Source organism: Anguilla anguilla, chromosome 6 (genome assembly GCF_013347855.1).
Source record: "Anguilla anguilla isolate fAngAng1 chromosome 6, fAngAng1.pri, whole genome shotgun sequence".
In the NCBI taxonomy this organism is placed as follows: Eukaryota; Metazoa; Chordata; class Actinopteri; order Anguilliformes; family Anguillidae; genus Anguilla; species Anguilla anguilla.
This window is the reverse complement of record NC_049206.1, coordinates 10,607,245-10,679,333: the sequence shown is the minus strand read 5'-3', so window position 1 is coordinate 10,679,333 and position 72,089 is coordinate 10,607,245. Positions and strand designations below refer to the sequence as shown.

General features: G+C 44.3%; 2 protein-coding genes across 11 annotated transcripts in view; both read right to left on the bottom strand.

Moving 5' to 3' along the window:
- Positions 1–31,880, bottom strand: part of st3gal3b (ST3 beta-galactoside alpha-2,3-sialyltransferase 3b) — a 61,216-nt gene extending 29,336 nt beyond the window's left edge. The window contains exons 1-9 of one of the 10 annotated variants that reach the window (XM_035421263.1): positions 29,899–30,633; positions 29,201–29,287; positions 27,924–28,082; positions 20,530–20,601; positions 18,608–18,649; positions 17,696–17,743; positions 14,868–14,910; positions 12,813–12,905; positions 3,372–3,466 (exon numbers count right to left, since the gene is read on the bottom strand). In XM_035421263.1, the coding sequence (XP_035277154.1) occupies positions 3,372–3,466; positions 12,813–12,905; positions 14,868–14,910; positions 17,696–17,743; positions 18,608–18,649; positions 20,530–20,601; positions 27,924–28,041 (511 nt within the window). In that variant the 5' untranslated portion in view covers positions 28,042–28,082; positions 29,201–29,287; positions 29,899–30,633. The other 9 variants (XM_035421267.1, XM_035421261.1, XM_035421266.1 and 6 more) reach the window with 9 other exon arrangements.
- Positions 31,881–50,193: 18,313 nt separating this feature from the next.
- On the bottom strand, positions 50,194–69,306 carry kdm4ab (lysine (K)-specific demethylase 4A, genome duplicate b). Its single transcript, XM_035422545.1, has 22 exons — positions 69,045–69,306; positions 67,286–67,445; positions 66,445–66,620; positions 65,460–65,574; positions 64,982–65,175; positions 64,167–64,216; positions 63,913–64,016; positions 62,080–62,217; positions 60,847–61,067; positions 60,120–60,307; positions 59,104–59,444; positions 58,585–58,690; positions 57,260–57,486; positions 56,383–56,575; positions 55,437–55,513; positions 55,049–55,104; positions 54,353–54,461; positions 53,664–53,852; positions 52,901–53,071; positions 52,688–52,807; positions 52,405–52,497; positions 50,194–52,062 (listed from the first exon to the last, which is right to left on the bottom strand). The coding sequence occupies exons 2-22, from the start codon at positions 67,424–67,426 to the stop codon at positions 51,922–51,924; spliced, it is 3,150 nt and encodes a 1,049-aa protein (XP_035278436.1). The 5' UTR covers positions 67,427–67,445; positions 69,045–69,306; the 3' UTR covers positions 50,194–51,921.
- Between the last annotated feature and the right edge of the window lie 2,783 nt (positions 69,307–72,089).

Below are 72,089 nucleotides of genomic sequence, written 5' to 3'. Positions count from 1 at the left end.
ATTGAAAAATTATCTAGGAATGTAGGCCTATGTAACTAGAGGTTTCTAAATTATTACCTGAAGCTCCTTGGTGGCTAATGTCAAAATCATAATTGCACAACGTGCAAAATGCATGGTGCAGAAGTTGAGGGGCAGAGGCACAGCCATTGCTCCTGATATATTGTGAGGAACTTCTGGGGGGCATGGACTCGCTTCTTTTTAGTAGGTCTGCTGCCCTCTCTTATGCCATATTACGGAGGGCTTTCCTTGTTAGTATCCTCGTCATCTGACGTCATTATTATTTTTTAACTGCAGGCTGGTCGGGTGACTGGCTGCAATAATAGGAATTATTTGCTACGTTAGCAGTCTGTAGTCAAACACCTTTGCAATGGTCACTTTGCTCCAACAGAGCGTGCGCGATTCAAAGTTTGAACAGGGAGTCTCCGTAGCGTTAGAGTTACTGCAGCTAAATTACTCCATCAGTTATTCACACCGTAGCCATCTCGTAACACTAAAATCGCTAAATCGTACGCGAGCTACTACTACGGCTAACTATATACACAAATTTATCTCATTAGGATATACCCCTTGAAATGCACCATCTCGTAAAGTTACCGAACATGTTTTATATGTTAACAGTACGGTCACATTTTTGTGCTTGATTATTACTCCCCATTATTATTACCTCAGCAATGCAGCGTTACGCCTCGGTGGATAATAAAGTACCGCTGCGTATCAGTGGATGTTGAGTGGGTCGGGGAGGGGTTACAGAACCACAAGCACAAGGTCGTAGCATCTTGTTCAATCTGAGGGATGTAGTTTAAATACCGAATAAATGAACGGTATTGTTTTGTATTAATTGATTGTTTTCCGTAATTCAATTACAAGAATTTTTTTTTTTTTTTTTTTTGCGTACTTTCAGCTGGCATTTCGTACCTGCGTATTTTGACCAAGAATTGCGTGGTTGGTACACAAAATGCGTGAGGGGTTGGCAGGTCTGCTGATATGATGTACACCAGGCCTGGGACTGGGTGATAGAGGTTTAGTGGCCTGGCAGAGCGGTGGAATGAACTCTATTTGATCCTATCCAATTATCTGGAAATAAGGTTATAAAGTGAAGGACAAAGTCTTTAAAGCTGCTTGGACTGGGAACAGGCAAGCTGGCTAACTGCACGTCTGGGGGGGGAAAAGGCCGTAAAAAACACATGTCCAGAATGTTTACTTTAAACAGGCGCGTATCCCATATCCCATAAAAGTGCGCAGTCCGCAGACAGGGGGGACGTCAGCTGCATCAGTGTGTCACGTCGCGTTACTCAGACTGCGACGCCGAGCCGTGCTGACACGGAACATGACTCTGGCTAATGACAAGCCTCCACTGCGGTCAGACCGCCCTCCCGAAACTGCTTCATCCTCTTCCTCCGGCACCTCTTATTTTAGGCTTATAATGAGGCCGCAGATTTATTTGCATAACCGCAAACAAAAACAGAGGGCGAAACTATTTCGCTTTTGACTAACAAATTGTACTGGACGCCCACCAACACACTCCTATCATTTCACTCTCGATCATCATTGCATACCTGGCTGCAACGTTTGAGAGCCGAACTAAGTTCCCAGTATTACGTCTGATTTCATAACCGTTTGCTTAACCGGCTGAGCAGCAAATTACCCCCGAAGACAATAATGATTCCATGAAATGACTTTACATTATCTGAAAAATTACAATGGTGATCTTGACAGCTTCACAATGTTTAATCTGCTCCAGATCAGTTAAGACGTGCGTTAGCGTAACCACGGCTCTCATACTCATGGATATCTTTCACCTTTACACAACTGTATACGGGGCCAGCAGAACTGCAACAACACTGCAACAGTATTTCTACTGGCCAGTAAACAAGCTAATGGAAAATGAAAGTTCTACCGTGGTTGATCCTCCATTACGATGAAACCGCAAGTGTCTAAACCATCGTGAATTCATACAGAGAAGCTGAAGTCTAGGGTCAGCCAGGAAAAGGGATGCATTTCATATTCTTAGGATAGATGTTTTCCCCTTCACACGTTCCTGAGCCCCTTGGAGCACTAAAACACACGTTATTAAAATAAATAATTTTTCAGAGGACTGGCTGTGTGTGTGTGTGTGTGTGTGTGTGTGTGGCTGTGTTGAACATAAAACATATTTGCTTTGCAAGTCTCCCACATGCATTTAAGTCCAGTAAATTGCCAATAAATGTCATTAAGAGCTGAATCCATTCAAAACGCCTAAGCATTTCCACAGAGACAACAGTTTACAATCAGTGACTTGATATTACATATTTTGTACTCTTCAGAATCGAATTATTTCCCAGACATTCAATATAACTGCCTATTAAGGGTCAGGAATTTTTTTGTCCAGCTTCCACCACAGTGAATAAAATGGCCTTAATTCAGTTTATTTTATTCTACTATAAAACACACAATGCCGAGTGGCAATCTGATTGTAAACGGCCCTATATAATGGCTCTCTATGGAGGTAGCTATATGTGTGCAGCATTTGAGTACAAGACAAATTTCCTCACGGGGACAATAAAGTATATTGTATTGTACTGTATAAAAACGGAACTTAGCAGCCCTAGGTCACTGGCACAGGACCATCACACCCCCTGTAAAAGCCTGTCCTCACAGACACAAACAGCCTCGCTCTGCGCTGCTCGTTCTGTTGGTTCAGTACCGTTCAGGTTTCGCTGCTTCACTTACGCTGTGCTCTGTGGTCCTAGAATACTCTTTAAAAACCAACAAAACCACAGTGGTCCAGTCTGAGTAACCTCTATGCATTTTTTTTTTGTGTGGTGCAGGAAATTACAGTAGAATGGAAGACCTACTCGCTTAACCGCTTCACATTAACTTTGTACATCTGGGTGCCCGGGCATCGCTAATCGTTTCCAATCGTATCCACTGGTCTATCACGGTGCTGTATCGGGCTACTTTTTGTGAATGCTATAAGGCCATCTTTCCAAAAATTCTTCTATTTATGACTGTGACCTGCATTACCCATAACTCCCTTTAGTATGAGTAAAGTCACCACCCCAAGGGTGCTACACACCCAAAACTGAGGCTACAATATTACGGCAATAGGGCAGAATAAAGGGGCAACAGGCCCAATATTACAGCACACAGGGCATCCATGTATACATTCACTACATAATTGACTGACGGTGTGTTAACAGAATCCCTTGGAGAGTGTAGGCTGGCTCTTCCATAAAAGAGGTATAATCAAAAACAAAACAAAACTGAACTTAACTTCCTTCGGGCTTTGAGCACTAACCACTTCCGCAAAACCGAAAGCTTTCTACATGATGCATGATGGGAAATGCTACCTGGAGAAAGCTGGACCACAGACAGAGAAGACGAGCTCATACCTTGCGTTTTGAATCCGAACGGAGGGGAGTAAACACTGACTTTGCCCAGACGCTTGAAATTCTTGTCTAGAAACATGGGGGCAGGCTTCGTGAACCTGGAAAACACAAACGGCGCAAGATCTCGAGTGAAAAAGAGCCAAAACAACAGAAATATAAAAACTCAAGGAGAAGGACGACAGCGGGATGCACAGATAATGTGCTTCTGAGGATTAGGGTGCCGGGTAATCCGGTGTCTGTCACCATCTTGGGTAGTGGGGGTGAGGAGCTGATGTGGGGAGGAAGACAACATGCTCCCGGGCCCTACAGGCCTGGCATTCAGTGTGTAAACCTCACACAGGGATAAGGGCATTACAGCACCCTAATGCCAAACCACCAGCTGTCCCTCAGACCGCCCCCCCCCCGCCCACCCGCACAGCACAGCACAACACATCCTGCGCAGGGAGTGATCAGGGTGCGACTCTGCAACTGACTCCGGACCTGATTCCTCATATCACAATACACTACATTATTTAGTAAGTGCTCTCACCCACAGCCACTTTGACACAATTGTTGCTGAGTCAATGCAAACCTTAGTGGCAAACTGGAACACCCAATCACAGGGATCACGCTTTGCTTTAGAATGAGCAAGGGCCACCCAAAGGCCCCACCAGTGCAGTGCCCTAACCAGTACACCACTGCGCACTGGAGCTAAGCCAAGTGTGAGAAGAGAACTCAGCCAGTCTACCCATGTCATTCCACCTGCTAGATTACAGCTGACCTGGGGGGGGGGGGGGTATTTTCTGAGTGTGACACAAATCACACCTGCATTGACCCCCTGCCCCCGTGTGATGCATGGCCCTCCCGAGTCACCGCCATAGAAACAAACAGACAAAAAAAAAACCCCTTGGCTTCCCCGAGCCCCATCTGTCACGCGGCCCCCTCTTTCAGCCCGCCAGGGAGACCGCGAGGCCACGTGATGAAAGGGTCCTGGTTCTGATCCAGAGGAGCCGTTTCCCTGGATACGCCTCAATGGACGCGGGACGGCCTGCGAACGAGGCTGGGAGGGGGGGGGAGGGATGGACGGCTGTTTCCCTGACCCCCCCCCGTTACAGTGCCGCTTTTCTCATTTACAACCCCACGCACACCCCACCCCAACCCCCCCATTCATGGCTTGTGCAATTGCATTCACAGTTGGTTAGTTGGCTAATTCTGAGAAACCCCTGCAGACTTAACTGATAACAAAAAAAGTTTCATCTGAAGGCACATAGCAGACCTTTACATCAAGATGGTTAAATTATAGGAAGAGGCATTCTGTGTGGTAATTCTGCATAGTAAGAGTGACCTAATCAAGATTTCACAATCACTAAATATGAAATAGAATAACAAGGAAGGAAAGCTATGCCTTTCATACACCAGACTGTATCCAATGACCTTTTCTCCCACATACATATGACATTCTAAGAGCCCCAAACACAAGAGTACAGTAATAAATGGCCTATGTGGAACAGGAGAGGGGTTAACTAGAGGGGTCCAAATGGCCTGGTAAACAACAGGCTTCATTGTGTAGTGCAGGCAGCAGCACTGCCATTTCATCTAATGCACCAAGATGACTGCAGATGACAAGTACTTCTACAGGGCCCCTCGTATCGGGAAACTACACACAACCAGACCCCTTCTCCTCATGCACGTGTGCTACTGTACCACACACACAATCACACACACACACACACACAGACTTACACACTCTCTCTCACACAGACACACACACAAACACACACTCATGTTCTCCCTTCCTCTCCACCTCACACACACAAACACACACACACACACTTTGATACACACTCTCACTATCTCTCACACACGTTCTCCCTTCATCTCGGTCTCACACACACACACGCTCTCACTCTCTCTCACACACACACTCTCACGCTCTCCCTTTCGCTTTTTCTCATACACACACACACAATTTCCAATGATCAGCTGAGGGGGCTGCAGATGCAGGACATTCTGGCATCAGGTACAAAAGGCATTCTTATCAAAGCCTGGTCCTGCTTTCTGCCAAGGCCGATAACTACATGAGCTTATTTAAGATTACTGTGGTCTGAAAGGTCTTGCACAACTGCTCCTGAACAATACTGGCAAATCCCTCTCCAACTGATGTGCTAAACAATGAAAGCCAGAGGCAAATGATATAAATAACCCTCTGGAAATCACCACAGCCTATCCAAATAAAACTGGAAACAGCCTTTAAAGACTTTTTTTTGTCACTTTTTTTTTTTTTTTTTTTTTTTTTTACAAATAACTGCAGATCATATCTGAATAAAAGTCCTATTAAGAAATAGGATAAAGTGTAAAAAAAAAAAATATATATATATTTTTAACATTCTAAGTCCACACTCGTCACGGTACTTACATTTCTGACATGCCTTTATTTGAATATCTATGGGCCACAAGATTTTTGGAACTTGTTTTACACTGGCACCCCACCCATCAGAAGCTTTGTGGAACATCATGTGCAGGAAACCCCACCTTTCTCTGCTGAATGGCATTCACAGTCAGGCTGTGTGGTTTGCTCCTAGTGCACGCGATCACACACCTCCTCCCAAAAGAATCTGATTAGAACTGGAAGATACAGGAATGGGAAATACCAGTATAGTATAAACTGCGTATGTGCCGCAAATCACTGTCCCAATACCAGAGCCCGAGGGATATTTACAGGGTCTTACAGAGGCTTCAACAATGTACGTTTTTTTTTGGTTTATTAGTTGCATTTTTTGGAAATGTTTTGAAAAAGCGGCTTTGGTAATCATTCAAAAAAAAAAAAAAAAAAAAAAAAAAAAATGCTGCGATGGACTGGTGAACTGGTGTATTCCTGCCTCACACCCACTGCATGCTGGGATAGGCTCCAGCACTGCCCTCGACCAAGAATAAGCAGATATTATAGATGATGAATGGATTTTATCCCACATTAATGAGCTTGTCCTCATCAGGTTCATAAAAAAATTTTTTTTAAACATGACTGGTTGTCATTAAATTTATGTGAGAAAACTGAACCCTGCTGTGTTAGGAAAACTAATGCCAAATATATTGTGGAAAGGCAGTGCATTCCATTTATTACGTTACAACCATAAAACAACTTTCTTCTTTGTGTATGCGTATCAAATCCATGTGTTTTTGAAATTCTTCAGAATACGACCAAAGCAATTACAGCAGCCTTTTTTGATAATGTGTGTACATGTGGTTGTCTTTCAAAAACCGAAGTAGTGTTATTTCCAAGTTATATTTCAACAGAATGAATCGTAATGGGTCTGAACTGCAAGCTACATCAGAGAATTTGCTAACACATCCAATAGCCCAAAGTACCCAGGGCCAACACGGTTGTAACGCAGCCTCAAATATCCACCGCAAATGTGTCCAAATAATTTAGCAAAACACCAAAACACAACACCAGGGGGCTGAAGAGAGACAGCTGCGTCAGCTAATTGCACGCCTGGAGCGACTTCCTGCTTCTCGGCTAGAAGCGACGCATTGCATTCTGGGACGTGCCAGCCGAGGGCTGCGGCTCGGTAGCCAGCGGGACGGATCGCTGAGGGTTAGCGGCGGCGGCGGGGAGCGATTCCGCACAGGCTCCCGGGCGCCGCCGCGGCGTTCACCGAGATGAGGAGCTCTCCGTGCCACGGTCAAACCCTAAAACCATAAAGATAATGAAAGACGGCTATCTGAACACCGCAAACACAGCCGCAGTTTCCGAGGAACAGGCTGGCAGCCTATTAACCTGCGCTCCGTCTCTAATTCACACATCCCTGACCCACTTTCTAGCATTTTCAACAACGGGGGTTTTGTAGAAAACAATGAACCGCATGTCTCTTCTTGACAAAAATCCCCTCATAAAAGCCAGTTTTGCTGACAGGATGCCAAAACAAACTAATTCATAGAAGGCCAAGCCATTTATTACTTTTTTATTTATTTATTTTGTTATTGTGGGGGGGGGGGCAGGCATGGGGTGAAGCAGGTCATAAATATTCAGACAGAGTTCGGGTGAGACACAGAGGGGTCCACCATTCATAAACGGGATCCCAGGCGAGGGGCGGCAGCCTACTGTGCTCGTCCCCCCAGGGACCGTCTCTCACCCGGGTCTGTATTTTAATAACCGCCCTGCTCCAGTTCAGCCCAGACGCCTGATTCAGGACCAGAGCAAACAGTCTGGGCAGATAAGACTAACGGGCGCTAAAAACAAATTGGACTTTTTTGTGGCGGCCTTTCAGAAGGAGAGAGGGCGAACGGCGCGATTAAGACCGCGCTCAGAGGCTAAAGGGGTTTCTGCGGGGGAGCTCGCACAGAGACAGCCCCCACGACCCTGCAGACTGCCAGAGATAAGGGAGGAGAGTAACGCATCAAGCCTGAGCGGGCCTGTGGAGCCCCAAACCGCCGTTCATCTTCAGCAGGAAGCTACTCGAGTGAAGGAGGGGCTTCAGGACAAAGACACAGCTGCATTCTAAAAATGTCACGACTGGTCCGGAAGCGGAATAAACAAGAGACTAAAATGCGGAACATGTAGAAATGGACACAAATTATACATCTGTTCATTTTGCATTTATCTGGCATTTCACCCATTTTGCTTATAAAACTAATCTTGCACAAGCTACATACCGACATGCGCACACAGTTTCTCATCTAAACAGTTACTGGATGGTTCAGGCAATCACACATCTCTTTTGGTGAAAATGGATCGTTCTTTCCTACAGGTTGATAAATGGCACGAAATGCACTCAAATTAGAATTTTGGCAAACGATCCCGATTTCATTAATTGGGAGGGTTCCCTGTTTTACAATACAAGGCAATGAATAACCCTTAGCTCTGCTGACTTTTAATACAGACAACTACAAGCACCCCAAGAGTAAATAAAATTTTTTTTTAAAACGAAGATCAGATTGGAGTCGGCTGGTTTAAAAAAATGTAACAGGAAACCAACTCAGGAAGCAAACCATTTAACAAAATGATGGCCATTTTAATAGCCGTTGGTACTTTGTCTTCATTCCCAGATGAAACGGTACTCTGAAGCGGGCTGGTGTTTTGGCTTTTCCCGATGCACACTGCAGCATACCAAGGGCTGTCCTCTTAATGCAAGGCCAAGGACAAGGCCGCACAAGCAGACAACAACATGGCTCTGCTTCCAATTCAAATCAAGGGTCTCCAACACACGCATCCTCCTCAGCAGACCGTAATGGTCATAAAACAAGACGGACTGCTGCTGTGGATGTGTCACACACTCTCAACTCGGGAAGATCACTTCCACATCCAGCAGCAGTACTGCTCCAGTAATGAGCTCAACCTGTTGTGTCATAGCAGAGTACACGGGGGGGAAATTAAATTTGAAAATGGGAAACCGTTATGAACCCTGGGCAAGATTAATGGAACAATAACTGTCATAACTAAGTTCGTAAAGTGACTAAATCGAGTAATATTATGGGTGGATCTTTTTTTTTTTTTTTCCTTTGCCTCATAAATTAATACACTGTTAATTTTATATGCATTATGATTACTGGATTATCCGCTTACCTTAATATAACCAGCCAATAAAAGCTAACTAATAATTAAGCTTCTACAAACTTTCAAGAGTGTCTGGTTCAGTTAATGTGTGCAAACGTCAAGATACTGCAGCGAACACAGTCCTTTTTCAAAAACATTTTTTTTTCCATTCCCTTATCACTTCTCAGAGCTGGACTCTTGCAATCAGGAGCGTTTCAACATCAGTCTAGGTTGCACGCCCTGGAGATAAGACCCTAATTTACCTATTTATTTATTATATTATATTATTTTTAGAGAAGAGGGGGCAATTCATCCTCCTCTTGCCTTTGTAGACTTTGTTTACATATAGGCTCGCTGTACAGAAAGTGCCCAAGCCATGGACCCCGCAGACACGCACGCAAGCTCATAAATGATAGCTGGCTCCCTAACAGACCACTCTAAGCCTCCATCTTAACCCTGGCTGAGGTGAAGACAGAAGCCCGTCATCTCCCATGAACCAGAACATCAGACTTGTATCTCACAGGGCAAAGACTTTGTGTGACGTTTTTTTACCGCACTCACGAACGTTGACCCCAAAACTCCGCTGCATCTTTAGAGCACCTCTTAGTACAACCATTAGGCCTAATTCACAACAGTCAGCAGATACTCAATGGCTACACAGCATCTATTTGATAGCAAAACCAATGCACTTACATCCCTTAATGGAACACAAAACACAGTGGTGACCATCAAATGACTTTGCATAATGTAAACACAATCAAATTTCTAGCTTTCACAGACGGACGCCTCACCATTACTAATGTTTTAAACAGGAGGTCAGGGAGCCTTCAGACAGCACATTAACCCAGCTGGGCAATAAGGAACGAGCCAAATATTCAGACCAGTGACATTAACTGGACACAAAAGAATAAAATGTTTTTTTTTTTTTTTGCTGAACCGAGCGCGATGGCACTTAGTCCCGTCCCTGAAGGACGCCCTCGGCTTGCCAGAGGAGTCAGCTGATACTCGGGGGTAATTAGGGAAGACCGCTGGAGAGGCCGTAAACACAGGCCCCGTTAATGGGGGAGCGGTTAAGCCCCTAATTCAATTAGAGTTCTGATTTATCAGCCGCGCGCGGCTCTGCACGGGGACCGCCGGCCTCTTTGAAGTCGAGCTCGTTAGACAACGGCTTTCTTTTCCAGCTCTGCGCAGGTGAGCCAGCTCTCGAGTCATTACGCAGTTCCCTGAGCCTTCTCTCGCAATACCGCCCTCGCCTCCCTCCCTCCCACCCTCCCTCCACCCCCCGGGGTAAAGCAGCCTCTCCTACAGTGTTGGAACGTGATGTTTGGAACATATCTGCACATTCCAGTCCAGGACAGGTGTTCTAACGTTACCTGCACAAGCTTTTCTTAAACGATAAAATGAACAAAGGGCGGTCTAGGGCGGTGGGGCTGAGGCACGTTCATTCCAATATATTTTATTTTAAACAAAAGCGTAAGTAATCAGACATAAAGAGTAATAAAAACAAATAAAGGAATTCATAACTTTGTATCAAGCGCTGTTAGGTGCTTAATGTGAATGTTTTACTTCAATACAAAATGCCCATAAATTAATTGATATCAATAAATATCCAGTGCAGATTCAAGTCACCCCCTATACAATTATCTTCTCTATGCAAATCAATGATAATCAGAATAACATAAACTGCTATTCTAACAGCTGGCTGAAAAAGGCAGCTTTCTCTCAAAAATCACTAAACATTTTTGTGCTTGTTCCCACTTTTTTCTTTTCAGAATGAACAGAATGCAGAGAAGCCAGAGTCATCATGATCAGCGTAAAACATCTTTCAGACCTGGCACTCAAATAAAACTTAAATACATTTATTTCACGGGTTTTCAAATAATAAGTTCTGGTTTTTAATGAGTGCCTTTATTGCTGTAATGATACAATTCATTAAATTGGGTTGCTTTAGAGAATGCTGTGTGTGTGTCTGGGTGGACACACTCAAGAGCCTCATGGGGGAGAGTGCCAGTAAACAGAGTCTTTTGGTGCTGGACTTGATATGCAGCTCAGTCAAGCTGTTTGTTTTAATCAACATCAGGACAGCGAGTCCGCTCCACTTGTCAGTAAATAACATCTACCCAGTGCGTCTGCAACATTGATTCTGTTCACTGTAAAGAAAATGCTTGACTGGGCACAGGACAAGTGTCTTGGCGACTATTATTCTCCAAGGATAATGGAATACTATTTCACCACTTCTGATGACTTTCTGGGATGGAGAAAAGTCAAGATTAAAATATATATATATATATTTTAAGGACTGTGGGAACCCTGGTCTGAAAAAACCTAATCAATATTATCTCTGCCCAGGATCAGAGCGAATGGCATTTTCTTCTGTGAGCATTGTTAGAAACAGAAAAAGGGAAAGCTATTTGGAGAACATCAACGAAAACATATGATTTTAATCTCTCTGAGGAATTGGCTGCATTATTCGACTAAAGCGGTAATTGTTCAGTGGGTCACAACCTCCCTTCTTTAAAGTCCCCCGAGTCCCTGGAGCAGCAGCCAATCACAATTAGCCTTGAGGAAAACATATAAAGGGAGTCTGTCCTTTTGAATACCAGATTCAATTAAATCAAAACTATAACTGAACGCTGCACTCCAATGTTGAGGTCACTGAGGCAGAGGGATTCTGAAACATCAACAGAAAGCCCACGCAGCTGACAGGCCACGTCAGCACAAACCATGACTGTGCGAGGGCTGGGCTGAGCTCCTGGTGAACGGGCCTGTATTTAAACCCTGCCGTGGCCGTATGTCACGGCCGTAGCCGCGGTTGTGGCGTACCGCTCACGGGAAGCGAACCACAGGCCAGTGACCTCACAGAGAGCCACCAAGCTTTCTTGTGTGTGTCGACCGGTGCAGATTGAGTCATTCTGCTCCGATTGTGGTCACATGACTGTGGTCAGCTTCACTCCCAAGTTCCAAGGCGGTGCCTCTGACCCTTTCATCCGACCGCACGAAACAAGGAGCTCTGTGGTCTCGCAGCAAACAAGGAAACGGCTTCATGTAAGCGGGCTGATTTTGAGCTTTAAAAGCCAGCCATGAATTAACCTACACATTGGCGCGGATGAAAAAGGGCTTTCTAATCGGGAGTGTGTGAGATGGGGGGAGAGATTAGCCCGCGGGCTCTCATGACTGGGGCATGACATAGCGTCTCAGGGGGGGCTCGGAAGTGCGCCGAACAGAGCCAGGAGCAGAAAGCCCGACTCTGAATGGAGTCCAAACAACAGGGGGGTCGAGGGCAGGGGCGCGACGAGGCCCCATGACTGGAGGACACTGTGGCCAGACACGGACAGAGTCAAAATAACTCTCGCCGAGCATTAAAACATTATCGCCCACGCACTGCCTGCCAACAGCCACGGTCACAGCGAGCCAAACACCACAAGCACCACAGGTCTCTGAAACCTTGTTTCTCATAAATAGGGGAAAACCCATTAAAAAAATTTACGTTTAAGTTTCTTTATCGAGCGCAAGTTACAGGCCGACAGCTAGCTGCTGGCCCTTTGACCTACATCTCCTGCGGTAACATTGTTACGGGTTGAATTTCACTCAGAAAGCGACTGGCTAGAATGCAAGCCTAGTTAGGGAAAGGGGATTTTCTTGAGATAAGAAAGAGATATGAATTACATTCGAACACCTGCAGAAAGGCAGAAAGCCCCTAATACAAACAGGAACTCAAGATGGCTGCGTGGCAGAGCAGAGCTGAATCGGTCGGACGTCACATGAATCAGTGTGTGTGTGCGCGTGCGCGTGTAAGCATGCGCATGCTTGCAGTTCCCCACCTCCCATTTGATCTACAAGGCACTGCCAGTTGGCAACAGCTAGCATATCCACCCAACCCATCTCGGGCATGCAGGTACGAGCGGGCACGCAGGAAAAGGGGCTGTGCTTACTTTGGGTAGATGGCGGTCATCTTGGCTGCTACGTAGCCCGGCTTGCAGGCTCCCTCGCTGAGGTTGCCGTACTTGTAGATCAGCTCCTGGGACCTGCGCGCACACACACACACACACACACAGAGGGACATCAGCGCTTAGACAGGACTCACCAGCCTGACTGTCACACACTGCTACATTTCACCCAGGGCTTTATAAAGCCTTTCTGGCTCAGGTCTACTGGATTTATATCTCTGCATGAACCTCTCCTTTTCAACTCTTATAGGACAAAAAAATGCACACCAATTCATCCATTAAGCATCCTTCCTAGGGGTAAAGGTAATCGGAGCTTCAATATATACAGGACAAAGCTTAATTAACACAGATTCTCTCTCACCATTGCGCTGTATAACTTGTTGACTGTAAAAACCAGTAACATGCAGACCTTCCCAAGCCTGCTGCATCAGGGTCAGGCCTCACATCAAACTATCAAGCCACTATCTGCTATTGCCCTTACACATCTATAACCCGGCAACCTTGAAACACAGGAAGGCGAAGAAAGAGGAGTGGTAGGGGGAAAAAAAATGTCTTTCCCATTTTCATCCAGCAGAAGAAGCTCACCCAAGAAGTTCTGAAAACAATTGAAGTTTTTTTTTTTTGTTAAAGGGGGGCTGCCCTCAAGCTGCAGACATCAGCAGCTCATTTCTTAGCAGGCAGGTTACCTCGGCGGCAGGGTGGGGGGGATGGGGGCGGGGGCAGGTCACGTCTGCACCGCACACGCTCCCATAGTGAAGGCTCATGGCAGCTTTTAACCAGCTCATTTATTACCTGCCCCGCGATGGAACTGCTCAAATAAACAAGGCAGGGGGCAGGGCACAAGGCGCGGGTGGGGGGGTGTGGGGGGGTTCGAAGTGGCTGAGAGGAGTTTTGGAAGGGTGCGGATTGACCGGCAGGCAGCGCCTACCACCGCAGAGAGGGACTCGAACCGCTCGAATTGTGCCGTCTGGCATTCTGAAGAGCGGGATAAGTGCTGCGTTATTGGGAACTTCACTTCAAATGAGAGAATACGAATGCAAGAAAACAGCATTCGTACCATGGTCCTCCAAGTAAGGGGAAAGAAAGGGAATAAAAAATTGGGATTCAACAACACACCCCACTGCCTTGTTAAACAAAACTCACATACTCCCACAAGAGAGGCGTCAGATAAGAGCGGGAGATGGGAAAAGTACACGGAGCAGACAGATCTACTCAGATCTACCCTGTGCCCTGTCAGTGCCTTACTGTTTGTGCAGCGTGTGGGGGGGTCGGGGGCCTGAGGTCACTTTAAGGCAGTGTTGAAAAGGGAGTGTCAGCGGCAGGCCGCCCCACGCCCTCCAAACAGCCTTAACCCCCCCCCCCCCCCCCCCCCCCCCCCGACCCCATCGCACCGTGAGCCCTGAAAACAGCTGGGAAGGTAGCACTCAGCTCAGACTCTCCACTTCATCTCTCACATCACCGAGGGGTCAGAAAGTGGGCGAGAACAGATCTTATCACGGAACAGGTCTCAACAATGCTAGGTTAGCCAGCAGAAGGGGGTACAAATGATTCCATGCATTTGAATCCGGTTGCAATGTCAACTTTTTAATGTTTACCCAACACACCTTGTTCAGCAGCTGACTACAGCACTAGAACAACCGTAATGCTCTATGACGCTAGGCCTGTATGCTGCTGGTGGATGTTCTGTGTCGGTCGCGGTCTTTAGAGAATAATTAGGCATAGAGTTTTGCAGCCCACCATGGAGGAACACAACTTGAACTCAACACCGTCTGGCCAGGACTGTACGTGCGAGCAGACATTCAAAAAGCCTTTAACATCCCTGACGTGATGTCTTACTGTCCAAGCAAACAGCCCCACCTCAAATAACACTGAGCCCTTAAATAAATATCCACACAAAACGATTCACAAACATACCAGCTACCGTACATCTGGCAACACTGGCATGGTTATAACAGTAAAAAGACTACCTTTATCGGTTAAATGAAAGGTGACTTAAATTCCAGAAAATATCAAATCTGATGAGAAAACGTGGTTACTTACAGCTTTCCATCCAGAGTCAGCAAGAATCCCTGCTTATCGTACGCTGGAGAGAGAGGAGAAACATCAGGAGTACAATTAATCACCAGAGAAATTCACCCAGAGGAGGAATATGAACTTTGGGTGCACTGCAGAGGAAAAGGATGAATCTAATTGACCCCTTCCCACCAATGCACACACAAAGGGTAAGTGAGTTAATGATGACCAATGACAGAGTATCCTCCAATCAACAGTCACCGTTGCTCAGGACCCCCCACCCCCCCGTCCCCAAATCTCCCCTTATTTTATATTTTCATTAACTTCTCAAAAATGCTAATTATTTAGTTAGTTAGTTAGCAAGTTTAGAGTCAGCCACACAAATTTAATGGGAATAACCGAGAGAGAATCAAGTCGGCCATTGGAAGGTATTGAATAATGATTGAAATTATCCGTATGTAGCTACAGAGTGAGAAATAAGCTTATTTTAGTCTCCTAAAAATCTGGCCGATTTTTACTATTTTTTTCTTATCTGACCTGCCTGTAACATTCCAAGGAAAGCCTGATCCACTAAGCAACTGCCTCAGCACAGTAGCCAATGTGTATTTTACACAAGCAAACTATGGAATCTGAGCAGGGTACACAAGTTTTTAACTGGTTGATAACACTTAATTTCTCAACCTCTTTCACACACACTCCACTCACAAGTTTTAGGTCCTAAACTCATAAAATAAGGTCTGAAACTAATAACAAATCTGCATTTTACCAGAAACTAACAATAACTTTCCACATTAATTGGTCGACAAGACAGATTTTAGAGTCCTTTTCAAGTAATCCCATCACCCACCTTCACATAACATCTGGTCATATAGACCATATTTGCATATTCAAGAGCATTCAATTACTGTACAGCAACACAGATAAGATACTGGGAATTTCATATTAAGTTTGGCCTGCAGAAAAGGCCAGATAGTGCTGGAGAGGCCAGATGAGAAGCACACTAATGTCACTGAGACAGTTAATAATACACCAGAGACAGCCTAAGCAGCAGATGTTATTAGAGCACCTCTTTCCCAGTACATGGATTAATAACAATGAAACACAATCATTGGGCTGTGCAATCAGGTGGAATAAGGAAGTATACCCAAAACTCTACACCCAACGTACTCCTATAACCTGTGAAATACGATCGTCGTGGCAACACAGAGCAGCAGCTGGAAGACCTGCTCCTCCGGTTAGGTGAACATCATTCATCAGGGAAGGATATGCAGTTATATATACTTACATTTTCAAAATAGTTTTCAGTCATTTTCAGAAATGAACAAACATGTCAAATAGAAACACTGCACAACATCCAGTACTACAGACATTACAGAGCAAGGTGAAGAGAATGCAACCAATGTAGAAAAGCAGGTCAAACAGACAACAGTTTCAAACACAAGAGGAAAGGGGAGGGGGAGGCTGCCATTTCAGAACTCAACGCAGCAGGAAAAGGAGTTTCAGTGGCTTTCAGATAACGGCTAGTCAGCGCGGCATCACAGCCCTCGTCCCCACGAACGCTGAAGACGGGAGAAGCACAAAGAACTCGAAAGAAGAAGTGGGCAGAAATCCACTGCTGGGGTTAATTCTTCAGAGCGGTGCTAGAGGAAGAAGGAGAGAGAGAGAGAGAGAGCGGGGTACTGCGAGTTAGCAGGGTCTACTGCGGTCCAGCTAAGGGAGAGAGAGAGAAAGAGAGAGAGAGAGAGAGTGTGAGGGAGGGAGGGGTGGGAGGGTGCTCTACGCGGGCGAGGGTGTGGAGGTTTGGTGCAGCAGGTTCTCTTGAGCGTAGCGCAGGGCTCAGGCAAAGCAGCAGGAGGCCGGGGGCCGCAGCTAGCCGAGCCAGGGTGTCCCGGTGCTCCGCCCCCCCCCCCCCCCCCCCCCCCCCCCCCCCCCCCACGGCTCTCACCAAGACAGCGCCGCCTTTCCGCCGCTCACCCAGAGCGGTGGGTGAACTGCATTGTGGGACACCGGTTATCTGTGCTTCACACGCAGAGCGCAACGTTTTCAGAGCGACGCCCACCGATCACCCCGCCCGACTGACAAACAGATTAAGGGGCTTGGGTGGGGTCGTGTCCCCCGTGCCTCCAAATTTCGGCGGGCTTGTTCGGACAGGGAGCGGTGACCGAGAGCAGACTGGGGGGGTTCAGCCCGTTCCCGCGCTCCCTCGGTGGGGCCGTCCGCCGCGAACGGTCGCCGTGGAGAGGCCGACGCCAGGTAAACGGCGTTCGCCATCAGTCCGAGGCGTTGGAGACAGATACGAACGTGCATTATGCAGCCAGCGAGAAGCAGGGTTAGCCTAGCCTTGGTAAAACTGAGGGGCACAGCATCCAGGGATGTAGTAAGCTGGTAACAGGTTTGAGAAGTTTGTCTAAGCTATGCAATGTTGGGAGGTCTGGTTAATGCACTGCCGTACGTACATACTAAACACAAACACGCCTGATGCTTTGCTTATATAGCAGCAGGGCAGCAGTGATGTGATTTCACCATCATAATCTAGTGACTGGACTTCAAAAGAACAACTGAGGTAACAGCATTTGGAAAGGGGATTAGTGGCTACTCTGTATTCTCTATTAAAACGCTGCTTTTAAAGGACCAGCCAAGTTTAAAATTAAGCTGGCAATGTCCTAATTCCCTGTTGGAAGTCTTAAAACACACTACAGCAGGACAACCATAAGCAATGCTTGACAGAGGCGAGCATTCATCCCTAGCAAGCTTGATTCTAAACACTCCAGTGGGTGCACCCGAGCGCATCTAACGAAACCTCCCAACATGGCCGCCGGGTCAGAGTGTTTCAGGGTGGGGTTTTGGGCCTGTACCTGGGCCTACCACTTGTCCCACGGTGTTTAGGGTTTCCACCACGGGCTCTGCAACACAAGAGTGCGAGTTTAGCCAGGGCTGTCGGCTCATTGGCGGGAGATCACACGCCATTTTCCCCAGAGGCGCTCGACGGACACGCCCGCTCACAAAGTCACCCAGAAGACCAGCGCTCGGGGGAGAAGATCACTGCCCGAGCGATCCCTTAAGGAGAAGAGTGGAGACCAGACCAGACCTGCGGTCAACTATATGGCATTCACTACCACCGCTTGAGCTTACTACGGCATGCACTTGCGCATTTACTACAGCGCGGCAGTAAATGCACCACTTCAGGCTTTCATAGTGCAGAAAGATTGGGACTGTGGGACTTGGGACGAGTATGAACAATGCTGGTATTCATACGAACAACCACTGTGCAACCCTGCCGTTTCAAATGTCTCAGCAGCTTTGAATTTTTCCCCACAATTAGGAATGACCAATCGCATCTGTATGCCCATCTGTATGCCCCAGCTGTATGCCCATCTGTATGCCCAGCTGCAAGCCCATCTGTATGCCCAGCTGTATGCCCCAGCACTTCCGGTCCCTCTGCACTGCAGTTGCTCGGTGGGAGCAGCAGGAAGACAGCGAGCGCCTGATCCAACAGCAGAGCTGCTCGTGCACCGCGGTGCTTCCGCTGGCTCTGCGGCATCACGTGACGCGACACCGGGCGTGGCGCGCGGCCTTTACCGGAAAGGCGCGCGGCAGAACGCTCCGGTCGCGCTCTTGATAACTGACCGCAGGTCTGGTGCGTGTGGGAAAAGGTCAGCGTTAGAGGCAACCCCTCGGGGTCTCCCCGAACCCCCAGGGAAGCAGAGTCCCCTCAGCCCAGTCCTCAACACCACGCTGTGCCGGAGGGGGTGCTTCCGCACTTGTACCTTTGGCCTTTTTCGGGGGGGCTGCGGGTTCCTTAGCTTTATCTGCAATGCAAGGGTGAGAGATGAGCTCAGAACAACAGACCGAGGGCCCACGTCAGAGGAGACCTGACGGGACCCCGCCCGTCCCGCACAAAGCGGAACCTTTTCCTTCCACATCACGACCCTTCTTCCCGTTACAGTCGTCACCCCCCACCACCTAAGCCATTCCTTAAAACTGAATCACACGTAAAAGGGTAATGCTTCATTTCCTCCGCATTCCCTCCCACCCACCGCACAAACAGGTTGGCTGCCATTCATTATTTGGCCTAATGTAGGAAAATAAAAAGCACCACTGTATTACCGAGGTTATTCAACAACAGAACTGCTCAGACATCTTCAGCTGTTTTTTTTTTTTTTTCCTTTCACACACTAATGAAGTCACTTTGAGGGAGCCGTTCAGAAACCACTGAAGCCATGCTAGCCAGTTCTGTCATTTCCTGCAAGTATTGAAAACAGATAACTCATTTTGACATTTTCATGGGCCAGATTCGTAACATCGTTGTCATACTCACAAGACACAAGCCACTGGTGTACTAGGGAAAATACCTGTACTAATTACAGAATAACAATCCTCACGTGTAGCATCAATTATGTATGCGTAGCAGCATAACTGCAATAAGGAACTGGTCTCAAAAAATTACTATCATCTAAAATATCTAACCATAAAATCGAAATTTCAATTAATAATTAAAATGACCAATATTAATGGTTAAATTTAATCAAAGCAAAGATTTAACAGATAATCTGAAGAATGGAGTTCTGGGAAAGACTAACTTGACTCATGTTCAAACAACATCAAAAACAGGTTTTAATAATGTAATCTATATGAACAAAAATACAGAACATGTACAGACTAATCAAGGTGGGGAAGTCAACAAGGAGAGTTTTTATGAGTGTGTGCCTCAACAAAGGAGACACAAATTTAACATGCTGGGTTGGATTTGCAGTGGTACAACCAAACAACGAACAACCAAATTTGGCTACAAGTGAGTATCGCTCCCAACATTGCCAAAGAGGGAACCGTAGCAACTCATAGGCGACTCAAGTAACCAATAGCGGGTTATTCACCCGCTATCATTAGATACCATGTTCATAAAGCAACTGCACATACTCACCCGAGGGTAGCTACACTAGATTCAACTGCACTCACAGAAAACACTTCCTAAGGCTTGGTAAGCAACAATGCCATCCGCCAGCACACCACAAGCTAGAGCTGCAGCAGACGACTAACAAACGATTATTTCCCTTATCCACCACAGAGTACATAAGGCTAAAGGCACAGCTTAAAGGCTTTCACAAAAGCAAACAATAAAGAAACCAGTACCAAAAGAATTGTTGTGTTAGGATAGAAATTTGCAAGCGTCCTTGTAATTACAGTGATGTTACCTGGGTTAGCACTGAGAACAGTACAGGTTTGCAAATGTGGACAAAATCTAAGAAAATATCTCCTTGGACATTTTTGTATTACAGTATGATTCAGCCGTGACTCAAATTTTTATACCTTCTTAAATGAAAACGAGAATGCATTTGATATGTTAGGCAGAAGAACATATCACCTCTAAAATTTTATTACCGTTAAAAAAATTCCAGGCTACAGCATAGATGATATCAGTTTTGTTTCAGACAAAAACCAGACATCACTTATGAGCACGGAGTTGACATTTAGGAACGCCTGACAAACAGGTTTGGTCACTTATTACTGGCACCATTTCAAGCAAAGCACATCAGCATGCCGTGTTCTGTTATACAGTCCAACCATCACCAGACCCAAAGCCCATGCGTGCGCTTCTGAAGGGGTGAGGAGAGAAAGCCCGGAACGAGTACAAGCGGAGCCCCATCAACCACTCTCTCAACACCCGGAGTCACCTGAAGCGCTTCCTCACCTCGCCCTCGGGCTTGGGCTGTTCTCACCGTCATGGCAACGGCGGAGTCATTTATCTGTGGGGAAGATTTATCTGCAACACAAGGGTTAGAAATGAGCTCACGGCCCGAGGCCCTCGCACAGCAGCGGGCACCGCGGGCAGAGACACCTCTCACACCCAGAGACCCAGCGGTCTCTGAGGTGCCCGAATCACACAGTCTGCGGGCAACATCCTTAACACTGAAGGCAATCCTTCAAAATCTCCCAGAATGCACGCGGAAAGGGCTAAGCCAGCACCAGTTACACCGCAACAACCCTCACATGCCCCTCTGCAGGTTAAAGAGTGCCTTTAACAGAGCTAATAACTTTGTTCATTTTACTATGAACTATTATTGTTGGAAAGAACTTTATTAGGTGTCAGGAACACAATGGCAATGAAAAACAAAACCTGTTTACGTTCCCTGGATACAAGTGCTGGTACAGGCAGTGCTTTATACTGCTACTAGGTATTGGGACCTGCTCATATCCGCTGTACTGTCAACAGTGAGGAACTAGGCTACCCGCTAACTGAACTGCCAGGTCAACAGAGGAGAGTTACAGGACTCCTAAAAAAAAATAAAGTGCATTTAGGGAGAGCAGCCAACAGAATTCTGTGTAAACTGAAAAACAAAATGCACTCCAATGAAAGTGATCAGCAGTTGGCCAACTATGTAACTGCCTCTACAGTATATCTACATCTCTACATAAATACCTACTTTCACTTTGTGGCAGGCTTCGAGAAGCAGCCACAAAAACACTTTTCATGACCTCTTCCTTTGCAAGACCAGTTCCCCTTCTAGGATCACTTTCACCTTGTAAACTTCCGGATCGAGACTCCGGGTTGGTCACTGAGACAGTGTGACACAGAACAGGCCAGGCTGTAAGGCTGTTCAGAGAGCCTGCTGGTGCTTAGAACTCATTTTGACTTTTTCTGTGACCACCCACCCCCACTTGTAATACCACAAGGGGGAGGGCCTTTTTTGACTAAAAACCAAAACTGCCACAGGGCAGGATTTCATGGGGTTTTGGCTGAGCCTTCACTACACCCGGATTTTCTGCTCATGTGCCTCATGAAACGGAGACAGGCAGGCAAATCAATCCGTAATCCCTTCATTAAGGCCGTCTCCCTGTCCGCCTGCCCTGGAGTGCAATTGGTTAAACACAAAGCAGCCGCTCAGCCAATGAACTCGCATCCTTCACAGCACCGACTGCCTGCCCGACCTGCACCTCCTGAGCACGGTGCTCAGACACACAGCGGGTGTGTCTTAGCAAAAGAAATAACGGCCTGCTGTATTTCCACCGCGTTTGTGGGCTGGTGGGAAGAAGGCTGAGGTTGGCCGAGTGGGTGGGTAAAAAGGTGAGCGAGTGGCAGCTTGGTTAGCCGAGTTCCGTTTTCGTTCCAAACTGAAAAACCAACCCCAGCCTGAACTGCCTCACAAAGAGGGGAGGGCATTAGGACTCGGTATCTTCGGGTTCTGAGCGACAGACTCGCAGCTGACAGGACTCGAGTTGGCTTGGTCTGCTCCGAGGTGTCTTTGACGGAGGAAACCGCGCCAGCTCAGGCACGCCGTCGCGGATCTGTCGACAGCTTAGTCGAGCGCGGCGTGGGGGCATCGCCGCGCACCGCCCTTCAAACGGGGGAGGTCTCCAAAAGGCCGGGCGGCACCCTAAACATTTACACTGAAACACGACTCGCATATGGGATGTGTCTCACACTCATCCTCAACAGCCTTACTTCAAGGAGACTTATACCAAACAGCGTTTCAAACGCAAGCAAAATAAACAAAAAATGTGAACATGAACACTTGGGTCTACAGATACTCCCCCCAAAAAAAAAAAAAAAAAAACCCTTGCCAAATGAAATTTCAAAAATGACCCTTAGAACACCCACCTTCTTCACCATATTCCTTATAGTTTGTAATTGACTCTAACACTAATCACTAACTGCATCTTCTAGCTAGATACCTGGATTACTGCTCTAGTTTTACATACTGAACAAGAGAAATGATTTCCACCAATAAGCTGAAAGCATTATTCACTGATGATCTGTCATTTCAGCTAACCCCAAAGATGGACGTAACATCAACAGTTAACTCCCTCTGAAAGATAGGAAGACCACAGGGGCTCTCTCTCAAAACTCAACTCCCCAAATTCTCTCTCAGGAAACTCCCCCTAAAAAAGGGGGCATTTTAACTAAAGATTACCCTCTATGGACAGAAAGTGGTAGTGCAACAGGAAGAGACGAAGCTTCTGAAGAAGCCCCTGTCATTCTTTCTACATTTGTATTTCAAATGAACCGGATGCTATGGTAACACTGCACCATTCAACAACAAAACGTGTCGTTGTCAAAGTAGGAGAAGGAAAAGGAGGAGGAGAAATTTTTAATCTATGAAATGTATTTTAATTGGACAAATGACAACCAATACAGGGAACAGAAAGACTTGAGTGGTCTAGGATAGGCAGAAGCCAGATTAATTTTATTTAATCCTGATAGAACTACTGCAGCCAGCTTAGAGATGCATGAGCCTGGACATGCATAGAGACTTTCGAGCGCGATTCCCCGCCTTAACAGCCTGCCAGGATCTGAGTCACAGATACCCAGAATCAGCCTTCTCACCAGCAACATTTTCTTCTCAATACAATACAGAAATCACTCTGCAGTGTGGTAAGAGGCAGTCACACGGGTCAGTCATATATTAACGCATGACTATCCGTCACAAATGATCTACTACGAAATTTATGATGGGCGGAAGCCTTTACAAAAGCACAAGGAAGACTGGAATCTCTCCATTCCCTAGGTGAATGGAGAGACGTAACCATGACAAAACTGTCACGTGCATTCAAACAATGCTGTCACTACATTACAGGCCAGCGTTTCCCAACCGGTGTGCCGTCAGGCGCGGTCAGGTGTGCTGTGTGAAAAATCCTTTAAAAAAATTTTTCATGTTCAAATGAATTAAAAAAACTTAAATGAACAAATCCCATTCACAAAAGCCAAAATAAATGTCATTAAAATGCATATTGCTTAATTAAAACCCCAAAAGAACATTTAGGCCTACTGTTGGCACATCACAGCAACGTCAGTATATTGTGTGGAGGGGGGCTGCAGGGTGTTTATTTTTTATGCTTTTGAGTGGTGACTGCAAGAAAGACTCCATACACCCAAATTAATAATTAACCTCATGTCAAGGTAATGCTCTAAAATTACAAGCCTTTGTTTTTGGATCTTAACACTACAACAGAACACACTAACATAGAGTATAATAATATAGAATATAATGATAATTACACAGGGCATGAGATAAACAAAGGTTGTTTTGTTGAAATTCATGAATATTAGATGATAAATTTAGTTTGCTAATATGGTCCAATACATCTTGTTTAATGAATTAATTCACTGCCAAAAAGATCTTTACCCCCAATACCAATTTAAAATCAAGCAAATTATCTAGGTACCCTAGTGTTGTTGTTTGTGTTGTTCTTTCGTTCTAAACAAGGTATAAAAGAGTTTTTAACAAAGCAGCATTGCAAGGAAATGGTCTGCATATTTGCATCAGCTGCAGACGAACCAGAAAATCCAGATGTGCGGCAGTGGAGACCTCAGCCGTGGCACAGGAAATGCACCTCCCACCCACGCCCAGCCCAAGGAGAAACTTGAGGTTTCCGTTCTTCATCATCGTTTCGAGCTTTGCCCCGCAGAGCACATAGTTCAGCCACAATATGTGAACTGGTTTTGCACTTGGGGTGGGGGTGGGGGTGGGGGGTGGGGGGGGGGGGCCTGACCAGGTCATCAGAGTTGAGGATGTTGTTGTTCATCATTTTCTACCAATGGGCATTCACAGGCATTTAGTTTGTAGTGAGGCTGTCAAAAGTGCCATGAAATTAAATTAGCTTTTATAATTAGTTAGAGTTCGAATATATTCGAATATCATTTGCCTATAATTCACAAAAATAAGCTGCTTATTTTCGGGCGCAATATGCACGTGACGCTCCCTCTAAAGTGGCCTACATGTTATTTTCCACAAGCGGGCAGTAGAATAGAGGACATCAGTGTATTTTAATACTAGGTTACTACATCTGGGGCCTCATCTATAAAACGTATTTTAGATCAACTGTGTGGCGCGTGCATAGAAAATCACGTCAAAGTAGTGATTTATAAAATTTCAACATGACTCGATTTGACCGTGGAAACGGTCGTGGCTCTACGTCAGGTCTTCACTTGACGTATGCACGCAAGTTCATTTCATAAATGAGCCCCCTGCAGTTTCTATAGCCAAATGCGCAAATGAATAAAGCACTTTCTCGTAGATGTAATTTGCCACATATCGGCATTTATTAATCATAGGGAAATGACTGTTTATAGGAAATCCCTGTTTATTTCTATTCAAACGGCTAATACCTGTAGCCTAAAACAACAAATTACTTACTCTGTTTAGTTTAACTTCTTTCATCATCTAATTTTATTAAAATCTTCAAAAAAGAAAGGAAACATAGCCTGCCATGGGAACATTATTTAGCCTAAATTGTTAGCTGACCAGATCTGTTGAACAAAGTGAAAAAAGAGACTGTCTCACGAGGCTAGCTGACCAGTAACGTTAGGTGTCCATGGAGCTGAAAGTTACTGGCAAGGAAAACCAGACGATCCACTTGCCCTGGGTCCAGGGCAGAACGTTTTTTGTTGACAGAGGAAATAACGTTAGCACAGGAAATGAACTTTGCGTGCATGCACATGATTCGCCACATGAAATTAAAGCCTGCATGTTAACTTCGAATATTTTTTGACAGCCCTAGTTTGTCGAGCTGTGAAGCACGGTCACGGTCACGAGACTTCTCGGTGGTTTTGGCGGTTTCCATAAAAGGCAGCTTGGTTCAGTTGACTTCGTTGCACAGCAACCCACCACATAGATGCTTGTGGAAAGTGAGGACAGTCAACTAAACACGGATTTTTAAACCTATTACCTTTGCGATAATTTTTTCTTGCTTGTGTCTATAAGTGGCGGCTCTGAGTGGGGAACGCTAGGTAAAATTGTGAGCACCCGCAGGTGAACAGCACACACAGAATTTCAGTTGGAAACTAGGTTGATACCTTAATCTGCGAACGGTGATATAAATACCAGACTTCAAGGCTTAAAAAACGTTAATAGCGCCTTCCCTGAAGCCTCGGAGATGAACACGGGTCATAAAAACGAGTGATTGTAAGACTGGGCTGAAAATGAATTAGCGGCTCAGGCAGGGCAGAGGGAGAGAGCAGATGCGCTGTAACCAAATGAGCGTAATGGCAAGAAGCAATATATAAATACATAAAACCAACCATTGCATATCTAAAAGAAAAATGCTCCAACGCACTTCTTATATATTACAATGCCTTTAAGAGCAGAACACAGCCATGAGTTAAATATAATCAACAGATCATGATTAGCTTTTTGAGAGGCTGAGGTCAAGTAATCATTGTGATTAGATTTAAAAATTTAGGCCATGGGTTTTAGAATTCCAAAAGGAACGCAGTACTCAGTGTTCATAAATGATTCTCTATTATTCATTTTTGGATCGGTAAGCTAATCCCTCATGTTCAATTTGTAACTATCGGCAAAAGGTCAAAATATTGCAAATAGTTTTCTTTTATCAAAGTAAATTGTACTTATGGCATGAAATTATCAGTCGCTACTAGGCCATTTTATCATGAAAATTGCGGGTTTTCAAAAATATTTTTTGGATGCACATCAGAGGACAAATCAAGGGCACATCTCAACCTTCATTTTGTTTTGTTTATTTTTGCATGGGACGTTCCCTTCGGCTCGGGCAGTTTCACACGGGTATGTAAAATATGTTTTCCTCTTTCCAACTCCAGCGCGGTAGCACTCCACATTTTAACGATGAAGCACGAAAGCTCTTCCACTCATGCAATACCCACGTGCCCAGCTTGCACCCCTGGAACGCAGAGGATGACGTTCCCTGAACTCCGCTCCCACGCTAATCCCGCTTTTCCCAGCGTCCTCATTCACTCCTGGGAGAGGAATCAGGTCCTGGGCTCAGGAGTGCGCGGTGGAGATAACGCCGGGGTTCCGTTCAGAAGCTCGACGGGTGTTAGCGTGCCGCTCAGGAGCTACGGCCCGTTCAGGGCTCTGGTGGGGGGGGATGTTAACTAGTCAACTGCAGCACAGTGAGCGGACTGACAGGGGGTTGCACTGAGGCAGGCCGTCGGGTAGCCATCTAAAACTCAGCATTTGCATTTGGGTGATTGAGGGTATTTCCACTGCACCAGTCTGACTGGCTAACTGGGCTCTGTCCTACCAGTGCCAGTGTTCCTTCCTCCTTCACCCCCACCCCCATCTACCCCCCACCCCTCCTCCAGCAACACAGACTATTTCTCAAGGCAAATTCATTTTTGACATTCTCTGTTGTCAAACAGAGGTCGATGCACTTTACAGATGCCATTTCCGGAGGACTGCTTAAAATAATGACATTATCTGAGGGGCAGTAAGAGGAGAACACAGCTACAGGAGCCGGCATCGGGGCATAAATTAACGACTGTGAAACATGATCTGAATATTCTCCGCACGGCAGCGCACGGTCCTGGTTATTCTTCTTTTTTAATGCTTCTCTCACCCTCTAGTGGTACACACCATACATAAATACAACTCTGAAATAAAATTAATTATTTTTCATAAATCTTCACATTAACCCCCCCCCCCCCCACCTTCTCTTTCAGTCACACTGCCTCAATCTACATCTCTCCTCGTCTGTCTCCAGCCAGCTGACAAACAGCTGGAGCCAGGGAGGTCAAATCAGGGCAGAACACTGTCCTCAGACAAGGTCAATACAATCATTCAGCAGCCTGAAATATCAGTAGACCAAACAGAATCCCAAAGCCATGTCTCCACCGGATAACATGCAAAAGGGCCAAATTGGGTACCCCTATCTGGCAGTTGTGACACCTCACTACCAGATAGAGCCATGCTGACATCAAGATCCTCTAAACAGCAGTGCTGAACGGATTAAAACGACTCACAAAAAAAAAAAAAAAAAGGTTAATCCATCAGGTTGCTCTGCTAGAATCCGCAAAGTGAAACCTTAAGTGATCCAAAACCACACTGAACGTGCAGGCTGTTGTACTCACGAAATAAAACACTGCAAATGCAATCGCTGCGAGAAGTACCCCGGGACATTTGGCATCGTTGCAAAGTGTCGTGTTCCCGCACCAGGCGCCCCTCCCCTTCAGTTCTGCACTACATGTAGATATTAAACAGGCTACCTCAGGGCACTGGGGCAGACCAAAACCTTCTCAGGGCAGGGTAGCTGAAAAAAAGTCCCGCCGGGTGCCAAACTACAGTGTGAACAGGATGACAAACGGTGGGCCGGGGTGGACTGGGAACTCACCTGGCTTCTGACCCCAGACGTGCAGGTGCAGCTTCCCGGAGGAGTAGTAGATGAATCCCAGGACCAGCATGGGACACAAGAGGAACAGCAGCTTGCGTGTGGGCTTCATGATACTCATTTTTCACATGGTACCGTCCACAGTGGACATCACCGCACCACCTAGACGGCACGCAGGGGGGGGGGGGGGGGGGGATCCTTAAGCTGCAGGTTACATCCCGACTGAGTACACGAGAGTACAAAGTCAGCAGGCCCAACTGGGCTGCGTCAGAAACCACAGTCAAGAGGGCACAATGACAAGTACCCTGTCCAGAAGAGCAGCCAGCACAACAAGGGAAAATTAGCCTGCCTTCTTGAGAAGTTCTTTAGAGCCTAAACTGATTAGCTCAGAGCAATAGAAGAAGCATAAGAAGACACCTGCATCTACTCTACTAAAAAAATGTATCAATCAGGGAAACGTTATGGCACTCCTAGTACATGGAGCCATTCGAGGTCTTACGGTGAAGACTTGTTATATGCCATCCAAATAACTGCACTTGATTGGTGAAAGTTGCACTAGGTATATGAGGTATGAAGGAGTGTGTCTTTAAAGTCAAAATGGCTGAAACGAACAAACAGTAGTCTTAGCTCATAACTGCAGTAATAAAGCTGACCAGCTGTTCTCATGGCAAAGAACTGCAAGGGTCCCGCTTCTGGAAACTGAAATTAAGCTGAGAGTCAACCTAAAATATATGACAGAAATTAAATGTTGATTCTGGGGAAATAAACCATTTAAATTGTAATGCAGCAAACATATCAAATGCATACAGAGAACAGAGAACAGCCAACAGCACTACTTTTTCACAATATGGAACACTGGCTATCTCCTGCAGTAACACTATGGAGCTTGACTAACATAGAGCCACTACAGAACATTCCTGTAAGCATTCTTCACAGTGGACAGCATTATGAAATCACGTTTTTCCAGCTGAGTTGGTGTAGGGTCTCAAGACTTAAAACCATAATGAAGAAAATGTCAGGCTTGCAAGCGAAGATTGAGACTTTAGCACACAGACTACAGTTTTTCACCACAAGAAAAAAGAAACTTTGTGGGGAAAATACAATACCACTTAGTCTACAACAGACTTGTGCAAAATCATTATAAAATGCTTACGTATTTAACACTACAAAGCCTCGACTTTACTCTAAATTGCCAAAAGACCCTACCAAATACTCAGACAGTTAAACGCGTTTAGTAATTTAAACATGGTTTCAGATGTTACACGAATATGAAGACATACCGCGGAGAGCATTCCGTGATATGACAGCTGATGTGGGGCTTTTCAAGTATCTTCGTACCGGAAGCTAAGAGCCCTCCCCTAAGATCTCTACAAATATCACAAATAGACACACGTGGAAATGCCAAAGTAAATGACGAATAAATTATCCACTGTTGCACAAATTAAACAGAATGCCACAACGGAAGCGTTACATTGAACTACTTTTCAGCGCAGGCTTTTCTTGAAATTACAACAAAAACTCACAACAATAAGGCAGCTCGCAAGAGTAGCCTATACGGCAAATGTTTAGGAGAATTTCCTTCAGAGGTAGTTAGCTATCTTTAAAAACGTTTATATCGTGCTTTTTCGTTGTTTCTTTGTAATTATGAAACGTGACCAAAATTTATTAAAGCAAAAACTGTTGTATTTACATATTAAGAAATTTAACGCCAGGCCAATTGAGGACACACTGACTAGTTATTTACACATGTATGAATATATGCCAGGCGTTTTCGTACGCGGAAAGCGTTCAAAAACACAACGTTTATGCCCATTCGTTCAAGAAGAAGTCTCGCGAACGCTGTCAAATGAGAGTAACGATATACTGCACATTTTCACTCTAATAGAATATGTACGTATGTTGTACTTACAAATTAACAAAAATATTTTCAACAATAAAGGAAAAAATAAAGAAATCCATGTAACAACCCAAACCTTACCCAATTCTTCACAGGGATAGCGAGTGCCTAAGTATATGCGCCGACCTACTGTGGCCGCCAGCACTTTGTTAGCTTGTTAGAATAGAGGCATACGACCAGTCATGATTTGTGCTGGTCAAACACATCAATTTAAAAAGACGTTACTAGTTAGTGGTATCTAGTAATCGAACAGTGCGAAAACACGATTAATACTATTAAAAGGTAGCAAATATGCAGTTAACTTGAGATGTGCGTTGTTGGTGTTGGCTAGCGTCACATATCGTAGCTACTGAAATCAACAGCGCGCTAGCTAGTCGAAAGGAAAATAACGGGTATGGCTAGCTAGCTATCTGGATGTAGCACACACACACACAGCTAGCTAATGAGGCATATATCACACAGCTAGCCAATGAGGCAAATATCAGTCCACGGTATTTAAAACTCACATATAAAAAGAGATAAACGAGCACATTGAAATCCGTTACCAAAATCTATAGGCTAACACTTCTCTTCAAAAAGCTGCTATCCCTTACAATTCGAATCACAGTGGTTGGAAAAAGCTGAGGTCTTACGAACTACTGGGCCTACACAACGTTAACATTACACCCACAACGAGGACAGCGGTGCCGGCAAAATATTACTGTACACATTACTAGAACCACACTTAATAGCTAGCAACATCTCAAGCTTTAGATCTGGTCCTGTTCGAGGAGAGTTATTTTCCATGACTAGCGAAGAGCAATTCGTGAGTGCCCGTATGCTCAGAAAAAAACGTTACCATTTATGCTTTTTCCCATTGCTAGCAAGCTAATTTCAACTGCTAGCAGTTCACGCATTTATGTCGATGTTACCTTTATCGTCCCTTCTCCGTCCTCTGAATGTTTGCTTTTTAAGCGTTCGATTCAGTCACTCCGCCTCCCTTTCCGAGCATGCTTTCAAATCCTAAGGTACTGTTTGCTTGCTTTGTGTGCGCGTAACGTACTTGAAAGCCACCAGTCTCATTCTGTTGCGCTGTACCATCGAGACATCAATATTCCCACCCTCTGGACGCAGTGACAGAGCCAGTCACATGGCGGAGAATTTGCGATGATCTCTAGCAGTTTCGCTGAAATGAATGCTCTTTTGCTTTAGTTCAGTGTTTCACGTGGCTCTGCCAGTCAGCTTGAACATTATGTACACATAATGCGGCTACTGTTTTTTCCTAGTCATTATAAAGCTATTGCTTTCATCAAAAATCCTTTCATTGTGCGTTCGTGTTGCTCTTTTTAAGTTAGCAAGCTGGCTGAGAAACTTAGTTCAAACAGATATAAATTTCCAAACAAAGCCTGCTGCAGCAAACCTATCATTCACCCAACACACAACGTTCTACAGTAGAATGCCTTTATATATGTCATTCCAAATCTTAAGTAGAATGAAATAACATTAATCATGTCCATTGTTAATTAGCACAACAAAAGGCTTGCATGTGTAAATGGCCGTCTCCTCCTCATACCAGGAATAGGCTACAATTACTCGTTCCCTCCAAATACAAACTCGTGGCAACAAGTTAGTATGCGCTCAACAGTGGTCACCAGTTTGTTAATTTACTTGTGGCTACACGTTAACAGTTGCCGTTGCCACACTATACATTACCTAACCTCGATATAATCATATGGCAACAGGATACAAATGTATCATACTTTAACTGTACGGTGTGTTCACGACATAGGCTACGGAGTAGACGAGGATCTTATGGTCACATCTTACATCTTGTGTCCGCTTCTTTTGATAAAAAAACAACTTACCTCGTAATCTGCACTATAGAACAATAAGCACAATATGAAGATAGGATTTTTATTCTTCCTGGCATGCAAAGTTATGTCTGGTATAACTTGTCCTAACAGGGTAAATAATCTCTCTAAACATGAAAAACACCAAGTTTAGAAAAAATACATATTGTTAAAATTCTGGGATAACAATTGTGGTCGGAACGAAAATCACCATACAGAGGGGCCCCAGGTTTGAGTCTGGGAACCACTGATTTACACCTGCCGTCCACAGGGTCTATTGGTGGCACACTGGTTGGAGCTGGTTTTGGAGTGGTAATGGCATCCGACACTTCCGCCTTTTCTCTAAATATTGGCGAAATTTCATTAATGTATTTACTCGCATTGAGGAACGCGGTCTGTGGCTCTCAGCACGTGGGACATTGGAACATCTGGGAGTAATTAGGCGGACTTTTTCGGCGGTCCAAAGCAAGTTGACTCTCAGTGTTACATAATTGTACCCCTTCTCTGGGACTCTTGTTAAGGTCAATGTAATCCTGAACTCCAGCGAGGACCATGATCTTTTGGCCAAAAACCTAGTAGGCTACATTACATTACATTACAGGCATTTGGCAGACGCTCTTATCCAGAGCGACGTACAACAAAGTGTATAACCATAACCAGGAACAAGTATGACGAAAACCCTAGAGAGAAGTACCGGTCCAAGTACAGGGAACAACCGCATAGTTCAACTTGGACCCTGATCCACAGGCTACAACTGTGTGCGCAGTTCTTCTACAATGCATGCATCACTGAATCCCAAACAGAATATTTTCTGAAAGAAAAACGGGCCTATGTTATAGAATGACAACACAATTATAGTTAATTATAGTTAGTTATATATATATATATATATATATATATATATATATATATATTTTTTTTTTTTTTTTTTTTAGGTTAGTTTGCATAATAGCTAAAACCATGCAGATTACAAATGGTTATTTATAATTTCCGTTGGTCCTTACTTTTGTTTCTTAGAATTGTAACATCTGATCCTGTGTTCTTTTACATCTCCAATGAGGTCAGAGGGAAGAAAATAGAGCCCTTTGGCATGCATGGCTTAAACAAGTGCTTCCTTCAGCTATTCTCCAGAGAGTTGATTCAAGTTTAGCCACAGGACCCTATATGAATACACAACGATAATTATTCAGGAGTCACATGATCCATATAGCACAGATTACATTTCCACTTTTATCAACACCATCATAAATGTACCAATGCAATCATGCATGGTTTTTCAACAGAGTAGACTTATTCAAGCAATGTAAAACTCAATTTTAGCACTCATATTGTGAACAGTGTCAATAATTGTTGCATATTTCAGGCATCACAAGAATATAAAAACGTACAATATTTCTGTGTTTGAAAGCTATGTTTTTTTTAACATTTTAAATAATATTGTATCTTCTCTTCTTTTTCATAAAGCTTGTCATTGGCTGGAAATATAGCCAGTAGTTTCAAAGAAAGAAATGGGTGCATCCAAAGTTTTTACACATGTAATATATGCACCACTAATACGCAAATACTTTCTTATTTCTGACTCTTTCCTAGTGTAGCATTAAAGGTCCCTCATTAGATTAGGAAATGTAATTAATTATAAAATGCATAACGTCAGCTATATATGGTTCCCTTTACTTAATTAAGCTAAGCTGTCTTCTAAGATTTTCTTTGCTTCGAATTAGATGCAACGCCAACACACACACACACACACACCCCATTTCACCCCCATTTCCCATTACATTAAAAAAAACTGACAGCCTCAATTCTTTTAGACTGTTCTCTGTATTTCAAATTTGGCTGGTTCTTACTGTAAGTGTGTAGAGAGCATTTCCTGCTCTGTGTTTCCTGACCAGAAGCGCAGAGCGATGGGATATGCCTCTGTCTGTGTTACACATTTTACACATTTGTTTGATGCCTGTCACTTTTAAGCCATATTTGAATGGCCGAACGCTCACTTTTGCACGCTAATATATTCTCACTGTTTTCAGCCAGGTGCTGAATTATTGCCGCTCACTGTTCGGTGCAGTCAAATCGAATAAATTTTATTTGTATAGCGCTTTGTACAGAAAACTGTCACAGAGATGTTTTACAGAGTTTCTTAAAAGAGAAAAGGCCTGAATATCAAGCGCATAAGGTAAATATGTTCGTCTAATATCTTGGTGCTTCTGTGATATGTAACCTATTTAATGTATGTTGCCATGATGTAGGCTACTCGTATGTTGCTCTGCGAGACTGATTTCCAAAGAAACCGATCAATAAATCGTGTATACCAAAGAATGTATAGTGATCTATCATAATCAAATCCACAAGATAAAGCAATAGTGACAGACGTTTTTTGCGAGCTAAGAGATCCGTTGTGGCGGATGTGGTGTTTACACGGCCCTGGAATGCTTCAGAAAGCTCCTCCATTGAGCCACATTCAGCCTCCCCAGTGGTGCAACGTCCCCAGAGAGCTCAGCTTTTCTTTTGTCCCACATAAATATTTCAGTGATGCTCTAACAAGCTTTACGGTCTCTCTAAGACCAGAGCTGCTCCTCTGTGTATTATAATAATAATCATAATTATTATAATAATAATTATTATTATTATTATCGTTGTTGTTTCACTTTAAGATAATTTTGCCTTTTAGAGAAACCCATGAAATTTTATCTGTAAAGTACACAGGTGTGCTTTCTATGTCTAATGGTTGCATTCTGTATGATGGGTTAAGTGGACAATGCTGAATGTGCTTCATGGATGATTTTACATAACTATCCCATTGTGACACTGCCTGCAGAGCTTATACACATTGAGATTGTATTGAAAGCTGGGCTGCAGCTGCCTTTACTGTATTGCGTCCCGTGTATATTCTAATGCATTGTGGTTCACTGTCTCTTTTCAGAATTTACCGAATCGCAGCCTTGGTTCTCATATTCCCCCTTGGGCCTGTCGTTTTGTAGAAATCCTTTTTATATTGGCCAGTTCTGTTTGATTTTAAAAGTAGGCTGATGGAATGAAAAGTTCAGAAAAATTATTGCAAAATCTGTGTCATTGACACAGACAGTCCAAACACTAGAAACAATATCTTGAAAAATGTATGCTACAGTACCTCTGTTTGCTTTTACTATCTGCAGTTGGCTGTATATTGGCAGTTGGCTGTATAATAATACCCTTTAATAAGGGTATTATTAAAATATTATTTTGTAAAACAAACAAATATGTCACCTAGGGAAAATGTTTTAAATGATTACATTGTAAATTGTAGTGTATTAAACCTACAGTTCACTGCCTGTGCAAATTTTAGGATGTGTTTTTAACTTTCTTTTGCTGGTTGGTACTGCAGACATGGATGTGAGAGTCACCAGTTTTTTATTTATGAATGAATGAATGAATGAATTTATTTATTTATTTTTGCCTCAGGCCTCAGAATGTAATGTGAAGAAATATTAGACTTTTTTTAAAAGATAGAATTCATTGCAGAATTCATTCTTATCAACCCTTCTTTTATGGTATACTGGATGAAGTCCATCCAGAGTGAGGGCCACAACAGATAAAGTTATCACACACTGTGCAAAGCTGCAAAGCTGCAAAACTGCAAAGCTTCACCTGTGGTTACAGTTGCACTGAAAAAGACACTTTCGGTTCAACTGCCATCTTGGCAGAGCTGTTTGACTATGAAAAAAACAATATATGCCGAAACTCTGGCTGGCTTTGGTAATGGGGAGGAGATAACCTTAAGGTTTCTGGTGCTTTAAAAAAAAATTGCCATGTAAATGAGAGATGTGGTTTTTACTGGTTAAGCAAAAAGCCAAAGAAATCGCTAAGCTATGTATTTATTAATGAGTGTGACACAAAAAGTACATGGTGACAAAGTAAACCTGTCTGTCAGGCAGCTAAAGGGACCACAATGTTATATCTTGAACAAAAATCATCAGACCATATACGTTATTACATTACATTGTGTTTAAGCCCGATAAGGTACAATACTCTTTATGTAAAAGGTATCCATAGCCATGAAAAATCAAGTCCAGTTCACACAGGAAGCATAGCTAGGTCGGAAAGTTATGACAAGCGAAACTAGAATATGGCACGTCACCAGACACACCTCTGTCCCCAGTCCCTGCTATGGCAGGTTATGTCTACAGTTGTTTCTGGGTCCTCATTGGTGGATTGAGCTTCCCACTGAGGACAAGACAGCAGAAAAACTCTACCCATCTTTGATGCCAACTGAAGCACCGTTGAAAGAATGCACATACACCTTTTACTTAGATCATGAGACTGGCAACTTTCCTGTGTGCTGGTTTTGATGTGTTAATGAAGTAAACAAGCAATCAATAGAATAGCACCCCACCCAGTTCTCTATCTGATTCGTGGAATTGTGACACAAAGATGTACTCATGAACACTGACTGGCCTACTCTGTAACACATTCTCCCCGCTTAAGAGATGAAACCTGGACTGGTTCCATTATTACGTACACCTGGATTGGTTCCATTATTACGTGTGTTTCCATTACATTTTAATGACAAATAATACACGTTAATACACATAATAATAATACACATTTGAAGAGCACCCTTCGTACATCATTGTGTTTTACAGAGCACAGTAAATGATAATAAGAAAAAGTTAACTTGTCAACAAGACATAAAGCTTAAAAACAGAAAAAATATGTTGAAAAAGAAGATTTAAAAATGAAATAAGACTATAATAATATAACCAGAAATAAGAACATGTAGTAATAAAACAAATTCAATGTACTGATAAGATACAATAAAACAATATTCAATTTTAAAATGGTAAGTAAAAAACATAAAGTTCAAAAAATGTCTTAAAAAGTAGATAAAAACAAATGATCAGCCAATTTTGTGTCAACTCATTTCAGAGACTTGCTGGTAGGCCAACTGATCTATTTGTTGTCCTCTGATCAGACCATGCATTTTGGTTGGTAAAACGCTTCATTGAAGATCTCAGTAATTTGTGACATTTTTATTAATTTTACCGGCATCTAAAGTGCTGAAATATGCATCCAGCCCCAGTCCGTGTGTGACTGAGTGGGTCAGTAGACCACCAGTGATAGGAAAACTGAAACATGCATTGTGCTTTATGAGAGGAAATGGCAGCCTCTCAGGCTTACAGCACTCGCCCTGAGTGCACTGGGGGGTGCGGGGGGGGGGAATGAAACGCACACGATGCAGGATGTTAGACAATCGGACGGGGGGTGGAAAGCCCTCTCGCCTACTGCTCTGAAAGGTTGTGTAACCCAAGCTACCAGAAAAAGGAAAGGAAACCCGATATAAACACACACCGCCCTCCCCTTCTCCCGACCATCCTAACGCAAACAGTTACTCTCAAACGCGGGCACAGCCACAGACATGCGCAGCAAAATGCACTGAGCTTAGAGGACACCCCAGATGCAAGCCCTGTTTGGAGACCGCATCAAGGAAACCCAAGGAAATATTGCAATCTGATTAATGTAGACCATGTGCCCATGTAAAGAGGGGTCACAGCTTATTGACAGGTGACAGTTAGGAAAGGATTCCACCCCACGATACTCTATGGCTACAGGCTTCTCCCACCCTGATATATAACTGATTATAATCCTGAGCATAAAGGTGCATATTTGAATCTAGATTTAAATATTTGTGCCTGACTCCCTCCTTGGAAGGGTGTTCCACTGTAATGGGGCTCTGTAGGAGAAAGCTCTACCCCACCCTTCAAGTTTTTAAGGTCTTAAGATAAGCTTTGTACAACTGGTGTGTTCTGTCCTCATTGTGTGGCCCTGACACCACTACATGAATGTACCGCCTTGTTTTTGCTACTGCCAGCCATGATTTCTCTCCTGCTTTCTGACCTTGCCAACAAATTATGCCTGAACCCTTGTGCATGACTGACATAGAAGCTTTAGAATGGTTTTAGAAGATTTGTAAGTTTGGAATTGGCTTCTTCAGGCAGGAGCACATTCAAGTGCCTGCTAGCTATTTGATCATGTAATATAAGGTATGTTCATTGACAGTGTTCTACAAACAAGCATAAGAAATGTTCAGGCTGTAGATTGGATTAATGCCACATTTGTGCTGACATTAAAAGACATTTGCCAAGGCACTGGTACTTGAAAAGCCTGTCAGACTGCAGCACAAACGATGAAAGGCTTGCTCCATTCAGGACCCCTGCTCGGGGTCATTCCTCCTTCCTCCTATCATAAAAAGTGTAGAAGTTGGTGCTGTTTCCAGAATTCCAAAAATGGGTCCTGGCTGTTTTAAAAACAGCACGTTGTGACCTTCGACCTTCATCACCATGGTGCACTTAAAAAAGAAAAGAAAATTCCGTATAGCTTGTGCTCGTTAAATGTTTCCCTAGATACGTGTTGTGGTCTTTACACAGGGCTTTTTTCAAAGTACAGTGCTGTGAAAATCTATAGGCCCCTTCCTGATTTCATATTTGTGACACTGAAAGGTTTGAGATCCTTAAACAAAATGTAATATCAGACAAAGGGAAACTCAGGAAATTGAACAACTTGTTTGATAACTTTTTTCATTAAATAAATTAAATAATAATTTTTTTTTTCAGGAAATCAGGAAGGTGCAAATACATTTTCACAGCACTGTAGGATGCATTACTGCACAGAGAACCAGCATTTTAGCTGGATAGGCCACCTCAAACACCCACCCTATACCTACTTCATACACTAATAAATTCTCACCTTAGGGAAGCCTCTAAATGATTCCATGCCAGAGGACCAAAAAAAAAAAACAAACATAAAAAGGCTGTCAGCTCTTACTTTGCTATCGGCCAGAGGCATAGCCACAAGTTTTGCTGTGTCACACTCATGTTGTGACAACCTTTTGTATAGGAGGAGTTTCCCCCCCTGAACAAGTCTATCAAGTAAGCTTGTGACTTGTGACTTGTGCTTTTACATTGTTACATGCAATTTTTTTCCGTTGTCCTGCCTTACAATACCTTTTAATATTGTTGACAATCTTCTGAAGATGAGTTAACTGAGAGTTTCTTTGTTGTTCAAGTGTAGGGAACAACAAGGGTCATGTAAGTTTATTCCTTTCAGAGTCAAGAGTCATACCTGTGGTTCTAGGGGTTTCGTCATACTTGTTCCTGGTTATGGTTATACACTTTGTTGTACGTCGCTCTGGATAAGAGCGTCTGCCAAATGCCTGTAATGTAATGTAATGGTTGGCTTGGCTTAATGCCACCAGCCCAGACCTAAAAAAGTTTTTTCCTGTCCTTCCCTTCGATACTGTTCGCAGTTTTCCTTTGCATGACCTTCCTGTGTGACCTTCCTGTGCCTGGAACTAGTGTGCAATGGGATTTCGCTGTCTCTATGCAAACCGGGAATCCTTCCTCAAATCTTTGCACATGGTTACTGCACATTCCTCAGTGGCTCTGTCAGTCAGTGGGTTTACATGATTTTTAAAAAAAGTCGATTTATTGTCTTAGTCCGGCTAAAACTGGACTTTTAAAAATCATGTAAACATTGTAGTCCGACTGAAATCGTACTAAGTTGATTAGTCGAACTGACATACCTAGATAATGCGGTTGGGGGTCGATTTACTATGGCATTCTACTACCTCACATCAACCTTGTACGGAGATTAATAAAGGCTAACAGCACAGTACCACATAATTATTGTCACTTCTATCACCACTGTAATGAACTTAAAAAAAAGGCGACAAACGACCTTTTCTGTGAGAAATGCATTGTCGAGCTCAGGTGCATACACTGCTGGCGACATTCTAAAGCTCCGTTTTGCCCTCCCTTGTATCATGGCGAAAAAAACACATTTTTGGACGGAGGAGGAGACCAACTTCATGCTATCGTAACTAAAGGAGTTAAATATCCTAAAATACATGCATGGAAGAAAAGCGCGGAATGGCAAACTATTCAAAAAAGTTGCGACAAAATTGGAGGAAGCAGGATTTATTAGAAGCCTTCGTCAGACACAATAAATTGAATCTTTCCGAGTCATGTATATTGGGACAACGACAATAATCCAATTGAATCTCATCTTTGGCCAAATCGAGCTATTAATATAGATCGATTTCAGCTGTGCATGTAAACAAACTGACTATAAACTGCACACACATATGGATAGCACAAGCCTCCAGGACTGGTGTTAAATCATGCATGTGGTCATCCACAGTGGTTCAGAGATCACTGTATTATGGGACTCAGTACGCCTCTGGGATCAGGACCAAATTTTAGTTTTGAAACTTCAAGCATTGGCTCTTCCCTGGTAAATTCTGATATGAGGCAAATATTTTCAATATTCTATTGGAAATCAAATAAAAAATAGTTCAAATTGCCTTTGTCTGCCATTCAAACACAAAAAGAAGCCACCTTGATTTGAATTTACAGATGAGTCTAACTGATTTTCTCATGCGGACTTGGGGACTTTGCAGGAAATGTGATATATCCATACTGCGTGGTACTTAAATTCCATTTTTTCCCCAAAGGGCCGACATTTTACCCATAGGACTTATCTAGAAAAAAGGTAGAAGCCTCCTTCAGTACCTTCTACCCGGGAAAATCGCAATCTCCTGTGGACCAACACTTGCAGATGGGCCGGTTTTCCACAAAAGTACGCATACATGCAAGTCCGATTAGTGAACTGTATGCAATCATCCTGTTTCCTGGATGTGCCTGATTTCTATCATACAGAGGCCATGCAATTGTGTAATGTTGTTGTGCACACCCATACGTTATAAGGACCGGAGGCTGGTCCCGAGCCATTCAACCTTTCCCACAGGCCATTTCCCCATACAAGAGAGGCCAGCGCTGCATGATGTGAACTAATTCCCATGTGATGATCACATGACCCTCCATTAAAGTGGGAAAGCTACTAATAGGTCTAAAAGACTACGCAGCTCTCTGGGAACTGAATTGTGGCGAGGAAGTAAAGTGGGTGAGTGATTATTAGGAGAGGTGAAACAAATCTTTCTCCATGACACAGGAGCATTTTCCTCTCCTTCCCTTTCCCAGGATAAAACCCTCTTGAATTGCACGAGCTAAAGTGAGTTATTTAAGTAACTGAATTATTTAATGTTGTTGCCTAGCTTATCTGGACAGAGAAAAGAAAACTGAAGACATTCCACTGCTGCTTTTAACTGAATAGGAATATAACTCACTGAAGATACATAATTAGAGAACTGACTTTGAAAAAAATAATCCATAATTATCCCAACAAGCTTCTAACAGTGAATCCCAGAAAAATGGTTACCATGCACTACTTCACACAGAACTCTTGCTAGCTGTAATTCTTTTAATTAAATATTAATGTTGCCTGAGGGTTATAACTGCAATCTGGAAATCCATACACATGTTGATATGAAGGCCAATATATCCTGGACGATATTTTGCTTCCTTATGATAGACTATATAATTTATTGCAAACAATATCCCTTAATTGTATTTTTATACCCATTATCATTTTTTTATTTGCAGCTCTTTTCTTCTGAAGAATTAGATGCCTTCTTTCCCAGGAAATGGCCTGGCCTTTTGGAGTGATATTGCTGCTCTAATCAAGGTTCTTTCTTGCTGTAAGTCCTCCTCTCATAATGCCACATTATTCTTGGGTGACCCACTTTTTCATCGCGACTTGCTTCTCTATGCCAAAGATTTGCTAGCAGTATAGCCCTCCATTTGTGTCAGTGCCTCCAGGCTTAAGACCCTCCATTTTTTCTCTTCTTCTTTCCATCACATGCGCGGTGTTGCTCGTAACATAAATTTTCTGGGTATAAGGAAGGCTGGAAGAGTGCAACTGACTTTAATTGAAGCAATTTGGTTATAAAATACAGGATATGATGTCAGAGGTTGGTATATGTTGTCGAAACATAAATCAGCGAAATCTTGGAGGAAAATCTCTTGAGCCAAAGTATGGCCGGATTATGTTGCGAAGATAGCATAAACCTTTTAAAAATAACCACTGTGGCTGCTTCTGAAGGATACTGAGAAATAAAAGATGACTGATACTTCAATAGGTTGAAATGCTTGATTGTTGCTTCCACACTGCTAGGAGACATCCATGTAAGAGTCCGCAAAGACATTGGAAATATACATCATAGCAGGCCAACCCCTGAACTCTCCTCATTAAATGTCAAATTTGGAGTCACACCCACTTATGACAAGCTATTTCCAGCACCATAATTAATCATATTAAATAATGTATTAACAGTGAGTGACATCACTTTGGATAAAATCTTCTGCCAAATTAATGTAATGTAATGGATGTGACTTCACTCAATACGCATATTGGGAGAATACAGCTAATTTCTTGAAATGTCAGTAAGAATCTGAATGGTGTTTTGGCCGCTGATCATTTCCTTGCTGTTGTTGTTAACTACCTTGTCACTCATAGGTGTTTGTGCTAATGCTCCCAGTTAATAACACCAACTTACTGTACACACAATGGATCAATTACAATGGTTCACTATATGGTTCACTTAATTTTTACTGCCACTTTGATTTGTTATGACAGAAGTTATCTTTTCACCGACACTGCCGGTTTTTTCTCTACATAAACAGAGGTATTACATTACTATAAGTGGTTACTAAAAGGTGAATACATTTCAAATCAGATCGAACTTCAAACTGAATTCCATTTAAACTTTGTTCAGGAAATGAATTGAAGTTCAGTTCAACATCCTGTTTAAGCATTCATTCAACATCCTGTTTAAACAATGGTGGTGTTGAGGACACACACATTTCAGGAAATACACATCTGTGTATCTATATAAAGAGGGTGTGGATTCTGCAGCTGTTCAGGTTGGGAATAGATACAGGTCTGCTATCTAGCATCAGTGTAGCTCCCGTGAATGTAGCCATTAATGTGCCTTTTACAATATCTTCTGAGCTCAAATGTATTCCTGAAGTGACTATATCAAAATGGAACTGGCCTCGACCTTGCTACTCCTAAAGTCACACGGTGTGAGCAAGTAATGGCCGCAGAATATCGCTAATTGTTTTGCTCTGTCACATAGGCTGGGTAAACAGCTGATTATTTCTGCCTCTGTCCGCACACCATCGCTGCACACATACATGTGCACACACACGCACACGCACGCACACACGTTCAATTTCCCCTGTATACAGTTCATGAGCATCATTACATGTGTACAACTGACTACACGCACAAGCCACTATGCAGTTCAACTTTTTGCAAGCGGCTGTGCTGTCAGTGATAGGTCAAACCGTAATGTAGGGCCTGGCGAGGGACGATTGGATCCCGCCATTCTGTGTTTAGTTGATCACACATACGGAGCTGTGACAACCACGCGATTCCAGTTGAGTTCTACACCCCCAGTAAGATGAACAAAATGCATTGAGTCTGCGGACTGCATGCAGTATTTACTTACCATCAGTCACTGCCTGTTCCGTGTTCCCACAAACGCAGTTGACTGAGTTTGCATGAGCCGTTACAAATGAGTTGCATGCAAATTTGGTCATATCCTCTGAATGTCCCTTTGATCACGAAAGGAGTCCGGGGAAGAAGAATTGGAGGAAATGACCAAATGTGGCATTGCCGCGATCCATTTATAAAAACAGTGCACACAATAGAAAGGACATCAATTCAACAGCCAGGAATCAACGCAATATTTATAGAAGTTAGCAGGAGCAGATTTGAAATGACTCAATTAGGCACCGCGATGGCTTTGAATTACATTCTTCCATTCATTCTGTGATACAATTAAAAAGAAAAAGATGCCCTGCTCTTATGAAATGAATGGGACTATTTCTGCCTCACAATTTTTGGCAAGTACACGATTTAAAAACCTCATCTTCTTGAGTGCAAGATTATAGCACATATAAATGAATCATTTGACAATCCCACAACAGTTGCTCAAAAGGAACTTTGAACTGTATTGCTGTACAGTCAATATATGTACGCAACAGTTGTCAGGTGTCAGGTCTTGAGAGTGACGGAATGTACATGTCAAATCAATCAGAACAGGACGCCAGGACAGCCACAACAGGCAGCATCCCTCCCAGGAGGCGGGTGTGACCAAGGCAACACTCAAACTTCCTTTTCACGCTCACACGCCTCCCGAGTCAGTTCCGAGAGCCGGTGCCTGAGCTGCCGTTTCCAGGACCCCCGAATATGACAAAGCGATACAGGCACAGACATTACCCACATCCCCAGACACTCCCTCCCCCACGCCTCCACCCGTCCGTTAATGATTATGCAACTCAGAGTGGGTGGCCAGCTTCCTTAATGCACCCCTTTTTCAGCTGGGCCGGATCAGTGGCGGTTATCAGCAGTCGATCAATGCGGCGCTCACTGCCCTGTTGGAGAAAGAGGGAGGTCCGGTTACGCCTTTCTTTCCTGCTCTTTTTCCTGCTCTCTCTCTTACTCCTCCCTCCAGAGCCCCCCTCCCCCCTCCCCCCTCCCCCCTCCCCCACAGAGTAGGGGACTGAGACCAGGCAACAAGAGCTTGAGCCAAGATACGTTGTGTACTGGCCAGCCTGCCTGCTTGTGTGTGTGTGTGTGTGTGTGAGTTATGCTGGCAGTGCCATTCTGTAAACGAGGACAGAAAAAGTGAGGGCCTGGAGGAGGTATAAAATGCAACAGCCATCTTAAAACAGCACCCTGCCCTCTCCCTCACCTCTGTCTGGGTACTCAGGAACAGCCAGATGGTAGAAAATGGTGTTGATCAGAGATGGCTATTAAAGTGGCAGATTATTAGTTGATGCTGCGGTGGTTTTGCTCAATTTATACGCATCCAGAACAACACATTTTCCCGTACCCCAAAATCCTTTCAGCATCAAGCCAATTTTAGACCTTTTAACACCCCCAAAATTTTTCAACGGCTGCAACAACCTTTTCGTAGGGAATCTGAATTGGCTGTGACAAGGTTTTTTTTTTGTAAGGATTTTGTGTATTGAATTCCCGCCAAATTCTCTGTGAACCAATTAATGTGATACTTCAAGATCAATTGAGATGTCAGTGGATTGGCTGGGGGACGGTGGCCGAGGTGAAAAGGTAATGGGTGAACGGAGCCGAAGAAATACCTAACCAATGTTCATTCTTCGTGGGAAGCCAACCGTGCGGCAGAAACAAGAGACACTTTGTTAACGGCCTTGTTGTGCTCAAGTATCAATTAAAAGCCCTGATTGGTGCCCTCATTCCCGAAACAAGGGCGCCCCTAACAGACCAGCTGGGGACGGGGGGGAAAGGCAAACAAAGCTGTTAACTGAAGCAGCTGTGCTTTCTGTCAGCGACTGACCGACGAACACAGTCTTCAGAAGGGGAGAGGGAGCCAATGGCCAACTGGGCTCATAAAAAGCCATTTGTAACAGGTAGAAGCTTGTCGGCCCCCCCCAACCCCCAACCCCCAAGGAAACTCTGGCACTCACCATCTTGGAGGGAGACTTCAAAGTGGCAATCGTCCGCTAATGTGAAAGGGCTCATTCCTTGTCTGGGTTCATTAGAGCCGTTTCATTTTCTTCTTCTATGGTCTTTGAGTCAACCCACTCCTTTCACCAGCGGGGGGTGAGGGGGAAGGCCCGGGGCGGAGCGTAACTGGACCCGCAGCCTCCGTTGCCAGGCCCGCTCCGACAACAGTCCGGGCCAAAGCAAACGGGAGCGGATTCGACACAACAGCCCTCTGTGCTGATCCAGGCCTCATGGTCGGTCGCCCCTGCTGAGAGACCGTGTCGGAGGAAAGGGGCCAGAACCACTCCACCTGCTGGGCTGCACAGGCCTGGCCCTGGATCACAGGCAGGCTGGGGATGCACCAGCAGCACCCAGCGAGCAGCTCACTTCAGTCCATCACCGTCTCTTACATTCTTACATTACAGTCTGTTTTGTTTTCCTACAATGAAGACAGAAGTGCTCAGGGCAAGTTCCGGTCATCAGCAAGTGCAATTTATGGGCGGGTGGTATTGTATATGCATTAAGTGAGAATCTTCTAAAGGTATTTAATGATGGTGATGGGGGCAGGCCTAATGCTGTGTGCATGTCGCAGAGGACAATGGGTAATGAGTGATGCAGGCTTTGTGTGCTTTTATTTCAAATTAAGTGCAGTTGAAGGTTACAAAGGTCATACATTAAGAGCTATGAAGAGGGAACAGATGAGTGGTCTAATATCGCAAGAATTTCCCTGGTATTAATCCAAAGAACAGTTAGCTTAATACCAGGCATTATTAATATTTTGAAGTATCTTTTGACCTCTGTTTGAATTTTGACATTTCTAACCACTCTTCTGATATGATTCCTGAACAGTCAGTAAACAAGCCAAGTGTAATTGCTGACAGTGTTATAAACCTTAAGCAGACTAAGCAGGTAAAATATGTATCGGGTCTTAAGTTCTGCACATTTGTTCTGTGGCAATAAAGGTCACAGATAATTTTCCAGTGCTAATGATGTTCTTCCCATTTTCTCATGTAGTCTAATCGATGATCCTCAGTTGGCTAAGTTCATTGGATGCTTTTCATTAGTGTTCTCACTGCAGAGGGATTACACTTTTGTGAGATAGATTAACAGACCCTTATGATTTTGAGCTCATTCGACCAAATTCTGTATTCTTCTAAAAGAGATTATTAATTCAAGCTTTAAATACTTCTTAATGTGCACTAGTCATTGAAACAGGTTGGTTAGATTTTTTTATAAAGGTTTTATTTAATCATTTTGGCCATGTGTACTTTTACTTGCTGTTATTCAAATCGTTTCCAAAAGGTGAAATATATGCTTTATTAGCATGACGTGAAGTGGTTTTATACAACTGAGAATAAAATAAAAATGTTTTGATAAATGTAATAAACTGTAAAGATTTGACACTGACCAAGAGTGTTTCTGTCAATTTATTGTTGAATATATGTTAATCTATCTCATACACTGACACAAGGATGTTCTTTAAATGCAAAGCACTTCTTTGGGACTTCAGTTTTGTTAGGAGATTTTACTCAGGCAATCCAGTAACAGAAAACCTCATTACCGGCCTTCACCCCTCGGTAATGTTCCTCGACTATCAACACGTTTTCATTGACATTGTTCTAACTTGACATGAAAGCAACCTTACATTGACCATAACATAAACCTTTACAACCCGCCCCTGGTTTACATGTCAAATGGGAAAAGAGGCTTCAGTACCCCAGTCTTCTCCATCCACTGAGCCCTCACACCATATGGTCTTGTTATGTCCCCAGCCTCTGCTTGCCTGGGTAGTGCAGGTGGAGGTAATACCCAATTGCTTAATTGCTTGATTGCCTCCACCTGCCTGTGGCCCAATATAAGCCCTGCAGTATGAGGCAGTGGAGATTCTTCTCTCAGGTTTCTTTTGTGTGTGGCTTGTGGTTTGGTTTGGTTTGGTTTGATTTGTGGTTTTGGGTTTGTAGTTTTTGTGAAGACTGGTTTGTTTGAACTTTGTGGGTTTTTCTTTGGTTTAGTTTGTGTTTTAGATGGATAAATGTCTGAGTTTTTGTTTTTAGACCAGTTTCTGTCTTATTTTTGGTACTTTGGACTCTGTTGTTGCGGCCCTGCGAGCCGGCCGTAATGGTCTGGCATAAGTTAACGCTTCAGGCCATCTCTTTTTCTAAAGGATATGATAATATATATCTGTCTATTTCTTAAACTGATGTTACAGGCAGTTAAAAATGACCTTAAGCCAACAGGTGCGGTCTGGCAACCTACCTATCAAGGAAGTATCGCTTGCAATGGGGCATTGCTTCATTCAGCATTGAGTTGAGTATCGGAGTAAGACATCCGCATTATATCGATCAATCACTTCAAAGTTATCTCCAGACGAAGAAAAAAAAAAAAGACCTTTGAGTAAACATGAAGATTCCTTCAAAACCACCAGGAAACAGGAACAAAGCTAAATGTAGTGAACATTTCATTTCCATTTTAGGTGTGTTGCATGCAATACACTGAGCAGGTTTGTGATCTGTTGTTGGTCTAGCTGCAGTTACTGGAGAGAGTGGTGCCAGCTATACTACTGTGGACACCGTATGTCGTTTAAAATATAACTGTGCGGCTCAGCTAAACTGTGTTTACAGAATGTGTTTGTTTCAAAGTGCAATGTTTCATTTGGGATTCTTTTTGTTTGTTGCATATCAATTACATTTAAAAAAAAAAAAAAAAAGAAATAAAAAAACTTGGCTCTTGGTGATAACATTAATCATCCAGTGAGGCATGCTAATAATCCTTAGTATGGCTAATTTTCCATGAAATGCCATCATGTATTTAAATGACTCCTACTGGAGATCCAGGGGGACATGTCTCCGTGTTATTGCTTGGCGATAACACGTTCCATCAAACAGTATCCGATTGAACTTTCAACACAAGTTCAGCCTCAATCGTCACTTCTGGGGAATATAAGGTTATCAGTTGCCTGGACCTTTAAAAGAGTTGTCAGTCTTTGGCCATCACCTTCGATATATGCGGTCAGCCCAGGAGCCAGCTTTTCACCCACAGGGAGACTCTGCTGTCATTAATGAAACATGCCTCCGCTCCAGCTAGCACCAGTCGTGTTGTAGTGTGCTGTTGTGGAATGCTGGGACGTGGGAAATGGCCATTAACTTGCAGCTGGACACGTCAGAGAAATGTATGTGCTTCAACTAGGGTACGCATGCTGTGGGGTGAGGGCGGCACAGCAGTAATATCAGTCAGGGAAGTGTCTTTCACTCGGGGAAATCCAGCTCTGTTCCAGGAAATTTTTCATTTCAGCCCTGACAAAGCACGCCACAAGGGCTAGAGATGTCACGGAGCTGCTAATTTGTAGAATCAGGTTTGCAAAATTAGGGACCTACAGGAACAGGTTTGGGCAGCTCTGCTGTAAGGTAAACAAACTCAGTCATGAGAAGGTGTAACAAAGGCAGGCGTGCGAAGACTGAAGAGGATTAATGAGACTATCAGAGACTATATCTGTCTTGCAATGCGGTGATGCTAAATGACTACATAAAGCTACTGTGGCTCAGTTCATACCGCAAACTAATGCAGACAGGTCTTTGATTTGCTCACTAGAAATAAAGAGTATCAGCCAATCTGGCAGCCAGGGCGACATTGTATTGGTGGCAGTAAAAGACAAGGCTTCAAACACCCGCCTACCATGACAGAAAAAGCATCTATTTTCAGTAGTGTGAATACCCCCAAATGAATCAGGTTAGCCTTGTTTACAGGTACATATCCAGGGGGCCATGCATATTATGGGTGCTGTCTTTGTCACTTACCGTGACTTTTCCAAATTATTATTTCAAACGATTATTATTTCAAACTAAAGTGAAAGTCTGGCAAGTTGTAGTTTCTGTTAACATAGACACCATCGATAACCATTCTTCAATTCAGGTCCTGTCTGGCTCCTATCCTAAACATTTAAGTGACTGCTTGAGGTTATGTTAATGTAACAATAAGTCTTATTATTTTTCTGACGCCCTGGGTGTAGCCTCTGCTCTTTTTTAACACAAGCGCAAAGCTTACAGAATGAAGAGTATTCAGTATTAGCAATGCTGGAATGCAGTTCCTCTTCCAGCTGGTGATTTACATTATGAATAAATCATAACATAATTTTTTTTTGCTGCAAGTCTCAATTTGTTCATTCCAATTGTGATGAAAAAAGGTTTAGGAATAAAGGGCGTGGAAGGTCTGGAAAGCCAGGCTCAGCATGATCTTACACAATGTTACGGCAACTTTTTTTTTTTTTTTTTTAAACAGCAGTAATAATGGAAAACGCTGTACTGTAAACACCATTTGCAGTATCAGGAAAAAAAGCTCTAGGGTTCTTTTGCCATTCAAATCTGGGACAGCGATCAAGTGAAAACCGATAATTATCCATGTCCAAAAGCCTAATGGATGCAATTCCACAACGCTCACACGCAGACACGACTGTCCCTGAGGATGTCCTATTCGATGGATGTACTTATTGCGTTAATAATTCGAGGAGCGCGTAGCGTTGTGCGAAGGGGCGGAACCAGCACAAGGGAACGCGTCAGTCTGACACTGTTTCTGCGCTGCTTCAAATACAGTGCATCATAGAACCCTGTACCTGGTCACCCTTCACCTGGTCACCCTTCACGTCCAATGCACGCATGAAAGCATTTTTAAACGGTAAAATGGGACGTATTGGTGGGATCATTGTTTGCAAAGTCCTCTCAAGTCTGTATTCATTCACAAGTTTATTGCCTTTGTGGGAAATAGAGTGTAAACATTTTGCTAGTCGCAGAAAAATAAAAATCCACAACTTCCTGTATTTACAGCTAACAGCTGCAGTTTTTTAAAATCATGAAAATACAAAACAGAGCATTAATGCAAGGAAAGTGAATGGCTTCAATATTCTACCATACAAATGACGCACCAGACCTCACACGATTCATGTAGTGGTCTGATGAACCTTTAGCAGTTACCAGTTAATGTCAATCATTTTAGCTGTAACCTTACCTCTGATCTTTCAAACCCATGGCATTATTGTACACAAAGTGTACGGAAAGTGAGACAAAATACACTGTTTATATATATGAAAAACAAAAGAATTACACAAATGACAGCCTTGTAGTGTAGAAATTAGGTGATGAAAGCAAGTGCATTCAAAGTCATGGGTTTTAATCGCAGACAAGAGGCTTTTGGTGTCGCTCGTTATGTTGTATATGGATTATGAGAAAACAAAATGAATACGTGTACTTACCCTATAACTCAGCATCGTTACCCATCTACTGGTCAGCGGGGGATAAAAAATAAAGACACTTCACCTACATGTAATGCTTCAGCCTCAATCCTTTACTGAAACAGACCGCCATTATAACAGACAAGCGCCGGGTGTCCACCTGAAAGCAACAGTGCCAGGGCAGGCATGGCAAACGGGCCGACAGAAGTCACACAAAAAAAAAAAAAAACCCACCGGCAGCGTTTTCAGTGGAAACGACTGAGGGCAAAGGTCTTCATCCCTGAAATGACAGCTGGCAGCCCTTAAATAGGCTGACACACAATTCTACAGAAAGACTACTGATCACAGCTTGTCTACCACACAGAACATGGGGGAAGAAAAACAAGTAAAAAAAGGAAGTAAAAAAACAAAAAAAAAAACAAATATGCATTTAGAGACAGAACACGATATTCACCACGGTTTTTTCACATTGGCGGTAAATAAAACTGTGTTGATTAGATGTTATCAGCCCCTGCCAGTCATATGTCCCCTGCATCATGAGGTTTTACGTTATGAGCAAATCAACAGGGTGGTAACTAGCCTGCTGGGTTTAGCATTTTTAGTTCCCCAACAGGGCAAAAAATACTCACAGCCATACCTGGGAGGGCTCATTAATGCAAAAATACATTTTCAAACACATACCCAACAAAAAAACCATTCTGATAACAAATATAAATACATCTTGAGTGATGAGATTCTAACTGCAGCAAGCTACTGTAAAAAACACTTTGTTCTTAAATTCCTAAATTTTAATTACTTAGGAATTTTAATTCTAGAAATTCAAATCAGAGCTTTAATGTACAGACAACTTAACCTGAAGGAAGATGACAGGGGCTCTCAGAGATAGTCTGGCCTTTATTGAAACCGATCTTCTCAAATCTTAGGTAGAACGACATTCCTCTCCAGACGCGAAGTTCCAGTTAATCAATCCAGCTTGTGATAAAGTGTAATACATTTTATGGATGTTTCATTCATGATGCATTGGTGTATTGAGCAATACACAACATTCGCTATAAAGTCCTTTACTGATCACTAGGTTTAAAAAAGCGTCAACAACAAAAACTTGCTGTTGACAAATGTCCTAAAAGGGTATCATTCATGAATTCAACCAAACGTCAATGGATGTACAAGCCTAATCTTAATAAAATGGCACTTCAGTTTCACGTAGCAACTGCAGATGTAGCACCCTAAAAATAAATACCCAACCAAAAGCAGGTAAATCTATACCAAGAAACAAAGGATAAACCCTGCTTTAATGTCCAATCAGGAAATGAGTCCTTTGCGTGTGACAAACTGCCCTTACAAGTCAGGCAGGTCTTGTCCCACTCGGCCTTATCAAGGCCTCCATCAGTAGCGAGGACATCAAAAACAGAAAAAGAAACAAAAACAAAACAATTTCAAAATGGGACTTCACCGTGCCGTGGCAAGAAAAACGCCATGTCATAATGCAATAAGTGCGAGCCAAGGGTGCTAGCCTGCTGCGCTACCAGGGCCAGGTCCTGGCCTTACGGTGCCCTTTGGCTCAGTCAATAAGTTAAGGTTACTAGGGTAAACTGTCCCGAACTTCAGTGCTGGTGCGTCCCTGGTTGAGCGGGTGTTTTTGGGAGGGAGCGGTCACTCCATGATGGCTCTGTAGACGACAGGCTCGATATAGTCCTCTCGGTACCGCGAGTTGATTACCCGTTGTCTTTTGGAGTTCCGCTTCACCTCTTTCTCGGTGAAGATCCCGTCAAAGCGCATGTCTGACGCCACAGACTTGGAACAGAATGAAGAAACCAACGCACCATCAGTACTGACTGCACACCTGACCATACTTCACACCAATGACAATAATAGCACAAATAAAGTTTACTCCTTTTTCTACACTATTGAATACACAACACTCTGATGTTAATGATAAACTTAGCAGTATTTATTGTTCATCTAAAGCTGACATGCCTTTGATGCTGGGATGCAAGAACCTTCAACACAAGCAAATAATATTTGCTGCAGGACAGTTTCACACACACAACACAGTATAGCGAATGGCACGGATCTTGCTTACACACCGAATCAGACACGCCGTGAATGTGTCTGCGCGGAGTTTAGTGTGCTCACCAGTCTTGACTTGACTCGCTTTGGAAGCTCCTCGTCCAGGGTGTAGACATCGTCCCTCTTAGCCGTTAGCTGCGACGCGTCCTCAAACTCCACCTAAGACCAGGGAGCGTTAGCACGCTAATGAAACATCTAGCACATAAACCACGAAGCACATAAAGCCAGGGTCATTTCAGGTGCACCCTGGTACTTGGAGCACAAACGACTCGGTTTAGGCCGTTATTTTCAGGAATTACCGCCCCATGTCCCTGCTGAAAGCGGGTTTGAATAGGGTTCTCTCTCTCACCTGGTACATTGGGATGATATGAGCCGCGACAAACTTGGCTCCATAGATCAGGCCATCTGTCCAGCGCACCTGCACTACTTCCCCCTCTGGGGGAGGACCCAGCAGCAGACAGTCACGGTTCTGGAGGAGGAAACGCAAGTCATGCCACCGTTACCCGCACCGCTACGACACGGTCAACTTAGCCTAGCAGCGCTGCGCCGCGCACACACTCACCACAATGTCCTCTGGGAAGAGGTTGTCGCTGAAGGAGCCGTCGTCGAAGATGACCTCATAAAAGGTGGCCTTGGTCAGCTCCACCACGTCACACCGGTAGTAACGGCCGTTTTTGTGCTTGCAGATCACCTTCTGTCCCACCTCCAGCTCCCGCATTGCCGCCTTGTTCCGCTACAGCGTGGATGAGAGAGAACAAAATTGTGGTACTGCTACCCAACAGGGCCAGCCATTTTCATTTTTACAATCGCTACTCATATTGAAATCTCCATTCAAATTTCCCAAAAATACTTGAATGACAATATTTCAACGACAAGCTCTCCTGTGTAGTGAACATCCCATCAACCTACTATAATAGATTCCTCTTGAACAACATAAAAATCTAGCCCCTACTGATCCCTCAGTCAAGCCCAATGGTCAAGGCCCTTACACTCTAAATCTTTGGTTATATATTAACCTGAAACTATCAGAACTATGAAATCACTCATGGCATTGTACTGTTGACTTAACACCCAGTTGTTACGAATATATCTTGGTTCCCAGGGTGCCTATGACAAAATATTGGTGCTTCAACACTCTTTACCCCAAGCAGCATAATTAATGATTCATGTTTGACAGGTACTGCATATTTGCAAGTGGAATTTAGATAAGTAAGATACAGCTCAAGTAAGATACAGCTCAAGGTAAGCTTCAAGAGCCAGGGATTTCCAAGATCAAAAAGGCGCACCCCCAACCCCACCCCCCCCACTCTGCCCCCCGTCGGTACCGCAGTGTTGAGGGGGCCCCTGTGCCTCCAGCAGGTGATGTAGACAACGAAGGGCCAGTCATCGGGCTGCATGAGGACGCCGGCGGCCTGGGCGCAGGTGGCGTGGAAGGAGGTGGGGCATCTGCCGTGGGAGCACTGCACGCAGCAGCCGGCCACCTTCCGCACCCGCTTCTTACAGTAGAAGCATTTCTGCGTGGGGAACAAAGGCAGCGGGCGGGTCATCGCCCGAGGGCTCACGGGGAACGGAGGGAACCCTGCTGTTCAGACTTCCTCCGACTGTCACCCCCCCCCCCCCCCCCCCCCCCCCCCGCTCTGGAGACACGCATGCAAGGCCTCTGGAGCAACTCAAGGACTGAGCTGGCGCAGAGACTGCAGGCTAACGTATAGCCGTTTGCGCTTCCATAACTAAGACTTTCCTATAAAACTCCTAAATTTTAACAGCATTAAAAAAAAGTAATGATAAGAGAACAGAATGTGCCATTTCAACCTGTTTCCGTATTCAGTAGTTGCACTTCCCAAAAAAGGGAACAAAATATTTTTACCAAAACACTTCAGTAGCACATGACAAACGACTGCAGAAGCTCAGCGGTCATCTGGGAATGGGCTGGGGGCCAGGACCGTGCACCCCGCCCTGTAACAGCGCACCCCGTCCCTTAAGTGTGCCCCCCCGCCCAGTACCCGCGGCTCACCAGTTTGAAGCGCTGCAGGGGGATGCCACTCAGGTCCACCGGGCTGCGGTCGGCCAGGTTGACGAAGCGCGCCTCCAGCACGGCCACCGCACACAGCACGTGCACCCACCTGGAGGACGGCAGAGAGGCAGGTAACGGGATCCGCGCGCCGCGGGACAGGCCGCTGGGGTTCATTAACCTGAGCGCGTCGCCCCATTAACACACTGGCACGATTACATTAAATATGAATCTAGTGCTTGTGTTGGAATGGAGAAGCCCATGGCGCAGACACAAAGGGTTCTGTGACATACGTGCGGTATGGAAATCAGCTAGCGCGTTATGGGGCCTCGTAAAAATAACCTGCTTAATGACATATTCCACAGTCACACAGACACTGACCATAATGTGAAGGGTGCAATTTACTTAGCCAAGCCCTTATACAGTGTCTGTGTGCGCGTGACTGCATGTGACTGTGTGTGTGTGACTGCATGTGACTGTGTGTGTGTGACTGCATGTGACTGTGTGTGTGTGTGACTGCGTGTGTGTGTGACTGCATGTGACTGTGTGTGTGACTGCGTGTGTGTGTGACTGTGCACGGCTGTGTCTGTGAGTGTGCGTGTGTGTGTCTGTGCGTGTGTACGTGTGTGTGTGTGTGTGTGTACTATATACACTCTGGCTGCAGTCCTGTGCCCTGTTCAAGGCCTCGCAGATACCCACTTATCATTGTTGGCTCTGTGCAGGGCTCCTCCCCTCAGCGAGCATAAACAACAGTCCTGTAAACAGAAAGGCAGCCCATCACACACTGGGACACAAACCAAACATGAGCAGGCTACATTAGAGACACACCCCTCCAGTGATGTCTCCCCCTAGTGGCTGGAGGGGAAATGCATGCCTGTGGCATACCGAGCAATCCAGCTTTTATACATAGTATACTTTTTTTAGAACCATTTTTTTTTTTTTAAATACAGAGAAAGCTCCCAGGGGTTAAATGCCTCTTGTTTATACATAGAAGCGCGCTGGGGCTACTGGTGTTGTTGTTCTTTTCGGATCTGGGAGGGAAGGGGGAGCGTTACTGGCAGACAGGAAGAAGTGACTCGGCGCTGACCTCGGTCATGGCGTTGGCTTCGCAGCGGGCGCACTTCCAGTCCTGGGACACGCCCTCCGGGGACACGCCGTAGCAGCCTGGGAAACAGAACACAGCGCTCGAACACCCGGAGCAAGGGGACGGAGTACAGAGTCTCTGACCTGACCCATGCGCTCAACTGGCTATGTGCTCACTCGCTGGGAAAACAAGCACAGGGCTCCACCTTTGTAATTTCTTCCTAGGAGCTCCCAAGTTTAACAATTTAGGAGAATGCTAACGCATCCCAATTAGCAGAGATGCTTCTAAATTATTTTACCAGTCAGCACAAATAAAATATCACAAGCAAATGCTCATAAAATGGGAGCACTGTAGAGCCCAGACGTACAGCACTCCCAGCAAGTAAGGGGCAAATGGACAAAGAGAACGAAGAGACGTTTCACTAGAGGCCAAAGGGCCATGTGCATTTACACACCCTTATGTAACAGGCACCCTGCACAGATACACAAACCTGCGTCTGTTGGAAATTTCTGGTAATTACTAGGACATTTTTCTGGTAATTTCCATGACATTATTCTTCTATTATTTTGTTATTCATCACATAGTACATAATCACACAGTGTCGGCGTAATTATAAGTAGAAGTACACGGTCAGCATAAGTAAAAGAACACTGCACACTCACACATTTTAGTAAATTTTTTTTTGTTTTTTTAAATTTTAGTTTTTATGTTATCTGCTCGCATCACACAGTCTGCGTCATTTCTCACATATCCAACGGCCCATAAAAGGAAAACTCAGCCCACTGATGAGATCCGCGCTGACGTGCTACCAACATAAAGAGCAGTGACACTAGTATCCGTGCAGCCACCGGGAATCCTGTTACCTCCACAAATGGATGCACTGGCAGGGTAATGGCATCATTAATATTAACAATAAGGGCGGGGCGGGGCTTAGGCGGGCGGGGCTCACTGGTGTGCACGCGCACGCTGCACTGGGAGCAGCTGATGAGCTGGCTGCTGCCGTCCTCCTCCAGGTAGGGGCTGGAGAAGTGCACCTCCGAGTTGTTGGTGGTGGTGAAGCACATCTCCGGGATGAGGGGCATGGTCTTCAGGCCGTCGCCCCGAGCGACTGGGGGCCTGTGGCTGCCGCCGCCGTACTCCGACTGGGGGAGAGGACGCACACGTAAACACGTAAACACACGCACACACACACACACACACATAGACACACGTACAAAAAACACACAGACAGAGACACACACACACACACAAATGCACACATACACAAAGAGACACACGTACAAATACACAGACACACAGACGCACGCACACGCAATCACATACAAATACACAGACAGACAGACAGACGCATGCACACGCACAAACACACAGATGCACACACACAGACACGCACAGACAGGCAAACAGACAGACGGACACATACAGCCGCAGGCAGGCAGACACACCGATGAGTCGATATCGCACATGCTTATAAACAGCAGTAAACTTCCTGCTGTAGTGGCTGCTGAGGTTGCCCACAAAGGCCTGTTTGAACTTGTGCCGAGAGCCATTTTGCAACCCACTCCAGAAAAGAGAATCTGCAAAATGAGTCATGCAAAGCACCTAAAGAATGTCGACAACATTTATTTCTCTAGATGCATAAAAATGCACTGTGCTTTATTTTGTGGGCAAAAACAGTGAAGGTATAGCAGGTATTGACTATAGTATCAGTTGTGTTGCTGACGCCTGTTCTCCCACACTGAGGTTAATGTGGTGTCACTGTCTCTGTCCTCAGAAGACTTCTCCGAGGGGTTCTCGGGGGGAGGTGGACAGTGGAGCCTGCGTACCTGCCAGTAGGTCTGGAAGAGCATGCAGACCGCGCAGTAGGGCGCCTGCAGGCCCATCCGCTGGTTGTACTCCTTCTCCGCCTTCAGGTTGTGAGGTCTGTTCTGCCACAGCTGGGCCAGGGGCTTGGCCCACGACTCCGTCTCCTGGACCTCCTCCTGCTCCTCCTCCTCTCCCTCCTCCTCCTCGTCGTCCTCCTCTTCCTCCTCAGGGGCTGGCTCAGGCAGCTCTGAGGGAGAGAGGCAGACCAAAAACCACAACGGTCAGAGACTGAAGTCATGACTTCACAGCTTCACTGCAGCGTGGTTGAGGAAGTGTTGCGCAACGTGAGAAAATATTTTTTTTTTCTGCCTAAAAAATTCTTTGCCACAGGCATACCCAAACATAAAAAACGGTTATTTTACTCTTGGGTGTAATTCACGTTGCTCACAGAGGCACAATAATACATTCTCAGAAGAACCGCCTCATAAAATATTTAATGGCTGGAACCTGAATTCCTGAGAGAAAAGTTTCAGTACTGCTGCTTGGCAGAACTGCATTATCATACAATCCTGCTGCTTCACTAGACACAACTGATGTACAACATCATTTCAGTTTCAACTGTACTATGGTCTGAACAAATCTGAGTCAAAACAGTCATGGTGTGGTTTTGTTTGTTTTGTAAAAAAAGAAAAAAAAAGGTTCCGTTTTCTTCTGTGGTAAGTGTGTCAAGCGAACGGGCGTGTCGACCAGCAGCTGTAATTCAGGGAGTGTCAAAACTCCTCCCATGTACAAACACAGGTACACCGTCACACCAGATTCTTCATGTTCAAGGCATAATTTACATTGTTTCAGGGTGTACTTTACATTGGCTTTCTACCAGCGCTCTCCAGCTATAGGATCTTTCTCTGCAGGAATTCTTACACCACATTTTCTGTTGGGAACACGTGGCACCGTTCTCATCAAGCAGCAAGATCAGTGAGAAAGTGTTACAATGAGCACCAAACAGTGCCATGGGCAGTGGGTGCCAGGTTAGACCTGGGCGCTGGATGCCAGGTTAGACCTGGGCGCTGGATGCCAGGTTAGACCTGGGCAGTGGATGCCAAGTTAGACCTGCTCTGTGGATGGCAGGTTGACCAGGGCAGTGGATGCCAGGTTAGACCTGGGCAGTGGATGCCAGGTTAGACCTGGGCAGTGGATGCCACATTGACCTGGGCAGTGGATGCCAGGTTGACCAGGGCAGTGGATGCCAGGTTAGACCTGGGCAGTGGATGCCAGGTTAGACCTGGGCAGTGGATGCCACATTGACCTGGGCAGTGGATGCCAGGTTGACCAGGTCCTCGCTTACCTTCGTCACTGAAGCAGTCCTTGATCAGGGGGTGGAGGCGAGGCAGCTTGCTGAGGGGCAGGCGTTTGCTCTTCATGTTCTTGCACACCGGCTCCACATCTGCCCCCTGGTGGAGAGAAAGCAAACTTCAATTCTGCAAGGTCACTGTAGAAAAAGCTGAAAATCATGAACAGCTGAAGGGGGAGATGGACAGAGGTAGAGAAAGAGGAAGATGAAGATGGAAGTAGAGAGATGGAGACAGGCAGAGCAAAAGGAAGATGAGCTTAAGACAGAGGGAGATGGAGGTAGAGAAAGAAAGAGATGAAGAAAGAGGTAAACAGAGATAGAAGTAGAGAAAGGGAGATGGAGACAGGTAGATAAAGAGGCAGATGGAGGTAGAGAAAGAAAGAGATGAAGAAAGAGGTAAACAGAGATGGAAGTAGAGAAAAGGAGATGGAGACGGGTAGATAAAGAGGCAGATGGAGGTAGAGAAAGAGAGCTGGAGAAAGAGGGAGACACAGATGGTGTAGGTGGCCTCACCTTCCCGTTGGCAGGTGCTGCAGGTGGGGGGCCTGGCCTCCTCTCCTCCAGCCGGGGGCCCGGGGCCACATAGTGCTCCTTGGCATAGCTGTGGACGTGCAGGGCGTCCGTGGGGCTCAGGGTCCTGTGGAACAGCAGGCTGGCCACGCCCGGTTTGGGGGGAGGCAGGGAGCTGGTGCTGCTGTACTGAGGATGGCCCTGGGACTGGGGGGAGGGGGAGGGGCCTTCCCTGTGCTTGAGGCTGATGGTGAATTTGGCCCCCAGAGGAGCCCCGCCCTTAGGGTAGATCTCCATGCTGGAGAGCTCCTTCACCGTGTCCTCCAGCTTCAGCTCGGGCACGTCTGCAACACCACCAGAGCACCGCCGCATTTATACCTGCTGCTAAGCACGCGCACGCTAGCCCTCAGAGCTCAGAGCCAACCAGAGACCGCTTCACGCAGCCCCTCAGGGCTCAGAGCCAACCAGAGACCGCTTCACGCAGCCCCTCAGGGCTCAGAGCCAATCAGAGACCGCTGGACGCAAATCCGTCATCAAACTGACAAACAAAAAGAAATATCAAAAGACGAAATGAACACTGTACACTAAGGCGCCGTAATTTCACTATCAAAGTTCCGACTTTCGGTCGTCAGCAGGGCACTGACTTGATGGAGAAACATTGCTAATAAAATTACAATGCTCAAGTGTGCGGTGTTAATTTTTGCTTTTAGTATGATCACTAAGATCACCAGCACCTTATATAAAATTACAGTACGCTCATATTTTGTTCTCTTTCAAACTACATTTTCAAAGAAATCCTAAAAAAATCCCACTCAGCAGCTGTACTGACTGCTCTCAGTTCAAAGGAACCATTGAGAACATCCAGGTGATACATGAGCAGCCAAATACAGAAGAGTAAAGATCACTGCGTGCCCTGCTCTCTCCTGTCATTGCTAATGTTAAAGGAGGTGAAAGGTAGCGGTTGCTGGTGGGCATCGCTAGGGGAACCCCGTTACCCAGAGGAGCAGGGAGGTGCGTACCTGTGTCCTCCCCGCTCGCCGCAGCTCCTCGTCCGAAGGTCTGCAGCGTCAGCCGGGCCTTCTTCCCCGCCCCCGTCCCCTGCTCCTCCCCCTCCTCCCGCTCCATCTCCTCCTCCTTGGAGAGCACCTCCTCCGGGAGCTCCAGGCACACTCGATGTCTCTTAGTCCCTATTCTCTGTTTGGAGAGGCTGGGGGAAAGAGGGGGGGGGTGAAATCAATTAAGAGGAGTTAGCAAACGAGCAGAAGCAGCAAGACACAGTGCTACTTGGAGTGGAGTGTCAATCAAGGAAAGTACAGTATTACAGCTACACCCGTTTTTCAACTCAAACGACTGAAACAACAGCAAAATCCATTTCTATTTCAAATCCACTTTATTTTTTGGAACTGCTGCCATGAGTTAGGCACTTCTTAATAGTCCACCGGAAAACAGATGCTCTGATTGGTAGTTCATCTCAGTTACCTGGTACACCTGCGGTGAAGCTATAGAGTTAGGTTTACAAGACTACCATCAGCATGTAACACTATACTGAGGAAGGCTAGATGCGGAAATATTTAAATAATTTAGCCTCTTCTTAACTGACCGTTGCGTGTGGATCTATTCTGAACGTAGTTACAGAATTCCTTAGATCTACACACCCTTGTTTCTAACCGAAAGGGTTGAAATAATCCAAACGTATGAAACCTCATCCTAAAATGAGGAGCCAAGGCGGGTGACGGAGGGACTGACCTCTTCTTCTCTCCTTCGGAGCGGTCGGCGTCCTCGCAGCGGTCCTCGCCGCTGTGGACCACGCCCTCGCACCCCAGGAACTCGGCGGCCTCGGGCGTGGGCTTGGAGTGGTCGATGGGCGCGTTGTCCTTCCCCGCCTTCCACAGGTTGTAGCGGTCGGGCTGGTACTTCTGCACGAACACGTCCATGGAGATCTTCACCATGTCCTTCCTGCAGGAGCACTGCAAGGGAAGCAACAGTCTCTCTCAGACAGGGCGCTGCGGTGCTCTATGGTTTCTAGGTCACCTACCCATCACCCATCACTGCTTCTTTTATCAGAGAGCGGGTCTGCCCTCTCTAATAAATCATAGATTATGTTCTTGGAATGTCTTCATTTACAAAGCTATTTTAGGAAAACTTCCTTCCTATCTTCTGATCTGATAAGGAATAATAGTCATTACAATCAGTGTTCCAATTCTATCATGCTTTTTACAGCATCTCACCCTATCTCTGAATTTGGAAAGTTGGCTATTACTTATGTGTCACCACGGTCATGGAACACGCCAGAAAAACAACTACAGACAACTTTGGCCGAATCCAAAGACTTGATTCAAAACACTATAATCAAGGAGTGTGCACGTTTCTGAATGCCTTTACTTTGAAGTTTTTGTATTGTATGAATTGTCTAGTATGGTCTAATTTATTATACTACTTTCTGCCACTTAGCCAGGGCACCCTTGTAAAAGAGATATTCATCTCAGTGGCACTCTGCTGGTAAAACAAAGGATAAATAAATGAATAGCACCCCATTAAGAGCTAAGGGTGGCCTACAAATACCCTATTCAAATCATTAAAGATCCTGCACATAGACCTTACCCTAAGGAAGAGATTAATATTTGACAGATGATAGCCTGCTAATGAATTAGCATGGCTCTGCCATTGCCAGAAAACCTGACTGATAAGACAGCAGAACATGCAGGTGATACTTACGTGATAGCTTATCAGACAGTCTTCGCAAGAAAAAATGAAAACATTAACAGGGAAATAAATTTGTCTCTCTTATTATCTGGCCCCTTAGGCCGAAAATGATGGTGGAAAAGCAAGCGACAAACATGCCTTGGTAGGCCACATGCTGGACTGACAGGGGAAATGGGACAGTTATGACTGAAGGGACTTTCTCACAGTAATGAACCGGACTTCCTTCAAGCCAGCAGCAGCCCTGATGGGACTTCTGGCTGCAGACGTTCTCCTTACCAGTGTGGCCTGCTTTCCGTACTCAATCCAGCGCTGCGTGGCGAAGTTGGTGGACTCGGCGCAGTTGAACCCGTGGTTGAAGCCAGCGTGGTAGCCGTAGGGGAACGTCACCATGAACTGACCGGCTTCCTGAGTGATCTGGAACGAGCAACAGTCACAGCATGAAGAACATCAGGAGACTGCAGACAAGAAAGGAAGCAGTGATCACGGAGTCTTTAAAGACTTCCTGTATTCTGGATCAGAAAGCAAACACAGAAAAACTAAAGTTATAGACTAGGTAGCTGGCTAGGTAGACTGACCAATTCAAGCTGAATAGTTTGATGCTGAACACACAAATGGTAGTTAGCTAGCCAAATGCCTTTGAACATCGGTCAAATGGCTTCTGAACATCAGTTAGCTGGTTTCAGTACTGGCTGCTTGTTATTTTGTCGTGCATATGCATTATCACAGCGAGTACAGATGAACTGCAGGTAGATTAAGGTCCTATTAGATGAGAAATATTTTTAATAAATTTAGACAGGGAGTGTGGACAACAAAACATAAGTCTCAAAAACAAAAGCAATGTACAAGAGACAATACAAAGCAATAAATAAAATCAAATAAGCCGTCATCATTTCATTTAAAAGCATGTGGCCAACCTTGCCGTTCATGGTTTTGTAATTTCACATAGTGGTACCACCAACACCGAGGGAGTACACAAAATGGATAAATATGTCTTCGTACATAAGTTCTGGCAATTCGAGCACGGTATTTCCAGGGCAACATGTGATGCGAGGGCACAGAAAACATTTTCCACCCTATCTGATCAGAGTATCAGATGTGCGTTCCTAAGTAGACTAACGCTAGCTTGCCCGCAGACAAAAGGCAAATCTGACTGGGCCCATGCTTTTGTCACAAAATGCACGTATTGGTTTCCGGTAAAGGCTGAGAACCCTGCATTTGGTGCACACCCATTTGCTCCACCAGCTGCAGCGCATAAAATGCTCTTCACTGCAGCACAAAGGGAACAAAAGCTTTTAGCACAAAGCTAGAGAGCATGCTAATGGTTCAGAAGCACTCTGCTTGCACCCCTTGAGTCACTGACTGTAGCCCTATCGCTTAAGCCTGGTACATACAACACTACTTGCGCCAGACACTGTGCACCTACCTACCTTAATTTTGGCACTGAGGCTTTTTTTTGTAATTTCAGATTCTTAAAATCATTACACTGGTTTCCACACACTTTTTGCAGCTAATTATAAAATACAGCACTCCACTGCTCACTGACAAGCAATCTATAATTGCACTGCTCAACACAGCTGTGGTGTTTAACATCACACTCCCTATGACATCATTTCCTGGAAGCCCCGCTCAGTGTTCTATTCGCAAGTTTGTACCGCAAGGCTTTTGCCCACAATACACCTGCCCTGCAGAACCATCTCCCCACTGCAGTTAACCGTCTGATATTACATGCAAGACTGAACCCCACATTTTTCAAAATGCCTTCATCAAAACAGCTGTCTCTTACAGGGTTTTTCCTCTCAGTGCGCTGATGCAGTTTATTTTGTTTTACGCTTGGGTTAAATTTCATTTACTGACTTTTTAGCTACCGGGAAAAAAAACACCACACTATGACTACATCAGACACTGAGAACTACACGCAGCACAATTCAACGGTTCATAAATTCTTTCAAACTTTATCATAATGTCTAGAGCTGCTGTGTGGGGGATGACATGAAAAAAGAGAGAACATAACTCCCCAAAAAATGAATTTGTACAAGAACAAACTAAAAGATTTTTTTATCTCCAAAAGGGCTGAAAATGTTAAATGTACTTTGCCAGCAGAGAGGTTACCTTTTCAAATGGAATGCCATACTTCTTCAAGATGGAGGGGGAGATCAAGGTCATTTTGTGCCGGAGAAATGCTTCACAGTTTTGAGAGCTTCCGGGGAAGAAGCCTGTAGAGATAATGAGCCCGTATCACAGTGAACAGTATAAAACTGAGAGACATGTAATGGAGCGTTACTCTGTGAAAGTGGCCTTTGGGGCCTGCTGTTACAGATGAGACAGATGCACAGCCAAATTATCAGAAAGATCATCCTTCATACCTTTGGCCAAGCGTTCCAATCTCTTTCCATGCTCTGGTGGAACACAGTACCTGTAAGAATGCATACAAGTTTGCACCCTAGAGTTAAATAATTACATCTCACCAATATTAAGTGGATAGATGTACAAAGATAAATATACACATTCATAAAAGAAGCAAGTTACTCTGACGGTCAAATATCAGAGGGAACCTCATTATGAAAGTGCTGCTATGAGTTTCAGTTCCTCCCAAATTCCACCTCATTTAACCTTTTGATGAACACATCAATCCTCACTGAATCTGCCTCTTATACTACCGCCTAGCATCTACTAAACCAGGACATGATCAAAAACGCCAAGACAATGGCAGTCACCATAAATGCACTCGGCACCATTAAATATACCTTCAGACAGGTGACAGCAGAAGTTTTTTCAGAGGCTTTATCTAGTATGTTCTGGGTGTACATGCGAGCAGCCCATGTGTGCACCGTTCATAGTGTGCATGTATACATAAAAAGCACAGTTTAGAGATATCACTACCCCTTTCATTGTAATAACGAATACGTTACTTGTTACGACACATTCTAATTACGTGGTATATTAGCCTTTACACATGCACACCTTACTTCATGTAATTAATGGGAGGGTATTTATACTCCTCCCAGTGCGGTCCATGTATTTTCTTTTGTGAGTCTGAGGAAGACGCTGAAATGCCAGTCTCCCCAGGTTCATTAGAACTGCGTCTTTCGCACTGAGCTCAGTGTACTCCAGCCTGCCTTATTTCAGGCTGGTCCCTGAGAAGTTGTCTGGGTAAGGAGTCCTTCTCCGCAGACATTACCAGGACTTGGGCTCGCCGAAGTGCAGGTAGTTGATGCTGTAGAGGTCCATGTCCTCAGTGTGCCAGGCGAAGGTGGTCTTCCACATGCCGAAGTACAGGTAGGGCGTGTTGACCCCCTCGATGAGGATCCCGCTGTCCCGCTCCACGGTGTCCAGGATGGTGTTCAGATGACCGATGTTCCACTCCGACACGTCCTGAGGAAAAATATTATATTTTAAAAAGCGAGGCCGCCACCACAGGCAGTCACTGACTGGCACAAGCCGAACAAAGAAGGCTGTAAATTTAAGAAACAAAATGCAAGACACTGAGTAACCAATCCCAAACTGCTTGTAATTGGTCTTCTTCATGAACCGAGTACCTGATACCAAGGAAAGCTCAGGAGAAGAATCACCAGGAACACAGGCACACTTTTCCAAGATCAGCAAGCATTTATTAACCGACGAACATAACGCACAAACTGTGGGAGCGGAACACTCACAGGGTCATAGAGTGTGCCGTTCACATCTGCTCCGTAAATGGGCGCATTGAAGGTTAGATTCTTCCAGTACTTTCGCTCAAGCTCCTCGAAATCGATATACCGTGGACTGCAAAACCTACGTGGGAAGACCAAGAAAGCAGATGAGAATGACCAATAAACAAACCGTAAGGCCCTATGGAACCACACGGCAGGAAAAAAAAAAAAAAAAAAGACTAAAAGGATCACAGACCTCAGATTAGAAAATAGTACAAGGTATTTTTCTTATTGTCACGGCAAGATAATACTGAAAAATGGTGCTGCACTCTACTTGGACTATATTAAAAGGACCCTGCAGTATTCAAAGAGCCTTAGACAGTAACACATAATGTGATTTGGCACCTCCTGGCCACCACTTCTCAACTCCGTGAAATTAACAGCACCACCAGAGAAATGAATGACTGTCAGCTGCTATTAGCAAGCATGCATGGCACATACGACAAGACATGAGAAAAAACTTTAAACTTGATAGGGCAGGGCAGGGCAGTTTTGTAACAATTTCTCAAATCTCTTCCACTTTGCAGACACAATTGCCATGATGGAAAAAGATGTGCAACAAAAAATGCCCAGCTGAACTCAAGTCATCTGAAACCAACACAAATCTTTACCTTCTCATAAACAATATTATCACTCTGCCAATGTCACGCACACCTGTAGCAATTTTCTGCAAAAAGTAATTATCGCGAAAGCCTATCGCACAAACTGGAGCATGCGCATACATTCCAACCCACGTAGTTTTTCAGGAATAGCCACCTGCAGTTAGAGTACAGCGCGTCATTTGCGTGAAGCACTTGTGAGCGCAGGAGAGAGAGCCTATCACAGTCTATCATCTACCAAAACAGCATCAGCTACATGCCAGAGCTCAAGCAGTGTGACCACATCTCTCTGTGGCCGTCTGATACGAAGTGGTTTGTTGAGGACCGTGACGACGGCGACGGCGCCCGCTCACTTGTCGCTGTTGGCAGTCTTACGGAACTCCCTCACGGTCATGGCCTTCTTCTGGATGTTGTACTGGGTGAACAGGCCGGACTGCCCGGTCACCACCTGCTGGATGGGGGCGGGTATCACCAGGTCGTCTATGTCGTCGTACGAGCGTCTGGGCTTCCACTCCTTAGGCGGCACAATCTGCAGAAGACAAGGCAATGTCTTCAAACGCGATCTACACTACGGGCAGAGAGATGAGCTACCCACATCCTGGCCAAACTGTCAGAATGGCACATCACCCACAAACCACTGAGCTTTCCTTAACAACTTAAGAAGCATGAAGTGCAGGCCATTACAAAAAGCTGCTGACACCAAGGGTAATGCTGCTTGGAAGTCAGCAGTTGCCTTCCAAATGGCTCGTCTGATCTAGTCATGGAACAAGCTCACTGGTTACCTGGGTGAATTATTGATTTGGTTCACTGACCCCCCCCCCCCCTCCAATCATCAAGAGTGACATTACCCAGCTTACATTTGACATAACATAACATCCATTAATGCGCTCCCGGTACAATTCAGGCCAAGCATCTCAGTGATTAAGTGCGCTTCCTGGGATGTGAACCGCCAACATTCAGGCTAAAATCCGAGTCCCTGCAAGCTTGAACTTGCAGGTTTCAGATTGCATTAGGCCAACGAACAATACACAAAAGAAGGGCAGGGTCAAAGAAAACACATACACTCATTAAGATGGTTTGGGGAGGCGGTACTAAACGGAAATGTTTATGCCCTGTTCATTGGTGGATGCCATTCATTGCATCGCCACTGGATACAGACTGATAAATGCACTTAATACTCTGCCAGCTGCATACCCTTGCCAGGCCTGCTCTGTGGGCACCTTGTGACTCCACGAAGGCTATGTAGCGGCTGAAGTTCTTGAACTCTTCCTTGGTGGGGTAGAACGTCATGATGCTCCTGGAGCCAGGATTCTGAGATCCTGAGTCCGAAGCCATTTTGACCGAGATGTGGATTCTTTTGAAAGGGAAAATAAAACGGGTATTTTTAAATTATTACATATGGAAGGTTCGAAGTAATTTGCAACGCATTTCTCCCAAAATCACTCCTGTAACCAGGCCAATTAGTACTCTAACAAACATCAGCATATATGAAAATCAACTCAACATGCAATTTGTTGTTCAAGGTGCTAAAGCCAAATTATTTCAACACTTTTAATAATCGTAGTTTAACTAGAAAGATATATGTTAAAACAGAAACGAATATAATATGCCGTGCCAAACATTCTTTAATACCCGGAATTCTCCAGGAAAGGCGGTTTGGTTTATCTTAACTCGAACTATCATCGCCCTCTGCTGTTGTAAGATAGTGCAGCTACACCACTCCATGATCACACACTACAGTTAGCTAACCACTGTACCAGACAATAGAAACTGTGTCATCCTCCGCCGCAACAGAACTTGAACTCCAGATGCTTCGAAATCACAAAAAAACTGGCAGAGGTTCTACTGACCGTAGCGAACCAGTCACGAGTGACAAACAATGAGTTTTGAAATTGTCGAATAATGTAGCTAGCATTCTCATTTATGTCAGTCAGTTATCGGCTACACAAACCCACAATATAAACAAAACAAAGAGCCTAATTTACCTAGCCACCGTTTCCAAGTTAGCGACCTTAATAATGTTAAGCAGATTTATTAACGTAATGTACCTACTTCATGTTACAATTAGTACAAATTAGTTAGTCACACAAACTAGCTTAAAAAGTTATTTTATCTTTGTGAATGGAACCATTTATCCTAGGCTATGTTGATAGCTATGATGGTTAGCTTACAACTTTGAAAGCATCATTGCTTCCACGATGTCAGTGGGCGATTGTTTTCTCTCCTTGTCTGTAACATTAGCCTACTTCAGGGAACGCAAGATAACCGATAAGTTAGTCATTCTTACAGGGAGTATAAAACCAAATGTTATTCAACTAAAATGATAAATACTAGGTTCGACAGTTAGCAAGCCAGCTAACTTGCATATTACATTTCAATCATGGCCATCACTAAATAGTCAAATCAATAAATTCATGGCGATTCACTACATCTCGGAAAAGCTTTAGTGTCGTCGTCAGATTGTAACAATGATATATAATCTCAGTTATAACTTAATTATCTGCCAACGATGAATCCAATTATCCCATTACTCCAACTCATGTCCATGTACATTCGACAATGGCCAGCCCATAGCCCATGACTAATTTACACTAGTCCCAACTGGGGCGGACTCTGCGTTTGTGATTGGCTGAGAATGCGTCTAGAAGAGGCCCTTTAACATTATCAATTTAGCTAACCCTAGAATAAAACTAGCTGGTAGCTAAATGTATTAATTTACCAGAGACTGAAATAGTTCGAACACATATGTAAGGTCTTCCAACGTAATTTTATTTTTAAACCAAGGCTAAGGACAAACCCATAAAATAATAAAATGGCAGAGCAGTCAGCAGTTGCTAGCCAGGTTAAAATGACTAGCAGGCTAATGTTAGCGATCCATAAAATAAAAGAAAACTAATAAAATAAAAGTTTAAAGATCTCTGTTTCTAGTTGTAAATCCCACGTTTCTACTTACTGATGCTGGCAAAATTATTGTGGATTGCTTCTTCGTGTCCTCGATGTATTACTTAAGCTATTAGTTCAGGTTTTTACTCCGATGAAGAGGCAACGTCCACCATTACTATGTACTGTACGCATGCGCAGTATAGATTTGTTTACCATGGCTGTGTTAGGTATGCTCAGGATGGATCTGATCCAATCAACTTGCTTCCTTTAAGTTTGTGGCCCCGCCTCTTGGCATTTGTTTTGTGGTCGCAGTACTGCCGGTTGCAAAGAGCGCAGGTGAAATATTCCTGCCGTGGTCCCGACACGTGCCTGGCCGTAGTATTTCCGTAAAACTTTGTTTCACATCAAAAATAAAATATTCTCAGAAAAATGTTCCGAAATATATAGATTATATTTTTAAACGTCTGTAGCAAAGTGGACAGCCTGGGCGGAGTAACAACCTCTCGCTTGCCTCGGCGTCACTCGAATGTGTACGTGCATTTAGGCACATACGCAGGCAAATACTACTGTAGCCATTTTGCCTGAACGTGAAACTGACCTCCAATTGTGATAACCCGGGGATTTTAATAACGTATAGTGTTTGTCGGATAAAAGGCTTCGCGCAAGCGCTGGTTTTGTTTATAAATCAAGACATAAGGGCCCTGTACGCAAAACAGGATTACTGAGTCAACTGGATATCCGCACTGAGTAAAACCCGGAACATATCAAAAATCTGGAACCTGGACTGAAAATAAAAAGGGCTGTCCGGGTTTTACTCATGCGAACTCATTGATCCTGCTTCGTGATACAGGCCAAGACCTGGAGCGGACTATCCCACCCGTGTCCCAGTATCTTCTCGAAATAATAGTAACACATTTTTACATTAGGCTTACGTGTATTTGAGTACATTTCATGACACTCAAATACATTTAATACGTGCTTATTATTATGAGAATGATGATTATTGCACATATTACAGAATATATAACAATAATTAATATTTCCTGTAATACAACAACAATTAATAAAAGAAATATGATGTTTTCCCAGATGTTTTTATAGTCTATGACTTGATGTGATCGGTGATAAAAGGCTTTGCCTCACGTTGACATCTTTCACAGGATCGTAGGCTAGCATATCCAGTGCCTCCGCTGGATGATATAGCCTAATACTTTTTTAAAAGGTCAATTGTGACAGTTTATAAATTCAAATATTTTGGATTTATGATTGGCTATTTAAGAAACAATCCTTACAAAACGTGTAGATTGTTAAAATAAGATAAAAAAAGATAAGATGAATGCGGGAATTATATTATTATTTCATAGACTATATGAGATTCTATCTGGTATCATTTTGTTACCATTGAGTATAGATTCATATATACGTTGATTAACAGAATCTGAACCCTAAATTTTGCATTTCAGTATGTCATAGCTTTGTTTGTGTATTGCAGAGACAGTGAAATCGGCGGTAAGGCTCCAAGTTAACGTATTCATTGGACTTCTGCTACCACCCTGTGGTGAGATTGAAGAATAGTCAAGTATATTTATCAAAAGAATAAAAATAATTTACTGAGGCTGGCAGAACTACTAATAGGAAAAGCAAAGACAGAATCAAGCTTTCAGTTCTGTCGATAATTGTTATGATATAAGACTTTATTGAGTGCCATCTCAGAATTTTCAGTTTCACAATCTGTGAACGTCAATGTAGCTACTGGATCAGTGAAAAACAGGAAATTATAACAAAGGTGTGCACATCAATGGACTATAATACTGTTAGAATCTCTCAATACGCATAGTAGCTAACGGCCTTGCACCTGTACCCTGACCCTCAGACTTCTCACTCTCAAACAAACTACACCAACGAAAAGGTAAAGCTATTGTCCTCAAAAAGTATTATTGATGATTCGGATATTGATCAAATTATATGAGGAACACCATGATATTTTGCAGATAAAGCTACAGTCCTCAAAAAGCATGACAACTATTTATCCTCTACAGAGGAATCTCCAAGAGTTTATCCAAAGAAGCACAATACACTTATGAATCAATTGCTTGTAGTGCTCTTTGAAAGAGTTAATCTGTTCAAAGTTACACACTTCAAAGCCAGGTGCCCTGATTTGAATGAAGTATTGTTGTGGGAAAAATTGCTTTGAAAATGTGAGAAATATGATTGCTGTGCAACTGCTTTGTTTTATATCTTCAGATTGCCTGTATTGAACTATGCATGCTACTAGAGACATGCACATACTAATAGGCTCAAAGCATAGCAGATTTGATTTAGAAGCTTTCTAGGGGCAGCCCCCAAAAGGGTACAACTCTGTAATTGCAACCAATTATATCTGGGCACACAGCCAGTCACTGGATTACATCCCAATGCCATCATCATGGATGGCAGGCAATAGAGTGGAATAAATACAAGAATACAAAATTGCCTGTGCAGTCCAGTGCTGATGTAGCCAAAAAAAAAAGAAGAAGGAAAAATATCCTGCAATGGTGTCTGATGTTACAGACAACCAGTAGCAGCTCCACAGTTCCAATCATAGGTGGAGAAATTTTCAGGGGGACCAGGGTGAGATTGCGATTGTGGATCGGTGGGGGTGGGAGGAGATATTGCGATCATGGCGAACTGGGGAGGAACATCCAATTTTTGGGTGTACTAATCAAAAACTTGGTGTGCCTAGGATCCCCAGGGCACAGCAGGCTGCTGCCAGTGTAGACAATAAAGAATCAAATCTCATTGTTGCCACTTTCACCATCTCTTCAATTTTCAGAAACATGTGATGCATTCACATGCTGTCTCGTTGCATCCGTACTACTGCTGTGGCGCATCTACACCAGTCAAAGTGGGAGAAAATGGCTGTATCTGAAAAGAAAGTTACCACGGCATCAATATTTGTGGGCTTAAATACAAACTTCAGAGTATGTCCAAATCTGTCCCTGACATTTGTGGTTCCAAAGTATTATTGATGACTTGGATATTGATCGAATTATTTGAGGAACACTGTGACATTTTGCAAATAGGAAAACTTTCTCAAACAACATCATGTCCAGTAACAGGATGGATAACAACTTTT

What these genes read in the sequence shown, in the direction of transcription:
- kdm4ab (XM_035422545.1), bottom strand. Translation starts at nt 67,426, where the DNA reads ATGGCTTCGGACTCAGGATCTCAGAATCCTGGCTCCAGGAGCATCATG. An exon ending in TTCGGCGAGCCCAAGTCCTG is followed by an intron (nt 64,217 to 64,981) that starts GTAATGTCTGCG and finishes GCATTCTTACAG; the next exon opens with GTACTGTGTTCCACCAGAGC. An exon ending in CACAGAGCCAACAATGATAA is followed by an intron (nt 54,462 to 55,048) that starts GTGGGTATCTGC and finishes GCCGTCCTCCAG; the next exon opens with GTGGGTGCACGTGCTGTGTG.